The 66,439-nt window shown below is 47.6% G+C and overlaps 1 protein-coding gene across 1 annotated transcript; it reads right to left on the bottom strand.

Moving 5' to 3' along the window:
* Nucleotides 1–6,668: 6,668 nt before the first annotated feature.
* LOC149334064 (solute carrier family 4 member 11-like) lies at nt 6,669–64,762 on the bottom strand. Its single transcript, XM_089556183.1, has 14 exons — nt 64,500–64,762; nt 49,925–49,965; nt 45,551–45,685; nt 34,028–34,097; nt 31,940–32,024; nt 25,491–25,815; nt 23,061–23,145; nt 21,392–21,514; nt 19,461–19,574; nt 12,064–12,196; nt 11,279–11,667; nt 10,118–10,609; nt 9,298–9,511; nt 6,669–6,964 (listed from the first exon to the last, which is right to left on the bottom strand). Exons 1-14 carry the CDS (start codon nt 64,645–64,647, stop codon nt 6,898–6,900), a joined length of 2,421 nt encoding a protein of 806 aa, XP_089412309.1. The 5' UTR covers nt 64,648–64,762; the 3' UTR covers nt 6,669–6,897.
* Between the last annotated feature and the right edge of the window lie 1,677 nt (nt 64,763–66,439).

The raw sequence follows: 66,439 nt of genomic DNA, 5'->3' as shown, positions 1-66,439 counted from the left end.
CGATGGCAAGTGCTCCTACCGGTGGACCTTGTGTGGCACAGGTTGCTCTTCGCAAGCGACCATTCATTAAACGAACGGCTGCCTGCCACCCGCCATGGTGGGCAGTTTGCTCATTATCCAGTGGGCAGGTTGTGAAGACGCTGCAAGGTAACGTGACCTTGGTGGCCCTCCCGCCTCCGAGGGTGTCTTCTGGGGAACCTCTGCCAGAGCCACGCCCGTGGTTTTTCGCTTACAACGCCGACACAGCATTTTCTGCTTAACGGGGCCTTTAACGCTATTGCTTTAAAATAAGCGCCCGCTGAACACTTTTGCTGTCACTCCGCTATTTGTTCATCATCGTTGTAGAATGCATGGGGCTGTGATGAGGGAGAGCAAACGAATAAACTTTATTCAAAACGGAGATCAGAAGCACTTGCACGGATTTACTTTCTAGGCTTACATGAGGTGGGTGAGGACGAGGCGCGTTATCAAGGTCCAAAAGGTCCAAATAATCATACCTCGGGTTCTGCAGCGGCTTATAGGCTTGCGTCTCTGGCTTCATGCCCACTCCCTGGATGTTGGTCTATGATGAAGAGCATCCACCCGCTGGAGGAAGCTGCGTTTGAGTCCTACGCCAACACGCAGTCGATGAATCATTGTTTGCCTCGTGACATCCAGGACAGCTTGCGAGTAGAAGACGGCTGAGTAGGAGTGTGTTTCCCTTAAGATACACGCTCTGCAGCTCGTGTAGCACTGGCAAGTTTTACGACTTGCGGCCGGAGAAAAAGAAAAAAGGGTTGCGGGGCCGTGTAGAGGGGGAGGTAGACGAATAAATTAAACGTGTGTGTGCTCATGTTTTAGCTTTTCGCACACAGTAGACTCACTGATTGTAAAGACTGACAGCGAATTGTCAGGGTGCGCGAACTTATTGCCCATTGGAAGCTTCCAGAGAACCAGGCTTCGTAGCAATCAATTCCTGGAACTGCGGAGGCAGTTCATACGCAGCCTCTTCGCAGGTTGATTTCGCACATACGGCTCGCACGTCCCGGTGATTCTGGCCCCGAGAAAAACGGCAGGTGCGTTCGGAAGGTTTTTGCGGAATTTATGACGTCGCAGTAGTCGTGATGGTGGCGGTGGCATGGTTGCCGTAACTTCCGCTAAGAAAGGACCGCGGCGTAAATGACACGGACACGGGTGCGCCTCACAAAGAACGCTAACTTTCAAATTTATTGCAAGGCACGCAAGTGCCGTACATACATAGCACAGCCCAACGTATGAACAAGGCGTTCAAAAGCGAAACCATGTAGACATCAAAGGCTAGATGCGATGAACGTGCAGTTCTGAAATGCTTAAAGCTTTCTATTCACTAAGCCTGTCTTTTCCTGTACACCTTTCTTGCCCTAAATATTTTTCGCTATTTTTATTTGTATTACACTCCCTTTCAGGACATGGTTTAAAGCGGAAAAGAAACAGAACTGGCTTTTCTCCCTGTAAAGAGAGGTTTACTTGAAAATTCAAAAATTTGAAACGTGGCAGGAACCTAAATTTTTCAAATAATTTGGCCTGATTTTTGTGTATTCCTCCAAAGAGCATAAATGTTTAAAAAATGCAAGCGAAGCGCTGCCACTAAAACTGTAATACTTTAAGTATTGAAAAAATTCAGATCATTCAAAATTTTCTCATTCGTTTTTCTTCTTCAAAAAACTTCGTGCACCTTTAGTACTGGCGTTGTACCATTAGCATTGCTGTGTTGTGTACATTTCTTTGCTGTGCCTCTCGCCAATTGCTCATATATATATATATATATATATACGGCGAGTCAGGCGCCCACTGGTCCAAGGTAAAGGGGTAATACCCTGTGTGGCTACCACCGCCCGTTCGAATAGCGTTTTCCCGCCTTGACATGCCCAGCTAGCTCTCAAACTGCACTCATTGGTTGTTGCAATAATGCTCGTTGTACTTCGATGTGCATGCGATGCGACCTACTCCACATTTCACTCTTGCGGTCTAATGCAGAATAAGGCGGTGCTCAAGGAGTGCGCTTAGAAAATCGTACAGATTGCAGATTTGGTGTTTCCAAATGCAGCATAACGACTGAAGTCGCCAGCATGCGGCGTAAGTTCTCCAGAATCCACATTAAGGAAAAGCCCTAGCTTGATGAATGGTTTGATTTAGGGGGGCTTAAGATCCGAAAGTTACGCAGGCTATGAGGGACGCCGCAGTGAAGGGCTGCGGAGATTTCAACCACCTGGGGATCTTTAATGTGCACTGACATTGCACAGTACACGGGCCCCTAGAATTTCGCCGCCATCGAAACTCGGCTTCTGCGGACGGGATCGAACCCGCGTCTTTCGGATCAGCAGCCGAGCGCCGTTAGCACTGAGCCACCACGGCGGCTTAAAGCTTGATGAATACTGAAGCCATAGTATTTCGTTTGGACATTGTTTACTATAAGCAGGTACCGAACCAGCAGACAGAAAACATTGCAATACATTTTCGCAGCGGAATACACAATGAAGAATGACCAAGCCTGTAGTTTGGCTCATATGTTTGTTTTGCACAATAAATTGAATTTTTAGATTACAGAAAAGCTTTAAAGCATGGAAATTTGGAGTCTTTATTTCCAGTCATTTTATGAAGCGATAGTAACCTGCCTTCGAAAATTGTTTGTTCAGCGAACATCTAGTCTACAAGGCATGTCCAAAAAGTGCTGCGCCTTATTTTTTTCCCACAAATGCTGTTTATTAAAAATTATGAAATTCAAAAAGAGTATAGCCGCACATCTACAGACCAGTGCTACGTTGCAGTCTCATCTCCATGAAAGTGTATGGTTTTGCACCACCTGTGAAAAAGGGCATGGATGCCATCTTTGAGATAGGTTTTTGTTTTACTTCCGGTGAAGCCAAGCTTTTACCGCGCTAATGACGCTCTCAATGTTCTCAGATCCGTACCAGCGAAGCTATTATTTTAGCGTCCAGAAAATATGAAAATCAGCGAGCACCATTTTATGACAAGTAAGGAAGGCGGGGCAGTACATATCAGCCAAGTCTGGAAATCGCGTCTTCTGTTTTATAAAATACAAAAATTGGGCATCAGACACCCGACATTCTCTCGGACTGGTATAGAGGCGCCATCTCTGCGACAGAGGTGAAAGCACACATATACGTGGGATGCATCATTCTGCTAGGCTGTGAAATTTGAGTCAATTATAATTTTTAATCAAAAAGAAAAATATAAGGGGGGCCATTGCATTTTGGATAGTAGTAGCAGGCACCAGAAATAATCTTGCGGTAAAGCGACGCTGAAGAAAGTTTTTCGTGCTGTTGACAACCAAGCAGCCGTTGTGTACTGAGGCTAGAATTTTGCGGTACTGACTGAAGTTCTAAAGGAGTCTTTTTAAGGCGGAAGCCTTTAATGCCTCCTCGTTGTAAGCAGGAGTTGTCCACAGAAATCTCACGCTTTTCAATTGGTCGAAGCGGTCGTGACGTCCTAGTGCGCGGATTTCAAGTGGGGCCAATTGTTGCTTGGCTAGTAACCATGCAACCAATTAAAGGGATCGTATAGTGATGCTCCAAGTATCTGGGAATGAGTTTAGTTCATTGCTTAATTAGCCTAATTAACCTTTCTAGTCAGGCCAGTTAAATATATAAAACCGAGTAGGAAATTGGTCGAGTTCGGGAATCGAACCCCGGTCTGCGGGGTGCGAGACGAGCATGCTAACCACTCCGCCATGCCAGCTTTTTTTTCTTTATTTTCGAGATTGACATGAAAACAATAAAAACACTTCAGCTACACTTGAGCTGATACGGGTGAAGTTAAATTTTCTTAAGTTTCACTAGATCATCTAGTAGTGTTACCCACTGGGGTGGGTCACGCTGCGCCTGGTAACATTCCCGCAGATAAACAGCGCTTTCAACAAAGTTCACACGTGTACTATACGACTGCTTATATCCGCATGCCTTACTTGCATTCGCGTTTTCCACAAGCTGTGGAGCCCGAGAAGCATTAATACGTCATAGGATACCTCTTTGCGATCAACTGGTAGAAATCTGATACCATAAGGGTGCAGTGGTAGTTCTTTCTTGATGGTTCTCTGCAGGACATCCCAGAAAAGTATGGCATCCCAGCAGTCTAGGAAAACATGTTCAATTGTCTCCGGCTGCTTACATAACAGGAAATTTGTTTTCCATGGGACAAAGATTCCTTTTTCGTGGAGCCAGGTTTTAACGGGTAGTGTATTACAGTGCAATTTGTAAAAGAATAATGTTTTCACTGTCGGCCGGACCAGCATCTTTTTCACCCGTTTTAAAATATCCTGCCCTGGGCCTCCACGGTAAGGTGCACAATACAAAGGTGGTGGCAGCATAATATCAACCAGATCCTTATACAGCTTCTTTTTGGGAACGTTATACAGGTATTCTAGTGAAAAACACACTTCCAACAACCTGAAGGAAAGGACAACCTCACGCAAATATCCGTTTACAGCACCACACATGTTTTCACACGATGACACTATGATTTCGGGGAGCAGCCTTTGCAACCGCATTTGTATAACAGTTCTCAAAAATATGTCATTTTGATCACGAAGGAAAATAAAGCGCGACACCACTTGGCGCAAAAACAAATGAACCAGTCCGACGCCACCGCTTTTGACTGAAATAAACAAGTTTGTTCGCCTTGTTTTCTCCCAGGTCGACGCCGAAAGAAAAACTGCAAAAAGTCGATGGATTTTTTGAATATTGCTGCGCGACGCACAGAGCACATTCATCACGTACCATATCTTAGAAATCAAGAAAACATTGCACACAAAGGCACGTGACAAGATTGACAGCTGCCTTTCTTGCCACGCGTCCGCTTTCTCTCTTGCCCTTAACGTCTCTTCGTTCCAGTGTGTGCTGGGATCGCGATAACTTTTTAGGGCACCCCAAGGTACCGCGTCGGCAAGTCAGTCCATTGCACTCGAGAAAAAAAAATCTGGTGAAACATCCCATTCCCCATGCCAATATCCGCAGCTTTTTTCCCAGTTTACCTGACATCCAGTTTGGTCGCAGAACTTTTCGACCAAATTCGTAGCTTCACGAATGCTGTCTCTGTTTGCGCAAAATACCGCTATGTCGTCCGCGTATGCAAGGATTTTCACTTCGGCTGCCTGAAGCTTCAATCCAGAAATGCAGTCACTGTTAAGAATGGCCAAGCACAACGGCTCGAGATATACTGCAAAAAGCAGGGGAGAGAGCCGGCATCCTTGTCTCACCGACGAGCGTACCATGAGGCTGTTGGTAAGTTCGCCGTTAACTATAATTCGCGTCGTACAATTTGCGTAAGCCATTTTTACCCCTTCTACTATTACGCCACCCAGGTTGACATGCTCTAGAATGGAGAAAAGAATGTCATGAGAAACACGGTCGAAAGCTTTTGCTAAATCTAGCTGCATCATAGCTACTTGACTGCCAAGCGCGTCAACGTATTCTAATACGCTTCGTGCAACACGCATATTTGCGGCAATGCTGCGACCTTTGATGCCACAAGTTTGATACGGCCCAACTAACTTGGCGATTACACTTTGCAATCTGCTGGCTAAACTCTTCATGAACACCTTGTAATCCACATTTGTGAGGCTGATTGGTCTATAGGACCCCACCAACATACGTTTATCCGTGTCATCAGTCTTGGGAATTAAAACAATGTGGGAGGTAGTAAAAGACAATGCAACTTGATTATTTTCATAAGCTTCTGTTAATACTTTGAACATCAGTTGAGCGACGTAGTGTTTGAATGTTTTGAAGAATATAGCACTCAGCCCATCTGGCCCAAGGGCTTTCCCAGATGGTAGGTCGTCTATTGCTTGTTCTATCTCCTGCAAGGTAATTGGCAGCTCTAGGCGCTGCTTGATTCCATCGTCAAGTGTTGGCATCAATTGTAAAAGTTTACATGAAAACCTTCTACAGTCTGGCGCTTGTTACTAAAAAGTTCTGTGAAGTGGTCCACAAAGACTTTCTGAATATCTCCTGGATCGCTGGTAATTGCGTCTCCGTATCTTATCTTTCTGATTTCTTTCTGGCAAGCGTACCGTTTTTCGTCCGCGAGCGCTCGCTTTCTAGGCGTTTCGCCTGCCCAGCTCGATGGTTTCGAATGAACAAAGGGGCGTCTAATGAATACGGTGTCTTCGTTCACTCCCATCTTTCTCCCTTCCCATTACGGCGAGGTTCAGGTGTCCACCGAGATATGCGAGACACATTTCCTTTCCTCAAAAACCAATTTACCGACGAGCGAGGCGTAGAACCGAACGGGCGATGGCGTTCTATCCACTCCCTGTCAGCGTTGCAAGACGCTGTCGCGTTTAACTCTTAGAGGCGAAGCTTAACCGCACATCTTAACCACACATCAGTTACATAAGCAGCAACATCGCGCTTTAGACTGTCGCCTCACCGCACTTTAGGTCAACAATGTGCCCCCTGAATTTTTGGGTTGTTGTACCCGTGCTCGCAGCGGCTGCCATACAGGCATTCAAAAAGGCAGAATGTACATAGGAAAACAAGAATTGAGAATCATGTCGACCAGGCGGGAGTTTTCGGTAGCGTTACTGAAATACCGCGTGATGCATGTTTTCTAAACTACCGGTCGTATACGTTATTTACGCACACAGACAGGTTACAAAGCAGAAGTGAAGTGAAGCTGGATGTCAGGATAATGCATTTTTTTTTTAATTTGGCTCAATCTTACCGCCATGCTTGGAATTAGAGACTGCATGCCGCAGAATTTACATTTAAGGATCCTTGTTCGAGTGCGATCCTGAAGATGCTTTTAGAACACATCACGCTGCTTGTACTCCATAGTGGACATCACCCAGAAGTCCTCGATGCCTCGTCATGGAACCACAGTGAGCTTGCGACGCACTTGGGCTTCTCGGGATATCTTCTACTGATGTTTGCCGTCCAAAGTAGCGAGGTATTTTGCATCAACGAATAACGTAACCACTTTGTGCCTGCAAAACAAATACAAACAAACATATAAGATTATTCAGATTAGCAAGAAGTACGCGAGAAAAGCGTGCAAAAGAAGAACCTTTTCTATGCTACGATACTTAAATCATAGGGCAGGTGTGTGGAAGAAATGAAAAGGAAAAATCGAAAGTAGCTACCAGCAAAGTATCTACAAATGTAAAATCAGCTGTCGGAATATACAAACTGATACACCATATTTTTCCAGCGCTACGAAGAAAAACGACAGAAAGATAACATGGGCGCTGGCTTCATAGATTGAAGGATAAAAACATGACAGAGAGCCCAGCGAACATGAAATATAGTTCAGTTGTAGGCAGCATTACGCGAGCTGTGTTTCGTTCGCCATATTGTCAGCGGTGAAGGCAAGAGACCGAAACGAAGACGACACGAACGCTGTCTTTTCGTGCTTCTGTCTCACTTGTCTTGGTCGCCGTTGAACAAAATGATTAAATAACAGCAACTCACCCAGAGCTGCTTACTGTTGAGCAAAGTAAAGAGCAGGTGGCTACTTACCATTAATTACTGAAAAAACAAAGAGCAATGAGAAAGCATGCTTGGCTCCACAAATCGTAAGCTTTTCCTTACAACCGCCTGCTGTCTCATTATCGAAGTTCAGAGGCAGCAACAACTGAATTTTAATGGGCCTGGTTTCATTCGGCGCAATAGAAACTGGAAAAGAATTTGATTCCACAACCGTTTTCTTCCAAGCAAGTAGAGAGTTATCGTAAATGTTTCGGTCAGTTGATGCGCTCGTTATTACCCGACACTCGACACCATGATAGGTGAAGTCGTTACCAATTGCACTCTGCAAAAGGGATGAACTAAGAACTAGTACAGTCCCAGCCGCCAGGCAGCAAGTAGGCAGTTCTAGTAAAGTGCAGCCTCTGTTAGAGTTTGCACATCTAAAGTTGTGGCGGCATGTGACTTTTGCCGCGTTGACGGTTTTAGTGTGCACTGGTGGCGTTTCAGCCAAGATATTCGAAACAAACTGGTGCAACCAATGAACAAAGCTTTAAGGATGTTTATAGGAACTTTTCATCAAAGGGCGCGGTGGGGAGAGCGTAACGAGTTACAAACTGCGACAAGCACGTGAAAAAAAAATGTCTTATGATTCGGTGCGATCAGGCCTTTGGTGCGCTTGAACTTCGGGTTTCGCTTCTGTTTACGTTCCAGGCTCGGCTTTTAAGGTCAAATAGACTTCTGACAAATATCCGCGAAATCGCTGAGTGGGGGCCTTAGCGCTAGCTCAATAAAACTGGTGTGGACTTTTAGGCTCCGCCGAGGAGTATGGCACGAAGCTTTATGAATTATTCCTTTGTATGCAGAATATGTCACTCTATACATGAATCTTGAATCGCGGGGAGTCATACAATGGAGAGATGCGGCATTCTCTGAGAACGAAGCATTTAGAAGAAAGTAAAGGTAAATTATCACTGACAGTACCCATTTTCACTCAAAACTGCGGTGACGTTGACATTTTTTTTTTGCGCGTGTATCTCTCACTATCACTCATTTCAAACGCTTATCACGGGGTGATTTTCCGCCTAGACATCAGAAGCTTGTATTCAAGAAGTGGAGAGAGAAAGTTCCATATATAAAATCATTTTTTTTTTGTCAGAACTAAACGAGCCCTTTGTGCCGAACAAAGTTAAACATAGCAACGCAGAGCCGTAGAATTCATTTGTGGCAAAATAGCAGGGTTGGAATTCTCCTCGAGTTCCTCTATATCTGCTCATAGCTGAAAGACCATTGTTCGCCCGTTTACTAGGTCGTTGATAAAATATTTGTTTTTTTGATTGAACGGTAGAGAGCAGAGGCACGCAGATAAATCCCGAAGAAAGCCATAGTCGAGATCCTGGTGGCCCGGAAAGTTTCTGCGGGCGTTTATTTCAGTTGTAGCACGCGTTATTCAACATAGAGATAACTTGATAGGTGGGATACGCGCATGTGTTTTCCAGTGTACTTTCATGCGCGTTAGCTAACGTGAGTGTTTCCCGAAGTGGGGCGAGGAAGAGCAATATGTGACCGGAAATATATAACTGAACACGCCGAGCGCGATGTGTTCTTGTATACTGTGCCCGAATCAAGGCTAAGGCTCACGCGTTCGGTTTGTACCGTCAGGCAGGAATACAAATGTCTTGAACTACACTGCTGCGCATGTTCCTCAACTCCGACTGGGGTTCGAAACTTGGCTCTGAAGGAAAGCCTAAAAGTCAGTTCGATTACGGAAGGATCCATTTTTTTGCGTCGATCCTACCACTTCTGAAAGTGGGTTTGACCGCCGTTGTTCGCTAGAAACATATTCTGCACTTACCTTAGCGGCAGCAAAAGTAGGATTATGACAGGGAAGACCATCTGCACGTAGGGCCACGGTGCAAACCCAAAGAAGCATAGCACGGCTAGCTGCAGCAGCTGGCAGGAGGTAAAGAGGTGTATCTTGCGTTGCGGACAGCGCCGGATGTAGTGGTTTGGAGGGTACGCCGCCTGCTCCATGAACAGGAGGGTGAAGCGCTCGAACAACTGGTTCCCTGTGGAAAGCACAAATTAACGGAGAAAGTATTTAATTCACTAAGAAGATACTGGGAGCATGCATAAATGAACGCATATCGCAGGAGGGAGAGGTACGAGGCAGTGCTCAAACCTGCACAAAACAAAGCAGAACGGAGAAAAGGGGGCCTACGCCGCACGCCACGGCGTGTTTTTGTGGCCTAGGTCAAGTCTATTAGGACACGTGTGGCCGATTTAAGCCTTCTCGGAAAGAGGGAGACGAATGGCTGCAATGAAGATGCGGCCGTCGGCTGCATGACGTCGACCTCCTTTGCTTGGTTTACCCGTTTCATACGAAGGTGACGCGTTTTTTAATGTAACCGTGAAGTGTGCTATTCTTAATATAGCTACTCAACGACGCACGTCGGTATGTAAAAAAGTCTGGCGCAATGCTACCGGATTCAGTGCTCGGTTGCAAATGCATTGTAGAAGCGCGGTTGCGAAGCCCTCTGGAGTGTTGCTAGCCGTATTATTGCAGGCCCTCCGTTCATATGTTAGTGATTGTTACTGAAAACATCTTTACCACGCATTCGTCTCGTGAAATGTTAACACTAAGTACTTGGTGAGCGTCCCAAAACCACACGAACCTATGAGTGACGTGACGGCCATGTAGAGAAACAATCCATCCAGGACAGCTGTCGGTATGTACGAGAGTGGATACGGCAGCATAAGAAGCGACAGCCCGATAAGGAGGTGTGAAAAGATGCCGGTGAGGCGCGTTTCACGGGACCGCACCACGACCTCGTGGACATGTCCCTGGTCCACATGTTCCTCCAGGTCGGCCAGGCATCGCGCGTGCAGCGGCGAGTGCGGTAGAACACCATGCATCCACGGCAGCCCGAAGACTGACAGCCCGCAGTTGAGAACAGCCACGACTAGGAGATCCAAGTGATAGGCTGTGCCCTTCTTGAGTTTGTTGCTCGGGCTGTTGACCATGGCGGCTGAGATGTTCTGGTCCATGAAGAACAGCAAAGACAGGGCGAAGCCAAGACCCATGGCACCTAATACTCCGTATACGGGAAGCTCCTCGATGCGGGCTCGCTCCAAGTAGTAACCCTCCGATATCTCAAACTGCTCGGCTGTAATTAAAAAGGCAAATGGCAGCATTTGTAACAACGAAAAGGACAGGCCTAATGCATCCTTGAAAGATGTCAAAGGTGGCACGTTGCGGCCGGTGCTGTTATCGTGGTGATTATTGTATTGTAGTGTATCAGTGAAATTTATTTTATAGATAAATCACCAATCATTTCTCCTCTTAAAGCACAATGCTTCAAAGTGTTAAGATGGTCTGCGCATGGGGATTGTCCCTCAAAATTATGGTTTAAAGATATGTGCTTTGTGTTTGAGACGAATGCAGTTAGTGCATCATGAAACTGAAGTTGAATGGGCGAGTATAGAAAGAAACATATCTCGAAGTTGTATTGCTGTGAAAGTTGGGTTCACATACTGAACATGCAGCGCCGACCGACGAGAGACGAAGGAAGGACGACACAGCGCACTGTGTGTCTTGTCCTTCGTCTGTCGTCTGTCAGCGCTGCATGTTCTGGATAACTCCAAGTGTCCGGAAGAGAAAACGACATCTCAAAAGGCATTATCACTAACTTATAGAAGCAGCTATCCGCGGCAAAAAAAGCTATATTTTGAATTATTCATCCCGAGCAGCCAAATGGACAGAAGTTATCACCCCTCGCAGGAGCATACGTAGACTTTGTGGCAAGGTGCAGCCTCAGAAGAAAACACAAACTCACTCTTTATGGCTGAGAACACAAAGGAACCAACGAAGCTGAAAACAACCACGGCAACGGGCAGTGCGTAGTCGGCCAGCAGATTTCGTACGTAGGGGTGCAGGTAAGGCGTCTTGTTGAAAGTGTATAACGACACTCCCAGCATGACAGTGCCCAGTGTTAGAAGCAGGAAGAGCATGCTTGCTTCTCGCTGGCACCCGGAAAACTGGAAAGCGACGGCGGCAAATTCAGTAGTGTTGTTAGCCGCAGACGGGAGGGGGTCGGCCATCACCAGAAGGGGGCCCGAGCATTCTGGTGCCAGGTAGTGGCGCAGGAAATCCTTGTACACGTCACGCCCGGCGTCCAAGCAGAACGCTATCGTGATGAAAAGGGAGAAAATCTCCTCTGTTGACCTGCGTGTGATATTGAGTTGACGTTCAGTAGACGAGTTTGTGCCATCTAGATTCCGTGGCACGAAAGTGTTCACAAAAAACGTCAGGCTCCACTATTCTGACTTCGCTTGTACTTTGTGCGAGACTATGACCTGCGAATTTTACTGTTTAGCTTTGTCAACTTGCTCTATATTTGGTATATGTGTCAAAGAGCGCTAGACATTTGTTTGTGTTATCTTGCCTTTACTTCGTTCTTTATTACAGCGGAATTGAAAGTTGCTAATTTCTTCACCGGTAAGATGCCAAGATAAGGTATTAATCTTTTTAACCCGACACGTCGTTCCTCCCTCACACAACAACACGTACAACTCGGAGGAAATCTGGGCAAATTTGGATCACTGGGATGAGTTCCGTTACCTCGTGCACCACTTCATGACTTTGCTTGCGTCGAAGATGACGTAAATGAACAGGAAGAAGCTGTTCCAGAGGCCGACCCATGCATACATTGCGGTAAAATCGAAGCCGAAGTCTTGACTGATGTCGTAGATGACTGCGAAGACAAGTAGGCAGTAAGCGCAAGAAAAGGAATCCACAAATTGGCATGAATACGTTAACTCCCTCATATACGTTACGGCTAGCCTAGTAGCACACCTCTTACCGTTAGGACACCTGACCAATACAATCACCTTCTGACGGGCTTGACAATTTTGTGAAGTGTCGGTGGCAAATCCTATCACTATAGCCTCACGGTGTGACCGGTCACAGCTATAAAGTTCAAAAGCAGGAGCTGCCGTACTTCTGAAGAGAGCCTTTGTGATATAAAAAATTGGGAAAGAGGGCAGATGGAGATCAGCATAAGGATGCCCTGCTGTTTACCATGTCCATATTAACTCGATAGCGTTAAACGCCCCGTTCACAACATTATCCAATGTCGACGTTGTGAGCGAAAAATCACGAGCATGGCTCTGGCAGCTGGTCACAAGAGAGCAGCCTAGGAGGCATGTTGGCCACCTAGGTCGTGTGACCTTGCGGCGGCATCAAAATCTGCCCCCTCCCCCGCGGTTAGTCAGAAAACTGCAAATCGTGGCAGGTGGCTGTTCAATTAATGTCGCTATTGACAAACTTCGAGCGCACAAGGCCCAACGCTGGCCGCTCCAGTAATCGCAGGGCAGGGGCGCATGGCTAAACCGCTACACCACTGCACTTGCTGCACTTGGAGGGGTATGAGCACTGCCAGGGATATGTGAATGTAAAGTAGAGAGTGACCTTCTGCATATATGGGAAGTAACCCATTACGCTATCCGGTCATGCACTTATGGTGGAGCTTGTGTCCCCTCGAATTTTTATTGTTTAATGTGCGTCCTCTCACATCTGTACTGACCACGTGTTTATTTTTTAGTACAATGTACTTTACTATCCAATGCCAACACTAGTGAGCTTTGAAAAGCCTCGCACGCGCTTTAAGTGCTGCTTTCTGTACCCATTTTTCATCTTGTTTTGGCTGTTTCTGTTCATTTCTGCGGCCATGATGACCAAGTCACCAGCATGCATATACGCTTTCTATTCGACGGCTGTGGCTCAGTGGTTACGGCGTTCGGCTGCTGACCCGAAAGATGCTGGTGCGATCCCGGCCGCGGAGGCTGAATTTCGATGAAGGCGAAATTCTAGAGGCCCGTGTGCTCTGCGGTGTCAGTGCATGTTAACGAACCCCTGGTGGTCGAAATTTCTGGAGCCCTTCACTACGGCGTCCCTCATTGCCTGAGTCGCTTTGGGACGTTAAACCCCAATAAACCAAACCAAACCTCTTTATTTCGGCACGATTTACCGTGAACAGGTTCGCTAGTTCTGAGCCTTCTATACTGTTTTCAGGATATATTGTTACGTGGCAGGAGACGTTCACACCCCGCAGAACACTGGTGCAGTCACACTGAACACAACACAAGCACAGGGCGCACCGGACGCCAAGACACAAGCCACCGCGCAGGATTCAGAGCCCGAGCACGCGCCAAGCGCCCTCTCACTTCGTCTGCCTCATCGTCTCTGCGTCGACCCGTAGCATGACCCCCGGGCGTGAAAGCACCGTCGCGGTGCGGCTCAGCGAGTGTCAGAAGAGGGTAGATGGTAGGGCTTAAGGCGCGACACGTGCACAATATCGGAGGGTGGAGTACGGGAATTGCACTCGGTGAAGGCAGGCTCAATCTCGTATGTGACGGCTGTGACTTGGCGCAGCACGCGATACGGGCCCACATATCGAGAAAGAAGCTTTTCCGAGAGCCCTACACGGCGAGAAGGCACCCAGAGCAATACAAGGGACCCAGGCAAGAAGGCACTGTCCAGGTGGCGGCGGTTATAGTGCTCTTGCTGAGAAGCTTGGGAGGCTTGCAAGCGGGAACGGGCGACTTGGCGAGCATGGTCAGCATGGGCAATGGCTTCACGGGCGTATTCAGAATGTGCGGGAGGAGACGGTCGATACAATGTATCAAGCGGCAGTTGAGGCTCACGGCCGTACAAGAGGTAAAACGGAGAGTATCCGGCAGTGTCGTGGCGGGAGGAGTTATATGCAAATGTAACGTATGGGAGTGCGACGTCCCAGTCTCGGTGATCAGAGGAGACGTACATAGCGAGCATGTCGGTGAGCGTCCGATTGAGGCGCTCAGTGAGGCCATTAGTTTGGGGGTGGTAAGCGGTCGTCAACTTGTGCTTAGTTGAGCACGCGCGAAGAATGTCGTTTACCACTGCGGAAAGGAAGGTGCGGCCACGGTCAGTGAGCAGTTGGTGGGGTGCTCCATGATGAAGAATGACGTCCTGAAGAAGAAAGTCGGCGACATCAGCGGCAGTACTCGTGGGGAGCGCACGCGTTATCGCGTACCGGGTGGCATAATCTGTGGCGACTGCAACCCATCTGTTCCCAGAAGTGGACTCAGGAAATGGGCCGAGAAGATCCAAGCCGATACGGTAGAACGGCTCCGGAGGGATGTCAATGGGCTGAAGAAAGCCAGCGGGAGCAGAGGCAGGGCGCTTGCGACGCTGACACTCATCGCAAGCACCAACGTAACGGCGCACGGAGCGGTAGAGGCCAGGCCAGAAGAACCGACGGCGGATGCGGTCGTACGTGCGAGTAACGCCTAGATGGCCAGCAGTCGGGAGGTCATGAAGTTCGTGGAGAACGACTGTGCGTAAGTGCTTCGGGACGACGAGGAGAAGGTCAGGACCAGTTGGTTGAAGATTCCGGCGGTATAAAATACCATCAACGAGAGCAAAGCGGTTCAGTGAAGGGTCGGTTGGGGCGGACGTTAGGCGATCGATGATGGAGAGAAGCTCCGCATCCCGACGCTGTTCTTCGCCGATAGTTGTAAACGGAGTTACAGAGAACAGGTCAATGGTGCTTGCGCTCGTCACAGTATTAGAGTGGGCAACAGGGTAACGAGAGAGACAGTCGGCATCTTTGTGCAACCGGCCAGACTTGTAGATCACAGCGTAGTCATATTCTTGGAGTCGTAGCGCCCAACGACCGAGGCGACCGATAGGATCCTTCAGAGAAGAAAGCCAGCACAGTGCGTGATGATCTGTCACAACTGTGAATGGCCTGCCATATAAGTAGGGACGAAATTTGCCAACAGCCCAGACGAGGGCCAAGCACTCTCTTTCGGTAATGGAGTAGTTCTTCTCGGAAGGGGATAGGAGACGGCTAGCATAGGCAATTACACGATATGTGCCGCATTGACGCTGGGAAAGGATTGCACCGATGCCATGGCCACTAGCATCAGTACGGACTTCCGTAGGAGCGGACACATCGAAATGTGCCAAGACCGGTGCAGTGGTAAGCTTTCTTATAAGGTGGGCAAAGGCTTGGTCTTGGGAGGACCCCCAGGAAAAACTAACATCCTTTTTAAGAAGATCGGTGAGCGGCTGAGCAATGTCGGCAAAATCTTGAATGAATCTACGAAAGTAAGAACAAAGGCCCAAAAAACTTCGGACGTCATTGCTCGAACGGGGTACTGGGAAATCTTTTACTGCTCGGATCTTGTCTGGATCGGGACGAACCCCCGTAGCATCGACGACATGGCCTAATATATTGAGCTGGCGACGCGCGAAACGGCATTTTGAAGAGTTGAGCTGCAGCCCGGCATGGCGAAAGAGGGAAAGAACTTGTGAAAGGTGGCCCATGTGGGACGAAAACGAGGGCGAAAACACAATTACATCGTCTAAATAGCACAGGCAAGTGGACCACTTAAATCCTTGCAGCAAGGAGTCCATCATGCGCTCGAAAGTGGCTGGGGCGTTACATAAGCCGAAAGGCATAACCTTAAACTGATATAAGCCATCAGGAGTAACAAACGCAGTCTTCTCCCGGTCCTGGTCATCCACAGCAATTTGCCAATAGCCAGATCGGAGGTCTATGGAGGAGAAGAATTTGGCTCCGTAGAGGCAGTCTAAGGCATCGTCAATTCGAGGAAGCGGATAGACATCTTTTTTAGTGATCTTATTCAAGTGACGGTAATCCACACAAAAGCGCCACGAGCCATCTTTCTTCTTGACCAAGACGACGGGTGAAGCCCAAGGACTGTGAGAGGGCTCAATGATGTTCTTCTCCAGCATTTTTGCCACTTCCGCCTGGATGACCTGTCGTTCTGCATGGGAGACCCGGTATGGTCGGCGGCGGATAGGAGGAGCATCGCCGGTGTCGATGCGGTGCGTAACGGTAAGAGCTTGGCCGAGGGCGCTGTTATGGAGGTCGAAGATGTCGGAATAGGACTCGAGAAGCGCACGCAGCTGACAAGATTGGGCAGGGAGCAAATCGGTGGGCATCATTGCCGTGATCGCGTCAGTCGAAGTAGGATCGTGAGCAGGGGCTGCAGGAGCTGATGCATGGGTAGTGTCCAATGGGGCAACTTGGCAGGAGCCAATAGGTGAGAACGTTGCCACGCATATGCCAGGTGGAAGGACTTGGGCTGAATAGCTGAAATTGATTAACGGAAGTGACACACTGTTTCCCCTGATTGTAGCGACAGTATGGGGCAGTGCAACGTTGCGGTGCAGCAAGACATCTGAAATAGGGGCGACTAAGTAGTCACCATCGGCGACTGATGAGGTAGGACGTAGGGTAACGAATAAGGCGGCTAGGGAGGGCAGAGAAACTTGGTCGGGCGAATACAGTCTGGGAGAAGGCAAGGGTTCAGGATCGATGGCTGGGAGATCGAGGTGGAGGATGCCGTGCGAGCAGTCTATCAGGGCGGAGTGTTCTGATAGGAAATCGAGGCCGAGGATGAGGTCATGAGAACAAGGGGTCAAAACATTGAACTGCACCGGAAGGTCATGGCCAGCAACACTAACGCGTGCAGTGCAGAGTCCGTCAACACTAACTGTTCCGCCGTCCGCGACACGCACTCGAGACCGAGCTGGCGTGAGAACTTTACGTAAACGACGACGAAGTTGTGCACTCATGACAGAGATATGCGCTCCAGTGTCGACAAGCGCACGCACGGGAACACCATCAACACAAACGTCTAGTTGGTTCAAGTGGGAGGTCTGTAGAGGATTTGTGGGCCTGGTCGTGGATGCAGCGTCACCTCCGGGAGCTGCATCAGCTAGTTTTCCAAGTCAGAGCGGTCGTATGAGGCTGCAGCCGATGATCGAAGGGACTGCGGGGATCGGAAGCGACGACCTCGTGGAGATGGAGAGCGGGAAGAACGACGGGGTCGGGAGCTGTTGAGATCGTTGGCCGAATCTGATTGGTCATGAGGTGGTCGGGGCGGAAAACGGCGGGGAATATCTGAACGGTTGTCGTAGGAGAGCTCGGTGCGAGGAGTCGGAAACCATCTATTGCGGCAGTGCCGGGAAATGTGACCGACACAGGAACAGTTGAAACATATGGGGCGATCATCAGGCGTGCGCCACTCTGCTGGATTTCGGTAGCGACGAAAGTTCGGAGCCCTGGGACGGTAAGCATTCCTGGTTGGTGGCCGGACGCTAGAGTTCCCGATGGAACAGATGGCAGGTGAGAGATTCAAATTTGCGAGTTCCTCTCGTACGACGGCTTGAATAAGGGACACATCGGGCAAGGGGTGACTGGGGATGGTAGGTTGGAGGGCCGCAGGTGCACAGGCCTCCATTTCGCGGCGAACGATCCGGGTGACTGTGTCGTTGATGTTGAGAGGCGAAGTGGGAGGTGGGCTAGTTGGCGGCTGCTGCAAAACACACGAAGATGTGGCGGCCGTATGGGGAAGTCTTTGAAATTGTGGAAAAATGCGCCGGCTCTTTACTTGCTCGAAGAGACGGCACTCCTTAATAAGGGCATCCACGGTATCACTGCCTTTGCAGAGAAGTAAATGAAAAGCGTCGTCCGCGATCCCTTTTAGGATGTGGCCCACCTTTTTCGATTCCGACATGGAGTTGTCAACCTGGTGACATAAGGCAAGGACGTCTTGAATATACGTGATGTAACTTTCAGAGGTGGACTGAGCACGCGAGTCGAGATGTTTTTGGGCTGCGAGCTTCGAAGAATCCGGAGGTCCGAAGAGAGCGCGAAGCTTTTCTTTAAAGGTGTCCCAACTCGTTAATTCGTCTTCATGGGTTTCGTACCATTGCCTCGCTGTGCCAGACAAATAGAAAATGACGTTGGCCAGCATGACGGTGGGGTCCCACCTGTTATGGGCGCTGACGCGTTCATACATCAAGATCCATCTGTCGACGTTTTCAGTTGAGGCACCGGAGAAGATGTCGGGGTCACGGGGATGAGCCATGACCATGAATGTAGTGGCAGTGGGACTTGGCGAGTCACCGGGCTCCGTCATTGTAGCGGTCCCGGTGTAGCGACCGCTGCGAAGCTCCGTGATGGAATAGGCCAGAACGAGAGGAAGGGGAAAGTCCTCACCTCCACCAAGATGTTACGTGACAGGAGACGTTCACACCCCGCAGAACACTGGTGCAGTCACACTGAACACAACACAAGCACAGGGCGCACCGGACGCCAAGACACAAGCCACCGCGCAGGATTCAGAGCCCGAGCACGCGCCAAGCGCCCTCTCACTTCGTCTGCCTCATCGTCTCTGCGTCGACCCGTAGCAATATTTATGTGTTTATATGTTTGGATGAGTGGCCCATCAGTAGGACGTTAATTCGACCGTCAATCGTCCAAGAATAAAGCTCAAGGTGAGTGAAAGCCTCTGTCCCAATGTGATGCCTCGTTATAGGAACAGAATATGTTGGCAAATTGGAGCACTAGAATGTTGGGCACTAAGCCAGGTGTTGGCGGTGAAATAAATAGCGTAGACATATAAACTAGTAATGATAAGAAGAAACAAAGCGATAATTCGAGTAATCACTGTGGTAATTGCCCCATTTACGGAGCGGAGCAATGCTCAGTGATATGCACAGGCGGTGGGTTTTTTATCCCTGCAAACACTAGACAACTTTCTCTGCAACACAAATGTTACACGCATTTTTGCCCCATTCATGGCCGTAGCTAGCCTGTTGAGGGCTCAACATGTTCATCAGCTATTTGCACGTTGGCCGTGTGCGCTAATGGCATACAGTACCTTGAGACACGCAGCTACAAGACCAAACACGAATAAAGTGATCAGATAACGCTCGTGGTCTGATAATTGTTCTTTGTCTCCTTGCGCAGTGTCTAAGTGCAAAAGTTTCACTACAACATGAATGTGCTCGACTCCCGATTTTAGGAAGAGCTCGACAGATTTTTATGATGTTGTTTTGCATGTTGTTCCACCTTATGGGTCCCTCATAAATTCTTCACACGCAGAGTACGCAACAAATTCAGTGTAAATAACCAGGGAATAGATTTTCGCGCTCACCTTTTATGTACAGGCTGAGCGGAGCCGTGGTCATAAGAATGACGAGTGGCTGGCCACTGAGGAGAGCGAAGCCGAGACCGCCAATAGTTTGGCTGATCATGCATTTCTTGACATCTGAAATATTGAAAATAGGCACAGTGACCAGTGTATACGTGATTTTCTGTTTGTTTGATTGTACTTTAACATATGTTTTTAAACAAGCATGATTGGCAGTTAAAAATTGCGTTACTAAATGAGGAGAGAACAATTTCTGTAACGGAGCCTGTAAATACATTAAGATAACTGGGTCCTTCAATTTGCCTGACAGACGAGGCAGGCCAGACAGATTTTAAACAAAATTATTGTGCGCAACTGAACAAGAATTGAGTAAGACCGCGCATATGACGTCTGATCGATCAGGGCTGCCTGAAAAACCGTATCTGCGCCACGTAACTGACGCGTCACGAGGGACTACACCACACTGTTGGCAGATAGCGGCTGTCTTTAAAAGCCGCGCCGATCTCACTATCGATCAAAGCCATCTGTAAAATAATAAGATTTTAATGGCATGAAGTATACGGTAGTAGAGTAGAAAGTGATCGGGAAAAGCAAGATTCGTTGAAACCGACTGCTGATCGATTTCGCATCGCAGCCATGTTACATTGTTTTAAACTCTTTACGCACATATACTCCAGCGTCTACGTAGTGAGATAACTTCAGCTGCTGAAACGGAAGCTACGAAAAACGTCAAGAATATTCTGATCGCATGGCATCATCGATATTAAGAAGAGCCTTCCGTACGTCAGTTCTTGCCAGTCAAGAAAGGCGTTCTAATCGCAGGCTAAGACGTACTCGCATAAAGATCACTGTATATGCACCTGCCTTCTCAAGCCAACGGGTCTTACCACTTGATTGCCTAAAAAGGTTTTTGTAGCATAAGTCCCGAGGAAGTGTTTTGTTTGAGATAATGTTTGCTGATTTGGGGTCGATAATACACACTGAACAAACGATCATGTTCTACTTCACTTTTTGAGAATGATGACACATACTCTGACCACGACCCATCAGAGGTTCAACGTCAGCGACGTCACTTGAACCATTTAGCCAGTTTTCTTGGGACACTCTTTTCGTGTAGACGGCCGGCTGCGCTAATTTTTCGAAGTTAAAGCTACCTTTAATGTTCTTAAATACGGGCGTAATCAAAAGGAGGAACTAAGTCCCGCAAGCTGTGGATTTTCATGGTCATCAAAAGCTGCAGCTTCATTCACTGCAGGACAAGTGCCTCTATGCAGGACTGGCGCACGACTTCGAATGCCAAGAAGCTGAAGAGCGAAGTAAAATGGCTCTTTACAAAATTTACAGCGAGAGATGTAATATGTAGGCTATACGGGTTTACTTATTTTGGTATTTCAATTCACTTTCATATTTCCAGGCGAATACACTATTTTCGAGTCGGTACTTGGGCGAAAAGCTTACTACACAGGGCCCAGATATGTTGTCTACAGCAGCAACCTTTACGCCCGGTTTACAAAGCAGAAAAAAAAGCGTAATACATAAGCACAGCTTGGACACAATAAAGACTGTTACAGAATGTTGAATGCCGTAATGGCTTCGAGATTTTAAATGCGGAATTAGTATCTGCTGCCTCGTGTCCCTGTGCCTGCCAGCAGGAATGCGCCCTGTGAAGTCATGCGGTCTGAGTCCTTTGTCTATTAAACTATAAATGATCCCTTTAAGCTTTTTGGAATAAATGAGAAGGTGGAGAGGTACTAAAGGCTTTAGTTTCATTTTAAGGCCTCGATAGAGTCCGGAAAGTCTTGGCAGCTTCATTCTGTAAGCCGTGAGTTCTATGCAGTGATCTGCCAGGCGAGAAAAAAACTGACGAGTAAAATAGTTGAAGAATTCATAAAATCGATAAGGGGCAATTCTGGAGCCTTATAAAACCAGCTCACCAATTCTGCCGCGTGTGTTTGTGTCGTTGAGGGCCCCGAACGCTATTGTTGGCAGCAGGCAGCCGAAGTACAAAAAGAAGGTGGTGGAAATTGTCTTGTACAGTGTCCTCGGTCCCACAACACCTTTAAGAACAGCAGCAAGATAACAAGTCAGGAATTGGCAATGTATGGGGCAGTGGTTGGGGTTCAACGTCTTCAAGCGATTCAAAAAAGAATGGGATTCTCTTTTATTTCACAATAGAGAATTCTGTTCTATCTCATATTACGCTTAGGAGATAAAGCAATTGCAGGTTTTTCATGCGTCTTTAGGTCAATAAAGACGTGAAATATTTTGACAAAATTCAGTTATGAACAGTTTTTTTCGCTGCAATAAATAGGTATTTCTCACCACGTAATTGGCATTAGCTGCATATGCACAATAAACCCCAGGAGAACTACAGCGACACACAGGTATTTAAAGGACGTCGTAGTGGAGGCCTCCGCACAAATTTCAACCACCCGAGATTTTTGAACACGCACCGACATCACATGGTACACGGGTCCTATCGCATTTTGTCTCCTTCGGAATAGAGCTGCCGAGTCTGGGTTCGGGTTCATATTATAGCTGAGGGCCTAAGCCACTGGGACATCAGGACAGACACAAGACAAGCATTCGTTTTCGCGCAGTAAAATGCCCTACTTAACTTCTAATTGTTGGAAAACATATAAGCAAGGGTATCTTCTTGCGGGCTTTCCTTGACAATGCGCTCAATTACTTCAGGAAATACATATTTTTAATTGCACATAGCGCCTTAACCTTTTTGATATGGTTAACCTTAGTGTTGAATTATAGGAACATGGAGTCGTTATGGTACGAACCAATATGTGGAAATTTATGTTTCCGCATGTCTTTCGCGTGGCTGCCTTATGATTTGCACAGCGTTTCCTCATGGTTTACATAGGATGATTTGATGTCATATGAAGAATTGTGTAAATTTCGACGTTTCTGTTTGTGTAATCCTCGTCGACCGCATAGGCTGCTTATTTAAAAGTTAAATATGGTTTCCATATCAGCTATACGGAAAACAGACAAAGTTATGGGAACAGCACATTTCAGAGAAATGATGTAAGTTCGTGATTTGTGTAGTTACTTATAGGCATATTTCTCGAACGAGGAGGCTTAGCAGGAAAGGAAGTATGCTTTTGAGAGAGCGCTCTAACGGCAATTCCAAGTGATAATGTCCATGAGCCGGCTAAGTGCATGGGTTTTCGCACTGATGTGTACTCTTTGTGAAGAGTTTTGTGCTCTGAATTGCCGGTAGATAAGCAAGGCTAATTCCACCTGTAGCATACAACTGAGCTCAGCTCAACTTTTGTGCCCTGGATGTTGGCTTGTGAACCACATCGTGTCGCTTGTAATCCACCCGTAGAGATCAGTCTCCTGTAGATAAGATTTTTCGTCCTGGCCCCTCCAAAAGGTTGGACTTGCCGAATGCTACATTAGCCCGACTACACGGTTAAGAAACACGCGCCTCCGGCTGTAAGCTTTTGAGAAAGGATGTACGCGGAGTTCTCATGGTGCTACTTCAAATTTGCTCATTAAAGAAGACTAAGTTGCAAGGGATCACTTCGGCTTTCCGTTTCATGAGCGTGGGTCGCAACACGCAGAATATGAACTATAAACTCTTACCATCGATGTAGTCACTGATGTAGTAGGGCAGGCGACGCCGGATATCATCGCGTAAGCCTTGTCCGATAGTGCACTTGGGACTTCTCTGAAACACGCATAGGCATATGGAAAGTGTTTTGTCGAGAACTAAGAGCTCAGCTTTTCAAAGTAACTTGCCTAGAGCTTGTACAGTGCAAGTCACGGAGGAAATTTGATTGGGAGGAGGGTCTCGGCCTAGGCTACATCCATGAAAAGGTTTCATCAAAATTGTTATATACTTCCCTTGGAGGCTTTCGCCCTTTCAAATAAGCACTATGAACTTTCTGATGGCTACTAAGGTGCGCCTAGTACAACAAATACAATAATACTTATATCGGTAAATAATGTCGCACCACGCCGCGTTTCCATTTCGATGATTTGGTGAAGCTTGGATTGAAACTAATTACAGTATCCCTCACCAACAGGGCGCCTTTCTCTTTAGCAAGGTTCTAAATTCTGACTTTATTTCATACTTCTGAGGTTTTTCTTCTTCCTGGTTAATGAATTGAGTAAACAATTCCAAATTTATTTGACAGCATCTAGCACATTGAGGAACCGCTAAATGGTCTTGGAATCTTTTCAGTACCGCTAATTGCTTTCCTTAACTGTCAATGTGCGATCACACGTTTCATTGGCCGTAGTTGGGCTTTCGATGACCACGCATTAGAATAAAGGTGTAATGCGTATGCAAACTATGTCCGTCTTTTTTTTTCAGTTGAGCTTGTATACAAGAACATAATTAGGTTTAGGTCACGTCCACATATGTAAACATCGTCCCTAATGAGGTTGTTTGAAAGTTAGTGATGAGAAACACCTGATCATAGAACCGAACATGTTATATGTACAGAGTACCATTCTACTTTCGCTAGCGTCGAAAACAAACTACACCGAGGGTCGTGAAAACGCCCACAATGAATAATATACAGCGATGTAAGAAACAGAAGAGAGCGCCATTCCCAGAACACTACAAAACGCGCAACGTCGAACAGGGTTATCTGGTTTGTACAGTCTTAAGGCGGCACGAATTGTGCAGCTCATAGACATCATGAAAACATTCACCGTTGTAAATTCAAGTGCAATGAGATTTCGCGTACTCATTCTGGCAGTCAATTTTTTATACGTGGCACTATCAGTCTGCTCTATAGTACAAAATAGATTTCGCCTTTGAGTCACTACTATGCACGCTGCTAACTGACGAGGCTGACGCGCGATGCCAGAGCGGCCGTGGCAGCTATTGTAAATCTCATTGTCCATCGCTGCAGCTACCATAAGTTGTGCTAACACCGAAGCCGCCTTCGCAGCTGCTGTGGAATCAAAATTTATCCAGCAGAACCAGCGGTAACAAATTTTTTGATGGAAAAATTGGCGGTGCTTAAAAAAGGGCAAGTGTTGAACATGGGGTGAACTACGACCTCTGTAGTGGAATAAAGTGAAAGCAGGCATGTTCACATTTACTGGTGGGCAAAAATGTGGCTTTCATTTTCAAGCGCTCTCGTTACAAGTGTCCTTCATTATGCAATTTAAAGGGCGAAATCAGTACATAAAATATTGTGCAAATGACCATCAAGTATTTGGTGTCATAGGTAAAGAAAAAGTGAGTTGGTGGACTTAAAAAGTTTTTCGGCCTCAAATGTGGACGTCGCGCCTCGATTCCCAGAATCTCCGTTCGTCGTTTCTTTGCCGGACGTGACGTTTTTTTGCGTAAGCACTATACTAAATGCCGTTATTAACTGTAGCTGTTCGAAATGGTCCTTCAGAAAGGAGGAACTTGGATAATTTGTGCTCTGAACAGTTGCTTCTGAAAACCGCAAAAGGCTCTGGTGGTAATTTTCTCAAGATGTAATGGGTTGGAATTCTAAACGGCAGCACGATGAAGTCGAATTGCCTGCATGGTTTTAACAAAGATGAAAAAATAGGTGACGACTGGAAGAGGAGCAAGCTCTGGCCAGACGGTATCTAAAAGTTTGCACCTTGTTGTCAAAGCGCCGGGGCAGGAAACGTGAAAACACTTCCTGTATAATCGCAAAAAAAACAACATTTCATCTCTTTCACAAGTAACGCAGGAAAGAATTATCCTTTGCAGAACATTCTGTGACAAGCATATATTTATCAATCTCTAACACTGAGTTAGAAAAGAAAAAACAAATGTTGCCGTAGTTTGGTACATCCAGGATCTTTGAGGTGCAAGTTCCACATATGTGTACGCAGCTGATAGGCGCGAAAATGAAAAATTTTGTTGAATTCTTTACATTTCAATTCGAATAACTCTTTGACTGAAGTTTTGTCAAGAAAGAGCTTTTCCTTTAGGCATATTTATTTCGTGCTCTATGGGGCTATCGGGGCGCCTTCCGACCACCTTCCGTAAAAAATGTATGAAGGCTTCGTTAAATGAATATCTTCAAAGCAACTTACGCTTTCATGTGGGTCCTTCTGCGAGCAAGCATTCGTCGCCTGCACGCTTCTACACACGCCGGCCAGGTTGTGAGCGTGCTCGCCAATCTCGTTGGCGAACTGGGCGAGTGTGCGGGCCTCCCAGAGCCTCCGACGGAACTCTGAGTCGACGAAAAGTGTGGCGAAAGTCCGACCAGTCTCTAGAGCGTTCTTGGTACCCTTCTCCTTGCTTGGAGTCAGCACCAACACCAGGAATCGCACATCTCCAAATGCCTGACCCATGTTGGTCGGGTGCTTAAGCCTCGCGATGGCCACACGCTTCCTCCGGAGCGTCGGCATGGAGCCCCTGCGTGGCGTCGCCAGCACCTTGCCTCATTATTTCTTCTTTGCAACGCAATGTGTCAGAAAGCACTGTTATCATGTGGTATTGATGCTGGCTTCAAAATTCAAATGGCAACAGGCTTACATAGCGACAGTTTTGCCGTAAAGTAACTAGTTAAAACTAGAGTAGGCTACGTGTCTCATGTGATTAGCTATTTCTCTTGGTTTTTAAGCTAACCTCAACTATGGCTATGCTGTTGACATTTTTGAGTCGTCAATTAATGTAACGAAGCTTTGTCTGGAACTGAGCTTTGTGTAAACGAAGCTCGGTGGAAACAAAATTTGTGGAAAGAAACCTCGATTCACCTGATCGCGGCAGAAATCTTTTCGAACATGCCCGGTACCTTCCATAAGGCTCAGAAGGCAGCGAATGCCTTTTGCAATAGCGAAACGAAAGTTACAGCGAGGTATCTGTCGATAGCCCGAACTGGGAGGAGCTGTTATCTTTTACCAGGCTAAAATCAGGCGGGTTTTCGTGATTTTGTAACGAATCTGTCGCTTACACCTCCAAAGTCAAATGTACATGACGAGCAATCACGAGAACATCGCGTTTGCTTAGCAGTGTCACTGCAAGACGAGCACGCAATGTTGCACGCAGTGCTCGCCGCGTTCAATAATTATTGATAGCTTTTGAGTGAATTTCAAGAAGACTCTCACATGCGGCTGACAAAGAACCACAAAATGAAACTGAAGTGCAGTTCTTTTGCAGCGTACTCTGTGGTGTTACTTTTTTTTTATTTCTCCTTCGGGCAACATACAGGTATTGCCTACGAGGCAAGACAAAAGGAGGTGCTAAACCTCCTGACTGGGTCTTGTCCTCGCCTGGGTACAGCATCAGGAGCGGTATTACATTATACAACAACAAAAGGCTGTCTTTGCCATCGCTTACAAAACAGACGCATCATAAACAGTTCTTGTAAATATATACAGATAATAAAATAATAATACACACTAAATCATATACAAAAATGGTACAGAAATGCAATACATTAGAGTTGTTCGAACCGATACAGCGTTCCCTGCTGAAAAAAAAGCTCTACGACGCAACAACCCCACAGACCATCCACCACAGAACACCACACAATCTGCACGACACACCACTCCATCCGCACGACATATCATACGAATTGTATGGTATATCATACAGACCGCACGATATGCCACACAGACCGCACTACATCCTACGATGAACAATCTATGAGGCCACCGCACCATAGAACTCCCCCTCAGCAGGGTTACATCAAACGGAACCAGAAGTAAGCATTTTGTTAGGACACAACGTTAGACAAAAAGAAAGACGAACAGATGCGTGTAAAACCCCTGTGCGTGGAACTATTTTTAGCTGCATCTATTACAAACGGATGAGAATTACACATCAACATGAGTTGGTGCTCAATTGATTGTGTTCCGTAGTTAGTACGAGGCCTATCTACCACAACAGAAGTCTGACGCAAGCTGTAACCAGTAGATCTGTTTAGGTATGTGTTAAAAAAATTAATGTAATTTGTTTTTATTTCGTTATAAATAAACACACATATTTTGAGTTCATACATGGTTTTCACAGGGATCATTCGAGACTGTGTATTTGCCGAGCAACTATTTGTGTTGTTTCCTGCAGGTAAAAGTAACCGAGCTGCACGCGACTGCAGTGCTGATATTTTTTCTAAGTCAGTTTTGTTACAAGTACCCCAGATCTCGAAGCCGGGAAAGCATACCAATAGCTCTCGCTATCTTGACACGGGTGTGGTCTATGTGGTCGCTCCAGCCTAGGTTGCGATGGAATTTAACTCCTAGAAAGGAATGGGAGCTGACACGTTCATGGTAGCAAGAGCCGTAGCGAAGCTTAAAATCGTAATCTATTGGTTTCTTTTTTGCACAAAAAAGCATAAATTTAGTTTTTTTCTCGTTGAGTTCAAGACTATTTAAGTTTAGCCATACACTAAGATTTAATAGCCACGTGTCAGCAGTGTTTTCAAGTTCATTAAGATTTGTTCCAGAGAAGAATACATTCGTATCGTCTGCATATAATACTATGTCATCAGTTTGAGGAATGTTAACTATATCGTTTATATAGATCAAGAAGAGCAAAGGGCTTAATATAGATCCTTGCGGTACACCATATTTTACAGTTCTTAGGTTTGATTTATAGCCATGTAGGCATACGAACTGAAAACGCGACTCAAGGTAACTGCGCATGAGTTGAAGTGCTATGCCCTTAATTCCACATATTTCCAGTTTTCTTAGCAAAATATGATGTTTGATGGAATCGAAGGCTTTACGAAAATCCAGAAATATTCCAACGGTGTACAGCTTATCCTCAATATTTTTAATTATTTTATTTTTTATTTGTACGAGGGCCATTTCAGTTGATCTTCCTTTCTGGAACCCGTACTGCTTTGTTGATATGATGTTTTTTGCAACAAAAAAGTTGTCGAGGCGTTTGTGTATGACACGTTCAATCACTTTCGAAAAAAGAGGCAAAACTGAAATCGGCCTATAGTTGTTCATGTCACTGTATTTTCCTCCCTTGTGATAGATGACGACACGAGCTATCTTCATTTTCTCAGGAAAGATTCCCGAAGCGAGTATGCGGTTGCAGATGTAAGCGAGCGGTTTTGAGATTAAGTGGGCAGTTTCTTTTATAGGTGCGGCTTTAATGTCGTCGTGGCCAGCTGCCGATCGGTTATCGAACGAGTTTATGATAAGGTTTATCTCATCCTCAGATGTGGGCGTTAAAAATGCACTTTCAAGCAGCGTCTGCCCTATATATCTCTCCAGACTGCTGTGAGGCAATGAAAGAGATGAAAAGTTTCCAGCACCTGCGTTAGCTAGATGATCATTGATAAGGTTAACTAAGTTTTGCTCCGAATAAGTGGCTCCATTTATAACTAATTCAAATGGTATACCAGAAACGTGCGTGGCGTTTAGTTCATTGAATTGTTTCCATGTTTTTCGGGGGTTATCTGCGCACTTTTCGAACTTATGTTGATAGAATCTACACTTGGCTTTCTTTAAGTCAGAGCTAAGTTTGTTTCTGAACCGCTTGAATTCTTGCAGCTTTGCAATATCACGCGTCCGCAGAAACTGTTCGAACAGCTTATCCTTGTGTTTTATGCGCTTAAAAAGGTCATTCGTAATCCATTCTTTTCTTGCTTTCTTGTGCCGAACAATTGTTGTGAGGGGGAATGCAGCATCGTAAAAAATTTTGTAATTCGGACATAAAAATATCGTAGGATACAGATGGATCGGGTTCCTTATATACGTTCGCCCAGTTCAAGTTTTCAACAAGTGAATGAAAGGTCTTTTTTCCGCCGTCATTGATGATACGGATAGTATTATTTGTGTATTGTGTACGTGTGGCGATCGGTAATGCTACAAAAATTGGTAGATGATCGCTCAGTCCTGAACAAAGTACACGGGAGCAACTAGCAGACTTAGAAAAATCTGTGAAACATAAATCGATCAGCGTACTTGTATTCGATGTGACTCTCGTAGGCTGTTCAATGACGTTCTCACAACCATTTTGAAGCATAATTTCAAGAAGTTGAACTTTAGCAGGGTTATTAGAGTTAAGATCGATATTAAAGTCCCCTATGATCACTACATGCCTCTTCCGGGAATTGACAAAATTCATGAGTGATTCAATGTAGTTTAAAAAAATTGACAGCGTGCCCTGGGGCGGTCGGTAGATGCATACGATGGCAATGTTTTTGCACATGATGGCAACAGTTTCAAGGTCGTCACACATGCAGGTAAAGTCGTCTATGGTATCATAATGAAAACAGTCGCGGATAAATAGGGACACACCTCCACCCCGTTTTTGCTCACGATAAACAGAAACGTGACTGTACCCGGAAAAATTCGTAACATCAGTGGCACTTGAGAACCATGTTTCTGAAAAAGCCAAGAAATCAAAGGAACACTGTAGTTGTGAGAGGTATGTACTAACGTCATCTTGTTTGTTCCTCAGACTCTGTGTGTGTATTTAAATGAAAAAAAGAAAGCCCCTTTTCACGAAAACACTTGTTACTTTTCACCAGATCATTGAACGGAGTTGTCGTGTGGTACGCCATCTTGATTTTTTGAAATCAAAATAGCCGTCGTCACTGACCTAAAGAATTTTGCTCAGGTCATTTTCGGTTGCAATCCTGATAGCACTTGCTTTTGCTTGTTTTCTTACAAACACTTTACCCTCAGAAGTCCACACGAATTTGTAGTCATTTTCCTTTGCCCTTATCTTTGACAGCCATAGCAATCGCCTGTTCATTGCTGTCAAGTTTTCATAGAAGCTGATGTTGGTCAACTTTTCTTGGGCGCACTTGCGTGCTTCAAACCATTTGCGCCTGAGGGCTCGGTTGGAAAACCTTACAATCACCACAGGCCTTCTGTCCTTTTTGGGGGCAAACGATGCACATGTTCAACGTTGCTATCGGATAAATCAGGGAGCTCCAATTTTCGGGCAATCTGGTTAATTTCAGCCATGAGGTCTTCATGTTCACTCAGCTCAAGCCCATGGATTTCAATGTTCTGGTGGCGGCTATACTGTTCGAGTTCATTTAATTCTTGTTTTAGTGTTTGGACAGTACTTTCACCGCTTGCACTCTCAACAGCCTCCACTCGACGGCGCAAGTCGCCTATTTCTTTGTGCTGTCGTTGTAGGTTCACTTTTATGTCATCATAAGTGTCCGACACAAGCTGTACTGACTTCTCGATGTTCAACACAGTTTCCTGCATGCTCATTAGCTTGTCTAATTTGGTCTCCAGTACCAGCATGCCAGACAATTTTCTGTTTATTCCGCTAGTTCTGCTTGGAAATTTTCCAAGACATTCGCTGAATCGGTCGGTCCATATGCGCCCCGGATCACAGGGAACGGGCCATTTGACGCCAGTGTTGAAATAGAACGATTTCATTAGGCGCTGTAAGGGTACAGTTGAAACGAATCTTCTCTTTAGTGAGCACACACAGAAATGGACAATGAACGGGCAGCGATTAATACCATTCCTTCAAAACTGCCTCTGTAACTTTTATTGTGCCATTTCTATCCAGCTGAAGCCAGGATGGCTGCTCACTTCGCCATGTCATCGAGTGCACTTCAGTCGTTTAAAACACGTTTCACAAGTACTAAACGCAGTTGCACTAGGGCGCAGTTAGGTGTTTTTTTTTTTCTATTTCACCAGGGTTCTTAAATGCCTTGTATAGGGACCCCGAAGGATGTACGTTACTAAAATACGCAGAGCCGGCTGAGTCGGAGCTCCCGCAGCTATTTTATTCCAAATGCTTGCGCATACAGACTATATTAAAACATGAGCACATAAGCAGAGATTACCTAATTCTGCAAAAAATAAACACAGTTGCAAGATAAGATGGCACACAATACGTCGTTAACTTCAGTCACCTGCGATGTCCCACTTTTGTTCGAGCCGCGACTCAAGTTACGAGAACGCCTTGTATATAATGCGAGTGGACTGTACGAAATATATAAAACTCCACTGAAAAACATGGTCTCAGTGTGGGTTTTGTGGCATCACTGAGCGCGATGAACTAAATTCTCACTCTGGGCATAGTGCCCAGAGTGAGTCTTGCTGAGTAGACTTTAGCCGCATCACAATCAAGGCCATACCCAACGGAGAAACGTGGGTAATGAAGTGTGTTTTTTTCCCTCATTTTCATGTGTTTCGGACATGAAACAGACTTCCGTTATTTCCACCTTAGTGAAACATGAAGAAATAGCCCGGGAGGAATGACAACATGGGTGGTATACTAAATGCGTCTTTTCTTGGCCTAGTTGGTTTTTCATTTTGTAGGTGTTAGCAGTGCACACAAAACAAGGATTTCGTTTCGTTCGTTTCGTTGTGTTTCCTTCTTTGTCGTTTGTTTCGTTGTGTTTCGTTCGTTTCGTTTCGTTCTGTTTCGTTCCCTATTCTGTCCGTCCTTGTTTCGCATGCGCTGCTAACACCTACATACTAGATGCCGTTCCGTCACATTTTTTCAGTACCTGATAGGCGGAGAGGGGTCCGATGCATACCTCGAATACCGTGGGTTAAAAAAAGGAACAAAGATAACGAACTGTTTTCTCGCTCACACTTACATCACGCACATCCAGCTTTGGTCGTACTCGAATTCACCGCTGTCAGAGCTCCACACGCTCTGGAGGGTCCACATCGGAATGGTAGCTAGAGAAAAAGTCACATGAGTGTAAAGTTGCGCACGTAGAAAAACGTAGCAGGTGGTAGCGACATAAAAGATTAATGTGTCACACCAGTCCTGATGAAAATTTCTGCGTTTTGCACTGCGCGTAGTGCATTTTGTATTAGCAACTGATATTGCACGTAGCACGTTCCTACACCAACCACGAGCACTCTACCTCAGAAAATTGCCGTTTTCTGTAGTCCGCCTTACTCTGCAGCTCCGGTTACGTTTGGATTTCTTTGTGTTCTACACAGTCAGTATTACGTCCAAGGCTGACTTCTCACCATGGTTTCCGCCAGGATATCCACATCTCGAGTTGGTTCACTCACATGCAAGGATCTCTTTCTGCCTCCTCGGGTTACAGCCGCTATTTATCTTCCAATAACTCACACCACAAACTAGATCTGATTTTAAGCTGTATCGTTAGCACCAAGTTTTCGCCCGTAGCTGAGCACTGGAGAACGTTATTGCTGTATTTTCCTGTTGAGGGATATCTTGAGAGGGGCTGTTTATACCGCGTGTTCCGTATTTATCTGCCCCTGTTACGAAAAATTCCGCTGCGCAATCTACTGAACTATATGGGCTCAAAACGCCGACTACAAGGTACCTTATGATGGTCTTCGTCTTTCGATAAGTAATTGAACACCTAAAATTGCCTGCATTTTCGGGAATCGGCGAAAAACTGCATTCAGCTGCGGCAGAACTTTTCGTCCAAGCGAGCAAAGAAGCCACTTTGACAGGTTGCGCCATCTGGCGAGCGGTGAGGCAACCGATGTCACGGCTTGCAACGTTACGGCTTGGGGCTGGAATGCGCACCTCGCGCGGTTTCTTGGGATGTGCGTGTCGTCTGCTCCTTGAAATTAACACCGCTCGCCAGATGGCGCAGTCTGTCAGACTGGCTTCTTTGCTCGCCTGGACGAAAAGTTCTGCCGCAGCCGAATGCAGTTTTTCGCCGATTCCTGAAAATGTAGGCAAGTTTAGATGTTAAATTACATATCGAAAGACGAAGACTATCATAAGCTACCTTGTAGTCGGTGTTTCAGCGCATACAGTCCAGTATTTTGCACAAGAGAATTTTTTCTAACACGGACAGATAAATACGGAACAGGCGGTAGATTCGCAATGCTTTGAGAATGTGGTAATAGGCATTCCCTCGTAATAATTTTGTGAGGTTAGAATGCACGACACTTTTCTACGAAAGAAATGCTCTCTCTGTTTTTACTTGCAATACGTCAGTGCCAGCTTAAAGACATTCGCATAATGAGAAATGTTTCTATGCTTACCTTGAAAGTATTTTTCTTGCTTGCAACCTCACTTTGCCAATTTACATGCTCACCTGAGTGGTGAAGACTTAGGACGGGTATCGCATCAGCATATCGGAGACGACAAATATGTATTCGTGTGACCATTTTCCCTAGGTCCCAATACTACTCTCCGGATATGTCTTCTGAGTAGGTTTTGTCGAGTTCGACTCAGAGCTCAAGAGAGGGGAAATGCCCCATGTGAAGGGAGAAGTAGAACGATCGTCCGTTTCATATGTACTCTATGAACCATAGACTCTACTACGGCTCTAGTATAGCCACAGCAGCAGCAAAGACAATCACTGAGGGCGAAATGACCCTCCATCTGAGGCTTGTTGCGTTCGCCTAATTTCTGCAGACGACGAGGCTATCCGATGACAGAGTGCGTCATCGGGTCAGGTTCGGCATTACAAATCAGGGCAGGCTTGCAGGTACCCCTCTTGATAGTTCCATTATAGAAGGAATCCTGGGATGTATGATAAATGGCCACCGTTTAACACTGCGCTGAGAGTTGTGAATGAGAAAGCGGTTTTGTTCGTCGCTGTCCGGAGGCTGCAAAAAATTAACTTACATTCGTAGTACCTAAATACAGTTCTCTTGGTGCATGGTAAAGCCATTGCACCAAAGGCAGCGCGGTTGCTTACGCGGAAATTAACAAATAAGCTTAATAACTGGCTCGTACGCACCTTGGTCCGATATCATCATTGATTTCTTGGTTTCGGTGACGCTTGTGGTAGGCTCACTGATACCTAGAAGCTGAAAAATCCATTAAAGATTAAGTCTTACGCTTGACAATAAGCCATAGCTTCCAAATCATTCGCGGTCACAAAGATAGAAAAAGCGCTACTATTTCAATGCGCACACAAGGTATTCACATGTTTTTGTCAGGCTTCAAAAAGCCACGCGCGTAGCTCTCGCGCACCCCGTGTTGCTTTGTTACAAAGCGGTAAACAAAACTTCCATTCAGTTTACGGAGTCCACGGAAAGCTGCACACAGGAAGGGTCCACACAGTAAAGGAAACAAATAAAAAAGTTGGTATATTTTAAGAAAAACGGCTTTACCAAATAACCCCTTATATTTTATGGAGAGCCTTATGCTGATGTTGTCCACACGAGGTTCTTGAAGGGGCCCCAAAAGGCGGCCGCATGCTGTGCGCTATCAGTGCACTATAATCAGCCCCAGGTTGTTGAAAAATTCGCGACCCCCCCCCCCCCCCCCCTTGACGCGGTATTGCGTTTGTTTCTTCGTTCCCTCCCTCTGATGACCTTTCCTCCACTCGTTACTGCATTTTCCATTCGCGATAACCAGTTTTTATTCAGAGTCTAAGGAGATTTGAAGGTTTGAAGGTGACCACAGCATGGTTAACCTCTTATGATTAACCGCTGTAACACAGTTTACTTTCGCAAAAAGGCTGTACTGAATACGTGAGTTGAGCTAGCCGGAGTGCTCCCCTCTCTTGCAACGCCATGCTGTTGCGAACTAAGCGGCCGTTACGCAAGGAAAAGTTTCTTGGCCTATCTTAGACGGAGCGATTGTGATAACATTCAAATCGCGTTAGACTTTACTATGATTAAAAAAGAAAGAAAAGTTGCTGCTCTTGATTCACTGGCTGAAACACTGACTCGTTGGTGGGCTTCCGACAGTACTATAACAACTGCCTCTTAAGAGTGGCATAGATATTCCCTGGATAGTAGTGTACCTACTTTCGCCGCGGCAGCCAGCAACGCTGATGGCTTACATTTTAAGCGACGTAAACAGACAAGCTTCATGTGCCACCAAGTGCTACTTAAGTCTTCACCGGCAAGTGCCACCACGTCGCCAGCACGATAAAAAGTAAAGAATGTTTCCGCTATCACTGTGCAGATCTCTACTCGGCGAATGATTGGTACACACGTTGAATGCATGAATGCGTGCAAGAAAGGATCTTTGGAGCCTCTCCTTTAAAACTGAGACGTGTATTGTGTCACCATGCGCATTTTTTATACCGCTCCAAGGAATCTTTCAAACGTGAAGATACTGTCTAGCAATTTTTGCTTTTAGAAATACATAATATATTCACTTCTACGCTACCACTCCAGCAGCTGCTTTTTACCTAGCGCCTACTGGAGATGGATTCACATAATAGTAATGATAAAACTAAAAATGCCCTGTTGATATCTGCGACATTGTATAAAAGAACGAAACGAGATGATGGACAGTGCTCCCGTTACCTTCAATTACCTTTGTTATTGGAAACCGTGGGTCTCGGGGACACTGACTCTGTGTTCGTTGATATCTGGATGGATACTGCCACAGTCTATTTAAATACCCTCAAAATCTTCTAAAGTCTGACCACTATAGCACATGCGTCATTATCATGGTTAATCTCCTTCTTGTAGCTTCACGCTGTAAGACGCCTTAATCTATCTAAAATCGCTGCCTCTTGAAGTATCCGAGATCGATTTCTTCTTATTTTTCTTTTCTATTTCGGGAAGGTGTCCACAGCGTGCTCTTTTTCGTTTAACTGATGAAGTTCTGGACTTTATTTATTGATTTATTTTTTATTTACTTGAATCGCCCCGCAGGGCATTACAGCAAAGGGGAGGGGCACAGACATCAGTAGAAGTATAAAACAATTATTGTAGCGCATGGAAAAGTTCATCACTACATGTGATATATACATTACCCGTTGGCAAACTGTTCCAGTCTCGAACAGTTCTAACAAAAAAAGAATAACGCAAGACGTCACCCGTGCAAGAAAATTCCCTGACCTTCAAGCAGCGGTGCAGTCGCTTTGAGATATAATGAGTTGCCTGGATATGTTGTTCGGGGTTTATGCCAGTTTTGAAATAATAAATCTCATGGAATAATTTCAGTCTGATGTACCTTCTACGGTCCTTCAACTCTTGCCATATAAGTTTTCGTTTGCTTTCCGTCATACTGATTTGCCGATTATAATTAAGAAGAACAAATCTAACAGCTCTATTCTGAATTTTCTCTAACTTGCCTACACAATCAGATGTGTGTGGGTCCCAGCAAACTCATCCATATTCAAGTATCGAGCGTACATGACTGAAATTCAGCTGTGTTTTTAAGTTACTTGGTAAATGGCTAAAATTCCGCCGTAGGAAACCCAAACGGGATGCTGCCTTATTCGCAATATAATTAATGTGCTTATTCCATCGTAAGTTCGATGCAAAAAAGACGCCTAGATATTTAAATGACTTGGTTTTGTTTAGAGTAAAATCATGAATTCTATACCTATATGGATGACTACAACGTTTTCTTGCGAAGATGACATGAGCAGTTTTGTTTATATTTAACGACAGGTCCCAGCCCACACAAGAGTCTGCTATGGTATCTGAATCAGTTTGCAGGATTTGCGAATCAGAAGTGGAATTTTCTACTCTATAAGCAACACAATCATCGGCAAACATCATAAATGACTGTATGCCAATTGAAATATCATTATTGTACAACAGAAACAAAAGTGGTCCCAATACTGAGCTTTGGGGAACTCCCGACGTAACTGCTGCATACTGTGAATCAATACCGTTCAGAACAGCAGCCTGTTTTCGTAACAACATACCTTCTGCAATCCACGCAATTATTTTAAAATCCAAGTTATACGCCTTCAATTTGGAGAGAAGACTGTGCGCAACCGCATCAAATGCTTTACGGAAATCCAAGAAAACGCAGTCCACAACTTGTTGCTTTTTAGTTGCCGATGCTAAACCATGAACAAACTCTACCAACTGCGTACTGCAGGAAAATCCACGCCTGAAACCATGTTGACTAGTGCATAGGAGACTGTGTTTGGTTAGATGGTCCACACGGCGACTATATATTACATGCTCCACAATTTTACAGGTTATGCTGGTTAAGGAAACGGGTCTGTAGACAAAGTGCTCTGTTCAGTGTCCTGTGTTTTTCTTTTCCTTGCCTTTCGGTGCTTACTGGTTGTTTTTCTATTTCTTTTCTATCTATCTGCACTGTCTAATTTGTGGCGTTTCCCTGAGCACCGACACAGACAGAGAGAAAATTTGTTGTTCACCGATATAGCAGGCACCACTACCTCCCCAACTCAGGTACGCAGACCCGGGAGGGAGTGGGGGCTCCGCGTCTGGAGGCCTGTGTGGTGAACCGCTTTGTTCTTCGAGGCTTCGGTCGCCAGATGGATGGCTTCTAGTTGTCTTCGAGTTTAGAACTTCGAAGGAAAGAGTCCCAAGCTTCCTTATTACGAATGTTTGCGGCAGCCCCAGATGACTAGTGACATTGCCAGATTATGTGGTTTAATGTCCTTCTATGGGCGCATTGTTTACATCCGTCGTGTTGTCTGCCGTCTATGCTAAGCAGGTATAGCCAATGTGGGTTCGGTTAGTTGTCCGCCTGGAGCTCCTGGCTTGTTCGTTGTCCAGTTGTCTGTGTAGTGTGGCGTAGGATTGTCTACTGTGTTTGTAGCAAACGAAAATATCTCTTAAGGTTTTCAGATGCTCCTCGGGGACCGGGTCGTCGAGCCGCTCGGCGTTCCCTGGTAATAGATGTTTCGAGCGAGCGCGTGCGCGGCTTCATTCCCCGGTACAGAATCGAGGTCAAGGGTCCAAATAATTTTATCTTGCGGAAAATCTCCCTGGATTCGAGTATTTTCTTCGTTTCTGCCGCCACTTTTACCTTGGCAGATTCCAGATGGCCATCTTGCTGTCACTAATTATGGTGCTGGTTTGCGTCCCGACAAACGCGAGGACAATAGCTACTTCCTCAGCGATGTTAGCGCTTCTCTTTTTAACCGATGCTGTAATCAAAGGGATGCCTGCCCCGTCTACCACCGCGGCGACCACGGCTCCACATTTTCAGGTCGCTGCGTCCGTGGGTGCCACGTGTATGTACCCATGGGTAATCTTCTAACCGCTCTGTGATTTATTTCTAGTCTAGACCTAAGTTCTATCCATATGTTGAAAATTAAACTCTTTAAAATTAAGCGATGAGGCATAATTCCTTTCGAAACACCTCTCAGTACTCCGTACTTCTTGTACAGCCATATTGGTGAATGCTTCATGATCGCATCTGTTCGCTTTTTATCCCTGGTAGAGTATTGAAATTCGTTTTCTCTACCCCAGTGCAGGCCCCTGTCCCCGATCTTCGCCTCCTGGGCCTCCGAGCTGCCATAACACGAGCTGAGCGGAAGGCGGAGAGCATGTCGCTGCCGGTGGACTGGACGGCCTACCGGCGGATTGATGCTGTCTGCCGTCGCCAGGCGAACCGCCGTGCTCGAGAGGGTTGGGCTGGCGTCTGCCAATCCATCCGCTCGGCACGGCAGTCTGCGACGGCCTGGCGGCTCCTACGGTCCCTGCTCCAGGTCGCGGCCAATCGACACCCAGTCCTTGGTGCCGCCATTGCCCACGGGGTGTCTTACCAGGCACTGGCGGAGCAGCTGGCCGACCACCTCACCAAGGCAGCCCACCCGGGTCCAGGCCCCCCACTGGGACCTCCTTCCCAGCGTCCAATCCCATGTCCTCCTGTCGTTGCAGGTTCCGTTGGCGCGACCTCCCTCTGCAGTCACCCGATCACCCCACACGAGCTCCACAGGGCACTCCATCGGTCCAAAAAGAAGAGCGCTCCTGGGGCGGATGGGCTCACATTGCAGATGCTGCGGAACCTGGATGCCCCGGAAAAGGACCGCCTGCTGACCGTGTTTAACGTCATCTGGTCGAGCGGCATCCTCCCGGAGAGTTGGACCACGGCCATCGTGGTCCCTATCCTCAAACCCCGCAAGCCCTCCAGGGAGCTGTCCTCCTACAGACCTATCTCGTTGACCTCAGCTGCCTGCAAGACCATGGAATCGGTGGCACTCCAGCGCCTCACCTGGATCGCTGAGGCCTCCAACTTCCTCCCCGAGAACCAGACAGGTTTTCGCAGGCACCGCTGTACCGCAGACTCCATCGCGGACATGGTGTCATCCCTCGAGGAAGTGAAGTTCCAAGGAGACGTTGCCATCCTTGTCCTCCAGGACTTCCAGTCGGCCTTCGACGGTCTGCCCCACAGCACCATCGAGATGGGCTTGGACGAGGTGGGGGTGACAGGTAACCTCCGACGGTTTATAACCTCCTTCCTGTCCAACCGTTCTATGCAGGTTCGGGTTGGCCGCACCCTGAGCAGTCCTCGCCCCATCACCACCGGGGTCCCTCAAGGTTCTGTCCTCAGCCCTTTCCTCTTCAACCTGGCCATGGCAGGCCTCCCTCGCTCCATCCAGCGGGACCGCCGCCACAAAGTTCTTTGCTCTGTATACGCGGACGATCTCGCCCTCTGGGCCCGAGCTCCAAGGAGGCAGATCACCTCTGCCAGACAGGCCCTCCAGCGTGTCCTCAACGGGGTGCAGCAGTTCCTGGCGACCAAGGGGCTGTGTCTCTCAGCCACGAAATCGGAGGCTTTGTATATCCATCCGAGGGGAGCACGAGCCACGGCTCGGATTGCTACCCTCAATATTGACGGCACTAACCTCCCTTGGAAATCGCAGGTGAAGTACCTTGGTCTCACCATCGACCACCGGCTGTCCTGGATTCCTGCTGACAAGGCCCTCCTGTCTCACATGGACCGAGTAGGCCGAGCAGTCCTTTCCATCCTCGCCCGAGGCAACGGCTGCACCCCCACCTGGGCCATCCGACTCTTTCAGGCAGCGGCGACATCAGCCATCCTGTACGCCCTCCCCCTAGTCACGCTCCGGAGCAACCGCCTTAATCGCATGGAACTTTCTCGCAGGAAATGGATCTGCAGTTTCCTGGGGGTTCCACCGCGATCGCAGGTCCCGGCCACGCTGGCAGAGGCGGGCGTCTTCCCGTTGGACCTCTTGCTCCTGCAGATGGGCCTGACCCACACGGACCAGCTCGCCCACGTTCGTGATGGCGGGGCCCTCCGTGCTCGCCTGCAGGCCAACGCCAACTCCAGGATGGGGAAGCTCCACGCTCTCTACGTGGAGACACTTGGCCCTCCCCAGGGCCTCCCAGTTCTCCCCCCTCCCAACCCCACCTCCTCTGCAGGTCACCCTTGGCCTTGACTGAGTGACCAAGCGTCACTCCCCTGCTGCAGCACTCCGCCAGACCACTGCTGCCTCCCTGGAAGAGTGCAAAGGGACCACCCTCGTCTTCACCGATGGCTCGGTCTTGCCAGCCACAGGGCAAGCAGCGGCTCCTCTGGCGGTGCCCCAACTGCCGCAGACCCGGTCCTGCAGACTCTCCTTCCGGGGCAGCTCCACGGCAGCTGAGCTGGCGGGTCTCCACCTGGCAGCGGACTTCATCGGGTCCACCACACCACCTGACCGTGTCGCTGTCCTGTGTGACTCCCTGCCTGCCCTCCAGCTGCTGAGCAGGCCCCACATCTCGCAGACATCGACGAGTGTCCTGCGTGCCCACCTGCACGCCCTTTAGGATGCTGGCTACCAGGTGTCCCTTCATTGGGTCCCTGGCCACACCGGCATCCAGGGCAACGAGGACGCCGACTCCCTCGCCAAAGCGGCCCACAACGATGGGTCGCCAGTGACCACCAAAGTGGCCCCGCATGACTTTGCCCGGCAGCTATTGAGGCGGCCGGTAAGGACAAAGCACCCTGACAGGCGTATCTCTGAGTGCAGGCCTGTCCACCGGCTCCCAGACAAGATCCCACGCAGGGAACGTGCCCTCCTGCTGCGACTTAGGATCGGATGCTCATGGACGCCGACACGCAAGTTCGTAGTGGGAATGGCCTTTTCCCCTGCCTGTCCATCGTGCGGGGATACAGGCACCCTGGGTCACCGTTTGGGTGCATGTCCCACTTTTGCTCTGCCTCGTAGCCGTCTCTTTGCAGGCTACCGTGCCCTCGGCCTGCCAGCAGACACGGAGGACCAGCTGCTGTTCCCGGCCCGGAACCTCCTATCCGCCTGCCGGCTCCTGCTGGCCTACCTCAAGGAGACCGGCCTTGACATCCTCCTCTAGCCCGAGGAGCCTGGACCTACAGCCCGAGGCCTGCGGCCTCCTGGACCTGCAGCCCCCGGACCTGGACCCTTCTAGACCTCCGGCTCCTCCCAGCCACATGATCAGGAGTCTGCCTTCCCCCCTGCCCGATGCCTGCACACCAGCCCAGTGCATCGTGGCTTCCCCCCGCCCCAGCCCGGTGCTTGCACCCTATCCCAGTGCACCGAGGCTTCCCCTCCGCGAGCTGTTTTTGGGGCGGCGGCGCTACTTCAAGATCCCTCCCCCTGCGAGGACACGGACCGCTCCCGTCGCGGCGACGACCATCCCCCCCCCCTTCGTTCTCCCCTCCCTACATCCCGCTACCCCTTCCCCTGGTCCCCAAGAGTGATGTCACCAACTGGCCAGCATAAGTCCCAAGAATATCCCAAAGTAATCAAGTCAAGTCAAGTCTATCAGACCGTTTACCCATACCCTGAAAAATCTGTAGTCTGCCACCCAATGCACCTTTTTTTAGTGTGATTAAGGGATTAGTGGCACTGTTGACTGTCAATAAAACTGACGCATTTGCTCACAGCCTAAAGCCTAGGGATCTCCTGCGTCTCCAGAAATGTACAGTCGTTAAAGGGGTACTGAAGTAGAGTAATAAGACAGGCTAGACGGATAGGTTAGCGTCACGTGGTAGGAAATGTGCAATTGTTACCGAAACGCAAGCTTATATAAAGCAAAAAATTACGTCACGCCACCTCTGCGGATTCATACAAATGTGGCTATGACGTGTCTGCCGTGCTTTATCTCGGAAACTATTTCGCTGTCAATGGCCAACTACTGGGAGGCAGAGCGGCGACCATAGGGAAGAATGCGAAGAGTCCAATATTTAAAAGAGCTCAAACCTCACGACGGAGAGAAACGGTAGTCGCAAAAACGAGCGCTCAATCTTCCGCCTCGTATGCTGGTCGCATTGGCTGCCTGTGGCCGTTCTACGCATCAGGTCTGGAATCGCAAGCTTTCAGCGGCATTCACCAAAGCCACCTAGACTACTCAAGGCCTCTCCGCTTGCTCCGTGACGTCACGCTAGTTGTCCGACCTCCGCTCGGGACTGCGGGGGTTCGCCGGCAGTTTTAAGCGCACATTTTTACTATCCGAGGTACAATGGCTTTAGAAGTGAGTCAATAAATATGGATTAGCGACTAAACAACAGCTTTTTAACCGCGAGCATAATTTTGCTAAATATCTTCCTTATTAATTTATAATTTATGCTATCTTTCGTGGCCCTTACAATATACTTCGTATTGGAGCTAAGTGCTTCGTTTTTATAGCTGCATGATAATACTTGTGACAGAGCATTGCATAGCTATAGTTCCTGCTCTTCAGTTCATCGTATTTAGTTCATATTAACTTCAAAATATTTTTTTCCTAGACAGAAAAGCAGAATGAAGCAGAATGCATGACATGCAGTACCTGCTACATCTCATGCATTCGGTTGCTTTTTAAATAAATGTACGTTTTTTTTTGTTATGTTCGAAAGCGGATGGCGTGTTAGACATTAAAATAAACAAAATGAATGAAGTCATGCAAAACAGTAACATGAATACTTTATGGACATTTTATTGGTCAGAGTGCTCTGCATTAAAATATTTCAATTCTTTAATTTTTTTTAGTTTCCTGGCAACTGCCTTCTTCTGACTGCTGTTCTGAATGGCGTCATCCTTCAATTTACAAAAATTTACATTTTCCCGACGTGCCCTCATGAAGGTGTAGAAGGAAGATATGATGGGCAATTGGGGAACACGGAAGGCACTGCACCCTTTTGAAGTTGAACACGATCGCGGTTGAGCTCTATGGTTCTTCCTGTTTGTTTATCATCATGTGAGAGCTTGGTGATGAAGTCTTGCTTATGGAAATGGAGCTCGCATACCTGCATGAGAAAGCTTAATTATTTACATCCGGTTCTCCCGAAACTATTCTTCAACAACTTTTAAAGTTACAGAAGGTTTTTACTTTCTACCTTGGAATGTACGGTTGGCGTAAAATCCTTGCGAGGAACTGCTCTCATCCAAGCTTTTCTGTGAGCTTCATCTTAGGAAAAACCAAACACTAACTTTTGGGCCACCAACATAATTTCCGCGGCACCCCGGCACACAGCAACGGCCCATGTTGCAGCGATTACAAATGTGCTTTTCTTTAGCACCACATCATGATTTCAACGTGCACAAGCCAGGAGAATACGGTATGACGCACTGCAGCTCGAAAACCTAGAAGCCGGAAAAGAGAAATGTCAGCACGTTCGCTGCCTAACCTAACCACAGGCCTGCGTTTCTATGAGCCTGTGCTGTGTTTCACCGAACTCTCACTGTCGTTCGCGGTCGGACCGGTCGGGCGGGTCGGGCAACTAGTGTGACGTAGGCCCTTGTGGAGAGGAGGAGCGAACAGGCCTTGTCTAGTCTAGGTGGTTTTGCATTCACTCTCTCTTCTGGTTGCTTTGTGCGGGTGCTCTGCTGGGAATGGTGTCCTTTATATACGATGTGTGGCAGCGCAGGGACTCGCGAGGCTGCAGCGTGCAATGCGTTCATAAAACGTTTTGACCAGTGATCCACCTTCTGCGGTAAGATTTTATCTTTCCTCACTGTTCATGCACTGGCGCAGCCAAACAAAAGGCTTACGGTCCTTTTTTGTTTCATAGTTTTTTTATGCTCCACACAGCGAAAGATCATCATAAAGCACAGTGCCTCGTTGTTGCTTTTGTTAATTCAGGTATCGGGATTACCTCTCATTGTGAGATGTGCATACCATGCTGACGTTTCGTCATCGTTGCCGCGACTAAACCATGATCTGGTGGTTTATAGGGATGTATTAGACCATGGCCGATGAGCATGACCTGCCGCAAATTTCTTCGCAGACTTGAAGTTTGCCTTTTTTTTTGCGACTCTCATAGCCTGAGTCGCTTTGGGACGTTAAACCCCATAAACCAACCAACCATGCTTGCCTTTTCTTCAAATTTAAAGAAGAAAGAAGCTAGCTTTTCAGACGAATACAGAGATAGACGTGGCAGGACGGGCACAGACTCCAACTATGCGTCCGTCCTGTCATGCCTACCTGTATATTCGTGTGAAAAGTTAGCCCTGTTTAAATTTTAATAAAAGAAAATGCATCCCCAACTAGCCCCGCAACGTATTTTACTTACTGAAGTTTGCCCTTTATGCTAGTACACTTTGGTTTGGAGAATGCTCGTCGTTACATATGGTGCAATCGCGTTTTCAAGGCACAGAGAACTGGTGTACATAAGCTTAAACCTTACCACGCGCACCCCCTCCCCTTCCCTTTCCTTTGAAACCTAACTCTGAAAAGAATATAGTTTAACGACATTACAGGGCTTTGTGTGCCAAAATGCAGAGAATACGGTTAAAGAGCAGTCGCAGCCAGCGTGCCAATGTAAAACTAGCCATTTTGTTTTTATTTATCTATATTTGTTTTCTCTATAACTGGTTTGTCTTATAGGTACCGGGTTAGATGAGAATTCTTGCTCTTTTAGTTTATGTTGTCGGCCTGTATTCTTTCGTTTCCGTTCTGATACCTCGAAGCTTAACTCAGATGACAACTATATATCCATATCGTATCGTTATTATCGTCTTTAGTGGTTCATGCTGTGGCATTGTGGGAAGAATCCATTCTGTCGATGCTCACATCGCCAGCTCACTGGTTTTCCGCAGTGCAGATATTTGTCATGAAGGTTCGACCTGCAGCATTCTAGATGACATGCTAGCCAGCCAAAATTCTTTGAATTAGAGCTTCGAGACGTCCTAATTGCAAGAGACTGTCTCACTCCTCTCCGCATAAAATTGGTATGTTTCGAATTAAAATGTTGCATCAAACCAACAAAATTACTATATAAACGTTCTGGTTCCATATCTGGTTAAATTACATTCCACCCGTCTTACTACAATGAATGTGGGAATATACCTCCAACTCTCATCACTTCTGGGCCTGCCCCTCGGTGCTAACCATGCCCATAATAACTCCTCCCCCCCGCCCCCCCCGCCCCCATGCCCTTCTGGGACACGGCTCTTGTAACCATACGCCCCTCAGAACAGCTCAATCTAATCGAAAGGGCTTGGTTGTAAGCGATGGCCATAGGTGTCCTGGACTGAGGACTCCTCTCGAGCGGGTGCAAAAGGTAAATTATTTTAATAAAGATAATTCTTTGACTGCGACGAATAAGGAACGCTGCTTTTCATTTCCTCTTCAGGTTGAGTAAACTAAAGCCCTCGCGAGAAGGGCCACGCCATTACCTTTTCAAGAACGGCGTCCATGATGTCCCCCAACGTTGTCTCGGGCACATCGAGTAGCAAAGTGGCGTCGCAGAGGAACTGGGCCACATCCATGGAGGCTCGTACTTCCGTTCCAAAGTCCTTCATTGGTATCCGCTGCAATACCGGTGCAAACAAAGGTAGCTTTATTCAAAGAAACCAAGGCTGATGCAGCATTTTGCTAGTGTTCGACTTGCTATAAACAATGTCAGGCATTTTAATAGTATTCTAAGTGCAAAGCGCAGGGGTGTCTCAGTGGCAATGAACTTTGTCTGCTGAGCACAACGTACGAAATAGATATGCGCCTGTGTGCAGTGCCAGTGTACTTGACTGAAATTGAAAGCCTTATTAGATATTGCCCGTGCATGGTGTTTGGGGCAATATTCGTTGTCAACTGGTGGCAGGCACAGTCGTAAAACGGTACCAAACACCTCTAGAATATCACACGCAGGCTGTAGGCCGTAGCCCGCAACCTGCCTTTTGAGCACCTTTATGGCTGAAAAGAGACACCACGCGCTCTGGACGCTCTCTGGAAGCAGATGCTCGACAACGTCAGTGAGTGTGCTCCCTACTTTTTTAATTGACAGAAAAATATGCTTATGCAGGCGCTATCTCTGTGAACGCATGCAGTATCCCCTGTGCGCGCTCTTTACGCTTCACGTTTGATTCTAGCGGAATAAATGCAACCAGTATCCCATCCCTTCCACACACTTACTCAAAACTAAACCACACATCACCGTTTACCACCCCACTAGCGGTCACTGAAGTTAGCGTCGTTAGGACAAGCTTCGACGTACGCATACTTATTTTCTCGGTATATTGGACGGTCCGAAAAACTACCGCCAACACTTTTCGGCCTAAGATTCATATCGCCTCAAATCGATGGTCGCTTTGAAGAGAAGTAGCACCATGATGCGTTAATAATTATTTAATTCGGCGTCCATGCAGCAAGTGGAAACAAACTGGCGGCAAAGAAAATTGTGCTCATTCAATCTCAAAATATTGTTCCGTCTTTCTGTGAGGAGTCCGTACACTTAAAAATTTGAAACGATTGTTTCTTCTGTAGTGTTCCAACTGTTACGGGTTCCGCTACCGTCGTGCGCCGACACTACGCTGCGCCTGACGCTGCGTCTTCGATTGGAATGGCATGGCATGCATCGCTTTGCTCGCCACTTTCTGTGGTCTTGCCCATCCTGTCAACGGCGTAAAACTCCGGCTCACACCTCGCCTGCTTCATTGCAGCCTTTGCCCTGTCCTACCCGCCGGTTTACCGCGATGGCATGGACATCTACGCCTACCTCCCTCTCAATCCCGCGGGTCACCGCTGGATTATCGTGGCCGTCAATCATCTCACACGTTGTACTCAAACGTCTCCGTTACCATCTGCGTCCTCCCATGACGTCACTTCCTTTCTTCTAAAGAGCCTCTTTCTTAGCCATGGCGCTCCTCAAGAACTGCTCAGCAACCGTAGACGCGTATTCCTGTCTGACGCTCTTGAGGTCCTCCTCAAGGAATGCCGCATTATCCATTGAAACGCTTCGTCTTACCACCCTCAGACCAACGGCTGGGCAGAGCGTTTCAACCGAACCCTGAGTGACATGCTGGCCATGTACGTCAGCACCAACCACTCTAACTGGGTCCATGCACTTCCCTTCGTCACCTACGCATACAATATTGCGACGAAAGCCACCACTGGATTCTCTTCCTTCTTTCTTCTGTACGGCCGCGAGCCCCCCTGCACGATGGATACGCTTCTTCGCTATCGGCCCGAAATTTCCGAGTCCACGCCACTCTCCGACGCCGCCAGGTACGCCAGGTGCTCGCTCGTTCACAACGCAGACCAGGTTGCAGCAAAAACATGACCGCGATACCTCCGAGGCCTCTACCTCCTTGCCTTTCGACTCCCTTGCGTGGCTCTGGGTGCCTCCCACAACTCCCTGCCTTTCGCGGAAACTACTGGCTCGATACCATGGTTCCTACCGGGTTCTCAAGCAAACCCCTCTGGTAAATTACATTGTTCAGCCCATTGTACCCTTTGAGGACTTGCGTCGCCGTAGCCGAGAAACCATCCACGTCAACTGACTGAAGCAGTACTACGACTCCTCTGTTCTTTGTTCCCCTTAAGACGCCAGGCTGGCTCCTTTTCAACCAGGGGAAATTGTAGTGTGCAATCTGTGAGAGATTCCGCTACCGTCACGCTCCGACACAATGCTGCGCCTCACAACGACGAAGTTGCTCTGTCTATTAGTGCTTGCTACGCCTTTATACGCTGCCTGATCCTACAGAATGGCTCGGTTTCTCCTAGGACTCCTAATAAAGGCACCCCTATACTTCATTGAGAAAACAAACTGCGCTTGGGACATTTGAAGCATATGCGAAATTCCGCGATATACTCTAGCAGCTGCTTTACTAAAAAAAATGCATCCCTCACGGTCGTTCCGTTCAGGACTTTTGTTTCAGGACTCAAGACTCGAAAGAGGTAACGACTCTCCATTCTGATAGCATAATAATCATAGATTACTTACTACTCTGTGTGACAGACGCTGTATACGCTACCAATTCAGTACTCAACGAACTACATTACCTACAGGGGCACTTACTACACAATGCGATAAATAAGATAAGTTAGCAGGTGCCTATTATTCTTAACGGCAAAATATGCCTAGAGGATGAATTTCTCATCTCTCGCGGGAAATTTAAGAACAATATGAAATTATACTTTATTCGCATGCCTACTTAGCTTTCTGGAGCGTGCTTTCTATTCGCTTTAGGCTTTTATTTTATTATGTTTCATATCTTGAAATGTATTTGAAATTCTGATCTTCAGAGTAAAGTAAAGGTTGTTGCCGGTTTGTAACCTTTTATTTTCATTTTTGCAAACACCTTTGTGAGTTTTATGAGCTTGCATTGCCGCGTGATATTCTTTTCATTTGCTCGTTGTTGTCGTGTATATACACTACATATTTTGCTTCCGTTTACATCAGAAAACCTAGTTCTACAGTTTTTTCATGCGGTCTTTGTTTTGTAAAAATAAAAAGAAGTGAATATCTGCTAAAGTTGGATTTATTTTTTGCACGGGGTCCTTGCTCAAAAAGTAAGCGGAATTTAGCTGCTTACTGTACATATTTTCAAAAACCACTCATATAGAGGAGGAATTTGCTTACGTTTGTTTCTGACGAAAGAGAGGAGAGCTGTAGCGGACAAAAATGTCTTCAAACGACCAGAACTTGGTCACAAATTCTTGAACTATAGGCTTCTAAGCTTAGGCTTAGGCCTCTAAGAATTGGAGTAAACATGATTACAGTTTTCTCACACTAGGGCACTCTGCTTGCATGAGGCACACTTCCACGTATTTCCGATCACTGGGCTGCATTTTTAACGAAAAATGCTTGTGTTGTGCTACATTCCTTCTTTCCAGAAAATGCATCTATAAGTTACCTGAAATATGTTCTGGCACTGGATCTTTGTTGCCCTTTTATGCTCACCGGTTACAGCTGAGGCAATGTTTTTCGAGCTTCCAGACTAGTTAGGCGTCACTTGCTGGTTGCGTATGTAGTTGACCCACAGCCTTGGTCAAACGTCTTCAGGACATACGGTAAGTAACTGGACGGTGTAGTCGAGCACTTAATGAAGGCACCCTAAAAATTTAAAATGTCTAAACATTGCGGTTTTTAGGCTGCCGGGTTTTCATTGGAAGCATAAAACCTGAATCACGCGTCCTGAAGGCTTCTTGTCAATGGTCCACGTAATATCTGAATAGATATGCCTGGGGGGTAGTGTGTCGATTTGCGTGTAACGGTTAAAAAAAGCTTTTAATGAGGCATCATAAACAAACTACGATTAAGTTTTAAAAATAACGTTAATGCTTGGCTTTCTATGTTTGGCCTTTGAGGATGTGCCTTAGCCGGATGTAAAGAAAGGGCACAACTTCTTCCGGGATGCACTTGCAGAAAGTAAACTGTCAATAATATGAAAAATGAAAACTGCGGCATTTTTACCACCAATTAACTGCGGGCGTACGGCTTCCGTTCCTGTATGCCACATTCGAGTACCTAATGCGCCTCGTTGGGCCCCGAGTAGGATGACATTGCTATGCTGGATTTCGGGGATATTCGTTCTCAAAGTGGGGCTGCTTGCTCTTCATTCGTATATGTGTCCTCCATGGCTTGGTTTGCCTCATGCGCCGTTTTCCAAGGTAACCTGGTGTTAGCATTAAGGTAAATAAATATGCTCGGACACTGTCTCTTCCAAGTCTGACTAGTGGAGTAGTTTTAGGAAAAAAAGGAGAGAAGTCCTGGTACCACCTTTTCACCTTACATTGTGCGAATGAATGCGTCCGATGCAGCCATCACTCACCTCCAGCTTAGTAGCCAGCAGGGACACCTCGCCCCCGTCAACTGGAAAAGACAGGTAATAACCAACCGCTTTACTCAGCGGGACTTATCCTTCCTGGTATGGTCCAGTTAAAAGTCGTGAAGGAAACAAAGCAGCAGCTCGGCAAACTCTAGCCAAAAAGATCAGGAGTAAAGCGTAAATTACAGTTTTAGTCTTCGATGTCATCGCTCATGGCTTCTTGAGCATTATTTACTATTATTTTATTGTTATGCCGGGAATGCAAAAACAGGGCATACAAGGGTTCTGAAAAACATCTAAAACAGTTGCACAGCGACCATATTCATTCACAAGGGAAGAGGTAAAGTCACGACACGGAATGGTGTCTGGCAGGGACACACGATCTCACTGGTACTATTCACCACGTGCTTACACTAGATATTTAGATAATCTGATCGGTAGGAACTGAGGACAAAAGTCAATAGAGAATTCCTAAATAATCCATGGTCCGCTGATATTACCTTCATAGGTAGCCCAGTGATAGCTTTGCAAAGCAAGATCAAAGATCTAGGCAGACAGACAGGTATGTTTGGCCCAAGAATTACAAGAAAGAAACGTAAATTGATGTTGCGCATTCACGAAAGAAAACAGCAGTTTACTATAGCCAGCGAGTATTTGAAAATTGGGAGGGAATACATCTTCTTAGGGAACGAAGTGACCGCCGATCCGGAGCACGTGAGTGCAGTAACCAATTTATTTTAACTAGTAGAATAAGAAAGAGCGCAGCGCTGTTGCCAGATTACCCGCCGCGGTGGCTCAGTGGTTACGGCGCTCAGCTGCTGACCCAAAAGACGCGGGTTGGATCCCAGCCGCGGAGGCTGAATTTCCATGGAGGCGAAATTCTAGAGGCCCATGTACTGTGCGATGGCGGTGCACTTTAAAGAACCCCAGGTAGTCGAAATTTCCGGAGCACTGCACTACGGCGTTCTTCATAGCCTGAGTCGCTTTGGGACATTAAACTCCAATAAATCAAAAAGGTTTTGCCAGACCATGGTGTGATGAATCCCAGTTTGCCCGTATCTCTGAAGAGGAGAGTATACAACAGTTGCATCTTACCGGCACTCAGCTTTGAGGCAGAATACTTAAAGTTAATGAAATGTGTTGAGATAAGCAGAGAACAATGAAGCGAGATATGGCAAACAAGTTTAAGTGTGATGTCAAAAGACAGGAAAACAGCAGAGTGGGTCTGGGAACAAAGGCATGTTAATGACATCCTAGTCGAAATCAAGAAAACAGAACGGGGAAAAGCAAGGCATGCAAAACGAAGGCGAGATAAGGTATGATCGTTAAGGCGAGCTCAGTGGATTTGAAGAAAAGGAAAGCGTAGCGCGGGGCGGCAAAACAGCAGCTGAACGGATGAGAGTAAGTTTGGGAGTACGTTTGCCGCACGTGGCGGACGACACTTTTAACTCGAGGTATATAGGCCATTGTACTGCAGGGCACGTAGTTCAGCTCAAAATGTTGTGCCACGAATCATTTGGTATGGTCCTGCCGGCTTTCCGAAATCTTGAATGAGCGTTTCGGAGAGGCTTAGAAAGAAAATTACAAGGCGATAAGATTTGTCACGCGATGAACTATGTAAGCAGGATGCTCTTTTAGCGTGGTGCTTTTCTGTTTTAGGCTGGGAACGCGTCTGAGTGGCATGATCTAGCCAACGAATCAGAGCTCGACGAGTGATCGTCAGGCGATGATGACGCGCGCACCGCCTGATGTAAGCGGCTGACGCTCATAGATGGCGAGAGGCGCCGCTTCCTCCCCCCCTTTGATTTTTATAACTCTCGCCCCTCGCACTGAGCATGTTTTGACATGCACCACGCCGCTTTTACCATTTTGCTTTAACCGCCTCTGCCGCTTTCCGTGCACAATCTCGCCTCTAACTGTTCTCCTCACTCGATGCGCCTCTTAGAAATGCTCCCCCTCTTCTGCCGCTACCTACTGATTGCTGGTCACGTTTCGACTTGTGAAGCCTCGGTGTCTCTGCCAAATAATCTCCTAGAGGCGTCACAAGGTGAATCCTCTGTCGTTTAGAAGAGAAGACAGTGTAATTGCTTGCGCAATAAAACGTCACGACGAAGTAAGGCACAGAGTTAGACTGCAGATAGGCATAACAACGGTCCAGTCACCTTCCTCTCCTTCGTAAATTTGCGTTGTTCCGCAAGCAACAATTTCAGTCATGGCTTAAACCAAATCCGGTTACTGTTCTCGAGAGGACACCTGGCTACAATTGCGAAATTTGTATCTCACTGTCGTGAACAAGGTGGCTACAAGTTGGTCGCACACATACCATCAGCGGAGCACACAGAACAGTAGAGCATTTGAGGAATCCACGCTTTACCTATACGCACGCGTTGGATTGATGGATATGCAAACGGAAAGTACATTGTTTTCAATATTTGAATGCTTGGGCCACGGCTCTTTGAGACAAAGTTGAAGCGAAAACGAGAACGTAACGGGGTGTAGGAGTTGTAAAGTTTTCTAAGAGTGCTCCACTTGGGAGAATAAAGCAGGGTGAGAGCCTGCACCAGAGAAATTTACGTAGTTCTGAGCCCTTTTTGCTGCGAATGCTAGTCAGTGCGTGGCTCCTTCCTACGGCACAGAAGTTGCTCCCTTGACGTGTATAACAGTAGCAACAATATCTAGTCTTTATAAACTCTTTTTACCGTAAAACACGGGCATTATACGCTAGTAATAGAACACATGTAAAGACGCACTTAGATGGGGATATGATCATTTAGAGTAGACAACGCAAAGGTAGGCTGGTTTCTTGAGCTACGCGCGCCCGGAAGCATTGCACATTAGCTGGCGCACAGGCAAACCACACCAACCTGCGACAAGCCGTTCTTATGGCAGTGCAGTGCACTCGAGACCGCGTTTCGCGTTTTACGAGCTAAGATAGCACCTTTGGAGACCGCGTGAGTATCACAGCTTCCGCATGCCATTTTTCTACATTTTATGTGGTCCCGAAGCTCGAGCTGGCAATGGAGTGTGTCGGAGTACTTTTCCATGTAGTTTTCGTGTACTGATGCATTGCCAGCGTGATTGCACCTGTGCCAGCATAGAGCCAACACTGGAACATTTATGCGCGTCTTCATTACAAAAGCTCGAAACATTCACCTAGCTCTTCACTGAAAACCGACGCTTCTCACTTATTTGGTTTTGACAGACCGTGTACGCATCGCAAGAGGCGGAGAACAAAATACTAACTCCTGTGGTTAAATTTCTATTTTTAAGGTCCTTCAGAGGACGCATCTAATATTTTCGTCTCATTGGAAGGCCAGTCTTCGAAAAATTCCAACTTCTCGAGACAATTGCAGAAAATTTTAACTTCGATATCATAATAATGGGGCATGTGGGAGCACATTACAAAGGGTTTCAGTACGACGCGCAAATATTGATGCAAATAACATAGCATGGAGGATAGGAATAACCAGGCAGAAATATAGAATTCATTGATGAAGTGATTACTAATCAGCACAAGCAAGGAAGAAGAGATGAGCAGTTCTGGAATTCCCTCGTCAAAACTCGTGAACTCACTCGCTGCAACAGGGCGCTTCTATAAGCACAGGGGAACGCCACTATTTTCAAGCACAAATAGGAGCGTTCTGTTCTTCCATCGCGTACAAGAAGCGTGAAAGCTCAAAGAAGCAAAGATCATTCGAAAAAGGCATGTCTAATGGCGGAGCCAGTTATGTTTTAAGGTTCTTGGTGAGAAAGTCTCCTTTTTTTGGTACAGTTAAGATAAATTTTAAAAGCCACAGATAGAACGAACACTTGCGTATTAGGACACAGTGTGGTGCTACCGTCCAAAAATGGATTAGGGCAATGACAACTCGTACGAGGTACAACGAAGAACTGTGGCCAAGCCACTGTGTTATAGACAACGAGGACGTGCCATAAACTCGCCCCAGTAATTGATTAGCACGCGCTTACAGCTTAGCGCGGAGACCTAACAGCGTTTTGCAGTCACAACGGGACCACAAGGAAAGGACATGTTGACCCAGAAAAGCAAGAAAAAGGCAGCATTGAAACTGCAGGTAACCACCATTCGAGAGCTCCCCAATGAGTTATACGGTCAATCATCGTCCTGACTTGCGCCAACTGAGTGACGTATCGGAAATAAAAGCCGAGGCGCCTTGGGGGCCAGACAACTGGAGTCTCGAAAGTGAAGCGAATGTGCATGGTCGTGGTTCCAGTAACGGCAGAGACTTGAAAAGCCTGAATACCTTGCTGGCCAACGCTGGTCAACTGATAGGCGTTACCTGCCCGGTAGGCTTCACCTTTTGTGTTGCTACCATGTGCAGGCCGAGCCAGATTGCAGAGAGTCAGCTGATATATTGTTTTCGCGCATGCGCTACGCTAGTTTCGTCGCTGCCCCATGTTCTAAAGCATACCCCGATATCAAACGCATTTAGACTTGTGGCAACGCGTCATGGAAGAAGAGTGCAACATAGCATAGTGAGCGAGTTGGTATTGCATCTTTAAGGAAGTAGTATCTTTTTCTTTAGTATCTTTTTCTTGGTCCATCGTTTTAGTCGCGCTGTTTAGTTCCTTAAAGAAGAGTGCGCCGGATGTTGCAGCGGGTGGATACGTTCGTGTGTAGACAACATCGCAGACCTGTGCTCTGACGAAGCAGTTGTAAGCAAAAGACAAGTACTCCTATCCTACTAGGAATCTTATCAATGTGGCTATCCTTACATCTGTTGCAATGGGATCTTCAATCACAATTAGTTATATCACATCCCTAAAAAAATATCTCTGGCGTCAAGCATCTAGGCCTGCTTCCAAGAAAAAGACGCGCTTGGTGCAGATTTTCGGACTACACGCCACCTTTGGCAGACTTTGTAATCCTGTCTATAATCCAGGGATTCCACTTACTGCGTACATTGGATGCAAGGAATGCAAACTGCGCGACAGCCAGGTTTGTTATAAATAGCTGCACTTTAATTCTAGAAGATTTTAAGAGAGGGGAGGGCGATCTTGTTGCATGTGAGGATCATTTTTTCTGAGCCCTGTGTGTGCTTTGATGATTAGTTTTGATTTCAACGTTACCTGTGCCCCTTTTGAGCGTGCATGAAACTGGAAGCTCAGTGTATCAACCCAAGAAATCAAGAAAATGATTTTGTAAGGCAACATGTTTCTCCAATATATTGTTGCGGGAAAGAATATATTTACAGATATTTACAAATAGACAAGAACAGCTGCGAGCGGCACCGAGAACACAGGCCGAACTTCGTTGTCCTCTTCTACTCTTCCCACTCGTGCCATCGCTCTTTGTCGTCGTCGTCTACCCGCATCAGGACCCCCGGCTGCTGAAACGCCGTCTCGGCGTTAGGGCGGCGACGTATGGGCGTCGTGATAAGGTTTAAGGCGACAGACGTGGACGATGTCGGTGGTGGCGCCAGAGGACGATGGCGAGGTTTCAAGGGGAGCAATTTCATAGTTCACGTCGGTAACACGGAGCACGACACGGTAAGGGCCACGGTAGTGCGAAAGGAGCTTCTCGGAGAGACCGACGCTGCGAGAGGGCGTCCAGAGAAGGACGAGTGATCCCGGGGTAAATTCGACGGCCTGGTGACGGCGGTCGTAGGCTGACTTCTGGGAAACTTGAGAGGCTTGGAGCCTACTACGTGCTATTTGGCGCGCCAGCGTGGCCTGGGAGATGGCGTCCCGAGCGTAAGCAGTGGTGGGGGCTGAAGAAGGCGGCAAGAGTGTGTCCAAAGACAGGGTGGGATGCCTACCAAACAAAAGGTAGAAAGGAGAATAGCCTGTTCTGTCATGAAGGGAAGAGTTATATGCAAATGTCACATAAGGCAAGGCTGCGTCCCAATCTCGGTGGTCTGGCCATACGTACATGGCTAACATGTCGGTGAGCGTGCGGTTGAACCTTTCCGTAAGCCCATTAGTTTGTGGGTGGTAAGCTGTCGCGAGCTGGTGCTGCGTGTCACACGAACGAAGAATGTCGTGAACTACTCTGGATAGAAAATAACGACCGCGGTCGGTGCGCAGTTGACGAGGGGCGCCGTGGTGAAGGATGACGTCTTGCAGAAGAAAATCGGCAACATCGGTAGCGCAGCTGGACGGCAAAGCACGCGTGATGGCGTACCGAGTCGTATAATCAGTTGCGACAGCGATCCACTTGTTGCCGGAGAGGGACGTCGGAAAAGGGCCAAGAAGGTCGAGGCCAACACGGTGAAAAGGTTCCGGAGGTATGTCGATGGGTTGCAGAAGTCCGGCAGGCAAAGTGGAGGGCCTTTTCCGACGTTGACACAGGTCGCAAGCGGCCACGTAACGCTTGACGGAACGATAGAGACCAGGCCAAAAGAAGCGATGCCGCACCCGAGCGTACGTGCGGGACACGCCAAGGTGACCGGCTGTCGGCAGGTCGTGCAGTTCTTCAAGGACAGAAGAGCGTAGATGTTGGGGTATCACGAGCAGGAGCGGAGGGCCATCGGAGCGTAGGTTTCGGCGATACAAAATGCCGTTCTGGAGCACATAAAGGTTCAGAGACGGAGATCGGTTTGCAGAACGGATGCCATCAAAGATAGGACGTAAAGATGAGTCGTGGCGCTGTTCGTTGGCAATATCGGCAAGATCGGAGATAGCTAAGAGGCAGGGCAGGGTCTCAGCGTCCTCTAGGTCAGGTGGTTCCACAGGGTATCGGGATAAACAGTCAGCGTCCTGGTGATGGCGCCCTGACTTGTACACGACGGAGTATGAGTATTCTTGGAGGCGCAGTGCCCAGCGACCAAGGCGACCGGTGGGATCTTTTAGTGAAGACAGCCAACAGAGAGCGTGGTGATCAGTGACAACAGCGAATGAACGGCCGAACAGGTAGGGTCTGAATTTAGCCACTGCCCAGACAAGGGCAAGACACTCGCGCTCAGTAATGGTGTAATTTTGCTCTGCGGCTGAAAGTAGGCGGCTGGCATAAGCGATGACTCGATCTTGACCCTGTTGACGTTGGGCAAGTACGGCGCCGATGCCATATCCGGAGGCGTCCGTGCGAACCTCTGTGGGAGACGACGGGTCAAAATGTGCTAAGATGGGCGGAGCGGTCAGCAAATGGACGAGAGATGAAAATGAGTTCTCTTGAGCAGGGCCCCAGGTAAAGGGGGTGTCGTTCTTCAGAAGATCGGTGAGGGGACGAGCGATGCCGGCGAAATCTTTGATAAAACGGCGAAAATACGAGCACAAGCCGACAAAGCTGCGCACATCTTTCGACGACCTTGGAAGAGGAAACTCCTTCACAGCTTGAATTTTGATGGGATCTGGGCGTACACCAGAAGCGTCAACGAGGTGTCCGAGAATAGTGAGTTGGCGACGACCGAACTTGCATTTCGATGAGTTCAGCTGAAGGCCGGCGTTACGAAACACTGTCAGAATATTGGAGAGGCGCTCGAGGTGCGTGGCAAAAGTAGACGAGAAAACCACAACATCGTCTAGGTAACAGAGGCAAGTGGACCATTTAAAGCCACGAAGAAGGGAGTCCATCATTCGTTCGAAGGTAGCCGGGGCGTTACAGAGGCCGAACGGCATGACTTTAAACTGGTATAAGCCATCAGGCGTCACGAAGGCGGTCTTCTCGCGGTCCTTTTCATCAACGGCAATTTGCCAGTACCCCGATCGAAGATCAATTGAAGAGAAATATTTGGCGCCGTGGAGGCAGTCTAATGCATCATCGATCCTTGGGAGTGGATATACGTCTTTTTTTGTGATGCGGTTGAGGTGCCGATAATCAACGCAGAAGCGCCAGCAGCCGTCCTTCTTTTTCACCAGGACGACTGGTGAAGCCCAAGGACTTGACGAGGGCTCGATGATGTCTTTTGCGAGCATCTTGTCCACCTCTTGATTTATGACGGTGCGTTCGGCGCTGGACACTCGGTACGGACGTCTACGGAGAGGAGCGGAATCACCGGTGTTTATGTGATGCGTCACCACAGAGGTCCGAGCCAAAACACGGCTATCAAAGTCGAAGATGTCGCGGAAAGATGATAAGAGACACCTAAGATCTCGAGCTTGCATTGGCGGTAGGTCAGAAGCGATCATGTCGGCGTAGTCGTCCGTTGGGTTCTCAGTTGATGGGTCCGCAGGCAGCCGGCATTGCTGAGTGGAAGGTAAGCAGGTGTCCACCACTGATATCACACATTCGGCCGCAGGGCACAGCGTGGCGAGTGAGATGCCTTGCGGGAGCGGTTGGATGGATGAACCAAAGTTCAGGAGCGGAAGGTACGCTCGGTTGGCCGACATTGTAAATACAATGTGTGGAAGCGCAATGCTGCGCGTCAGGGCGACGTCAAGTTCCGGAGTGACTACGTAGTGACCATCAGGTACAGGGGGAACAGATGAGAAAGAAATGTAAGTTGCGGCTTGAGGCGGTAGACGGACAAAGTCGACAGCACAAAGACGGTGTATAACTGGGGACGGCGACTCAGCAGAAAGAGGAAGGTCAAGCTGAACAACATTAGTGGCGCAGTCAATGAGGGCTGAATGCTCAGACAGGAAGTCGAGGCCAAGAATGACTTCATGAGGGCACTGGTCCAGAACAGAGAACAGAACGGATGTATGGCGGCCGGATATGGTCACACGGGCTGTGCATAGTCCAACAACATGAGGCGTTCCGCCGTCGGCGACGCGGAGAACGGCTTTGGGTGCAGGGGTCAGTACTTTTCGGAGGCGGCGTCGTAGGGCTGAACTCATGACGGATACGTGCGCGCCTGTATCGATCAGGGCTCGCACAGGCACTCCATCGACATGAATGGCGAGCAAATTATGGTGTGCGCGAAGGGCTAATCGAGGATTTTGGGACTGGGGCTGTGTTGCAGCATCACCTCCAGACACTGCAGCGTCTAGTTTTCCGCTTGCGAGCGTCCGTAGGGGCCAGGAGAGGAGCGACGGCGTTGGGGAGAACGAGACTGTCGACGCAGGGGGACGGGGAGCGGCTGGAGCGGGAAATCTGGCCGTCGACTGAAGCACTGTGCTGGGCTGGAGGGGGCGTGTAGTGGCTGGGCTGTTCGTCGTCGCGGTGGGAGCTGAGAGGACGGTATGTGCTGCGACGGGACCAATAATTTCGACAGTGGCGGGAGATGTGGCCAGTGCGGTGGCAATGGAAACAAATGGGCCTGTCGTCGGTTGTCCGCCAATTGTTAGGGTTTCGCCGACGTGGAGTGAAGTACGAAGGTCGTCCAGGAGCAATCGCAGTGATTTCGGGGGGTGGTGAAGACCGTACAGGGCTGACGGGCTGAAAACCAAGGTTTGCAAGCTCTTGGCGGACGACAGCCTGTACCAGAGAGATGGTAGGCAAGCGGTTGTCGCCATCATGTAGATGCAGGGGGGCAGGGGACATAGCTTCGAGCTCGCGTCGGATGATGCGGGTCACATTTTCTGGGGGCGCTGGAGTTTCCCGGTGTCGCAGGTCTTCACATGAAGAAGTCGCAGCCGTGTTGGGCAGGCGTGTGTACGGCTGGCTAATACGCCTGCTTTTGGCTTCCTCGAAGCGTCGACATTCCTTAATAATTCCGTCGACTGTAGTGCAGTTCTTGTATACGAGCAAGTTGAAGGCATCGTCGGCGATTCCCTTCAACACGTGGCCGACTTTGTCAGACTCGGGCATGTTGGCGTCAACTTTGTGACAGAGGGCCAGCACATCTTGAATGTACGACACATAGGACTCCGTAGATGTTTGAGCTCGGGAGGCGAGGTCCTTCTTAGCGGCAAGCGTTCGGCCGAGCGGCCGTCCAAACAATTCGCGGAGTTTCTCTTTGCACACGTCCCAGCTGGTCAGATGGTCTTCGTGCTTTTCATACCAGACCCGGGCAGTGTCTTTTAGATAGAATATTACATTTGCGAGCATGAGGGTCGGATCCCAGCGGTTGTAGGTACTCACTCGCTCGTACATGCTGATCCAGTCGTCGACGTCAGTGTTGTCGGTACCAGAAAAGGTCCCAGGGTCACGAGGGGGAGAAAGAACGAGTGATGTCATGGCCGGGGCTGCGGTGTGCTGGGCGGCGTCTTGGGTCATGATGAGTGAAGGCAACTGCCGGCCGCTGCGGAGCTCCGTCGTCGGTAGACGTAGGGGAAAGCCGCACCTCCACCAAATATGTTGCGGGAAAGAATATATTTACAGATATTTACAAATAGACAAGAACAGCTGCGAGCGGCACCGAGAACACAGTCCGAACTTCGTTGTCCTCTTCTACTCTTCCCACTCGTGCCATCGCTCTTTGTCGTCGTCGTCTACCCGCATCAATATGTTTTCGTTTAATTACATATTACTACTCGAGAGTTAGGGCACGTCTCCGTGCTTCCGTGAGCGTTGTATTGATTCACATTTTGTGAATCTTAGATTTTTAACGACTTCCTCAGCTCTCAACCTACTTCAATGTAGCTTGCTTGTATGCAAATGCTAATGGTATGGAGGTATAGTTTGTGAACTGGGCTTCTATTTATATATGTCGATGCTGAACTGATTGTGTAAGGAGACGGTACATGAGAACTGGAGGTGCTAGTTTCACTTTTTTCTGCAAGCTAGGTAGATTGAGCATGCCATCTACATTTGACACAACCGTTAGTTTGGCTTGGTTTATGGAAGTTTAGCGTCCCAAATTGACTGAGGCTATAAAGGGACGCCGTAGTGAAGGGCTCTGGAAATTTGTACCACGTGGGGTTCTTTAATATGCATGCACATCGCACAGCACACGGGCCTCTAGAATTTCGCCTGCATCAAAATTCGACTGCCATGATCGAGATCGAGCCCGCGTCTTTCGGGTAAGCAGCCGAATTTCATAACCACTCAGTCAGCGCGGCGGCTCGACGCCCATTAGTGTGTGAATTTGCCTCTGAATATCATAAGTTGTTATACCCAATTTACCTTCTGCTCATTTGTCTCATGTTCATGCGTCTATTTGTCTCATGCGCTGCTCACAGGACAATTATATCGTACCGTACTCACCTCTGCTCCCGAATCGTGGACCCTAACAAAGATGGTTCTAGATCAGTTAAGGACAACGCATCGAGCTATGGAAAGAATAATGATAGGTGCAAAGCTCAGAGAAAGGAAGGCAGTGCGAAGGCAAGATAAGCGATCTTCCTTAGTGGCAACTGAATGGATTCTACGCGAATGCATTCATAGCAGGGGGCGGCAGAAAGGTAGGTGGGCGAATGGAATTAAGAAATATTCAGAGACACGATAGCCGCAGCTGGCACAGTAAAGGGTTAATTGAAGAGATATGGGAAAGGCCTTTGCCCGGCAGTGGGCGCAATCAAGCTGATAATGATGATGTTGCAGAAGAAACAGATGTTGGTGTACTAGCATTGGTCTTACTCATGTACTACACGCTTGCAGTCTTGTCAGTGATGGTGCCAGTTCTAAGGGACATGTTGCCATCAAAGGCACTTTTTTAAAAGGGCTGTATGGAGTGCAACTAATTATTACAATCGACTCATATTTCTGAACTGCAGTCGAAAATTTATCACTTAAAGCATGTTGACTGCGGGATTTCTTTTTCGAGGGCTTTGTTAAGGTTGCGTTTATTTAATGTTCCGATGCAAGGAAGAAACAGTGAATGACCGCAATTCTAAAAAAAGACGTTCAGAAACCCGCGCCTGTTGCTTGCTAATATTGAGGTGGACAGCAGCTTTCGAAAATGAACTTTAAGAGTCATTCCGAATCTACTCGTTTGTGGTTCTTAAGGCGTTCTTCCATGTTGCGTGATCTTCAAACAAGACTGGAGAAAGAGCAGAGGTGTGCAGCAACTTCTACAGGTGAAACTGGGCGATGGCTTTCTTTTATGAAAACGACGCCAGCAGCTGCCTGCGCCTCATCAAATGTGTGACCCAGTGGTCCGCATATACCACACATTGAAATAGCTACTCTGACGTCTCCCTACCCAGAGTAGCTAAAACAGCTCCATGAATATGTCATAACTCTATAACGCTGCACATGTTGCACCCGAGGCGTATTGCGTCCACATATGTTTCTAGCAGTCAGAAGAGAGAGAGAGAAATGGACGGAGGGGCAGGGAGGTTAACCAGGCGATGCCCAGTTGGCGACCCTACACTTGGGGAGGGGAAAAAAGGGGAAAAAAGCAATAAAAATGTAAGGCACATTAGCTGAACAGTTCCTCCAGTGCTGCCAACAACGACTTCAATTTTTGTAGAGAAAGCTACACTAAGCCAGCAGAAGCGCATTTCGCGGTGCCTGCCAAAGGCCAATACAATGCATGCGCCGTTACCACGGCAACGTGTATGCCGCCGCAGCCAGTGTACTGCACTGCACATGCGCAGGCGCGCAGAGTCGCGCCGCGCGGCTAGGATATAAGTCGAAAGTGAAGCGTTCGCTTCTCAGACGCGCACCACGGAAGAAGGAGAGCGGCGCTGCAGGCTGCGTGAAATTGAGTCGTTCGATCCAGAGGTCGTCGCATGGTACAAGGCCGGCCGACAGCTTGAAAACGAGGCGAGAAAGGCTGAGCGGGCGGCCGAGACGTCCGAAGAATGAGAGGAACGACTCGCGAAGAGACGCCGCGAAGCTGCTCAACGACAGCGACGGCATGTCGCTACGGAAATGTCAGTAGACGAAACTCCTTTCGATAGGTATATCCTGGCCTAGCTGAGCTAAGCCGCTGCCAATTTTGTTTCTCTTTCTTGCGGCATCCGACAGCGACAATTGTACTTTAGCCTCTGTCGATGAGGCAAGTTGCCATAGTAGGGTTAATTCAATTACTTGACATGCTTTAATACATGACATTCTAGGTCTAACCATCAACAGCAGAATGACTACGTCCACTGCAGGACAGAGGCCTCTCCCATATCTCTTCAAATAGCTCTCATCTGCCAGCTCCAGCTACCCTATACCCGCTAACATCTCAAGCCCATCCGTCCATATAACCTGCCGACGCCTGTTACGCTTGTCTTTTCTTGCAATCCAGTCCGTTACCCTTATCGACCATCGGTTATCTGGCCTTCACATTACATGCCCTGCCCGAGCCCATTTATTCCCTCGATTTCGATTAGGATATAATCAACCCGCGTTTGTTCCAAGACCCAGTCTACCCTCTTCCTGTGTCTTAACGGTACACCTAACATTTTCTTCCGCATAGCTCGCCGCGTTGTCTTTAAGTTGAAACCTTTTCTATAGACTCCATGTTCTCGCCCCATGGGTGGGTACCGGTGAGATATAGCTGTTACATACTTTTACCGCCAGGAATATTGGTAAACTGCCATTCATGACCTGAGAAAGCCTGCCAAATGCGCTGCACCTCTTTCTTATTTTTCTGGTTTATTCACTCGTGATGCGACCCTGTGGTCACTACCTGACCTAAGTAGACGTATTCCCTTAACAGTTTCAGCCTCTCTATACTTAAAGTAAACTGCTGTTTCCTTCCGGGGCTTCTGAACATTACATTGATTTTATGTATATTATATTTAGACCCAGTGTTTCCCTCTGCCTCTCTAAGGCATTGATCACGCTTTGCAGTTCTTCTACTAAGTGATTTAGCAAGAGAATGTCATTAGTGCATCGCACATTACCAGGTATTCTCCATTAACTATTATCTCCAACTAATCCCATTCTAGTCCTGGGACTAGCTCCTGTAAACAGGCGTTAAATAGCTTTGGCGTCTCCCTGTCTGATACCCTTCCTGACTGGAATTCGATTGCTGACTTTATGATTGATGAAGGACTAATGTTGCTTTGCAGTTGTTATATATATTTTCTAGTATTTTCACGCAAGACTCTTCTACACCATCGTTCCTCAATGCCTGCAGGACTCCTCAAGTTTCGACTGAATCAAATGCTTTCTTGTAATCTTTGAAGCCTTTATAAAGGGGTTGGTTAAATTCTTGCATCTATCAATCAGTTGATTGATAGTGTGAATATTCTCCATCGTCGAGTAGCCTTTACGAAATCTTGCGTGATTATTTCGGTGATTGACGATTAATGTTCTCCTGACTCTATTGGCGAGTATCTAAGTAGGCGACCCACAGTAAGCTGTTCGGTCTGTACTTTTTAAGTCCGCTACGTCTCCTTTCTTACGGATTAAGATGAGTTTAGGGTTCTTCCACGATCCCTGTACGTTCGAGGTATACGGGGGGGGATAGTTTGCTGCGCATCCCTGGGGCGCGCGTTCCAGCGTTCCGCTCCGTCGTCGGCCTAACTGGTAACTTTGCAGGTGGTATGCTGGCATGTGGTAGCAGAGCAAAAGGCCACCCACCACGGTGAGAGGGTAGGAATAGACAACGGGAAGGTATGTGCTGAGGGAAGATCCCGGAGGGTGTCTAGCAGCTTAACACGCTGCCTGCCAGCGGGGGCAGTTGGCGTGGTAAGAGCTGAGCTTAAATTTCGCATTAGCAACTGTGACAATCGCCTGTCAATGCTGATATTAATCTTTCAGTCTGTCAGTACTGGCACCAATCGGCTCACGCATAACCTTGAAAATTAGCAGTGAACGGTCGCGGAGACTCACCGTGAGACCTCGTGACCTCGCTTGCTTCAAGCAAGCGAGGCCACCGGAAATTACTTTCATCCTTCTCGAGCTACAACTCACCGTTCACAAGGTGCCACCTGTCCCCGTGGTAGCTCCAACGGAACTCGTCGTCTCCGGCATCCCGTGGCTTCGATGACGGCAGCTCCGTCCTGCAGCCATCCCGCGGTGCAGAATCTCTGAACGACCAGCGGACTTCTCGGACGCTCATGGCGCGTTGTACGCTGTCTTCTTGCTGGCCACACGCAACGAAGGGGGATGGTGTCCTCACCCTGCAACTGTGCTGTGTGATCGATTGGCCGCGTCTAAAACGACCGCTGCTATGGAGCCACTGCTCTTCACCACCTGTGCACACGACCTCACTTTGACGAGCGACAAGTAAGCCTTGTCTCCGCCATCAGCGGTGACGCAATTGTGCTCGTTACGACCAAGCAGAAATGTACCCTGGTCTGCGCGAAATAAAACCGGTGTGTACTTTAGCTGGCAGAGTAGATATCGTGAGCACTGGGCTGCATTCTTCACTATCGCTACTCGCTGATATGACAAGGCCAGTCACGGGTTTTCCTCTGGAAGAATGAAAAGGGCTTTCAAATCAGTAACGCCACCGGGTTGCGCTGCGGAAAGTATTCCTCGAGAAATGCAATTCTAGATTCAGGCACCATCGCTGTCAACACACTTATGTAATTGCTCCTTTATTTGTTCATTGAGCATTCTCGTCGTCCAAGACACTACTGGTTAAGCACTTAGCCAATCACGAACTGTTACTAAAAAAAGCAAGAGGGTAATGGATTGCACAAATGACTACAGCAGAAATTCAAGAAGCAAGACGCACACACACTTATAATCGCACTTGGCAAAGGAAGTATAACAGAAGCATGCGCTACAGTCTTACTGGACACAGTTCCTCGGAAAGACTACAGCAAAGGCCTGCCACTAAACCGTTCAGCGCTCGGTTTAACTTCTCTATCAACCTTAAATAAAATACCCTTGTGCTTGTTCATTCCACGGTGTAGAGCAAATATTTTGTTCCTCTGTTCTTCTGGTGTTATATTTCACATAACGCCAGGACACACGAGCGTAGGACTTTCAGGTCTTGGAAAGGACGGAAGGAGAGCGAAGTACGACAGGGAACAAGCGGAATGATATGATCACCTATTCAAAAAAAAAAGAGAAAGTGGGCATGAGCAAGAAATATAATACGAAGGCCTGATAACGTAGCGGCATGTATTTAAAGATTCCGCGTGAAGTACGGTACATCATAGTGCTCGGTAGGCGGATGAGGTCGGGAAGTTTGCGGTGACAAGAGGGCCGCAGGTGCCATAAAATGTGCATGATAAGAGGATTGTTGAAGATGCCTCTTTCCTGAAAAAAAGTTTTTAGACTAATATGCATGTAAGGGAATGTCCTGTTTCACTGTTACCTGTGTTAAGCAACACTCTAAGACAGAGCAACTTTTGCCTGGACTGCATTGGGTAATGAGTGGTTTAGTTAAAAAGTCATAACACAGAAAACGCCCTATCATTACGGATGTAAACAAATCCATGCGCTTTTTCAATATGTTCTGAGCGGGAGTTAAACTCAGAGTCTCCGTAAGGTTAAGGGAACCAAGATATTTTCCTTGCGCACAGACAGCGGGGTGCGTCTCTCGTAGATGGCTTTTTTAGGCTGAAGCCATTTGCAGCATATCCACGGCACATTATATCCTCTCTACTACCCGCTTTACCATAACGTGTGTTTTCAAGGCGTCTTCATGATTTTATAATAACTTTTATAACAGCACCGAACATGTCCAGAAACGCTGACTGTGCAGCCAGAGATTTCTCCGTGCTGTGATGCGAGTCAAGACAGTGATCTTTTCAGCCCCAAAGTACACCACGAATGATTGATCTTGCCTCATTGTAACTAAGTGTCGCTACTGAGGAGCTCCCCTTCACGAGTTCACGCAACGCCAGTACCGCCCTTAGCTTACAACCGCCTTGTTCTCAGTTGTGAACCTCCCTGTT

The sequence above is a fragment of the Amblyomma mixtum genome, chromosome 8 (assembly GCF_055824585.1).
Source record: "Amblyomma mixtum isolate Tamu chromosome 8, ASM5582458v1, whole genome shotgun sequence".
NCBI lineage: Eukaryota > Metazoa > Arthropoda > Arachnida > Ixodida > Ixodidae > Amblyomma > Amblyomma mixtum.
The sequence above is the reverse complement of the archived record's forward strand: the minus strand, read 5'-3'. Positions and strand labels throughout refer to the sequence as shown.

What these genes read in the sequence shown, in the direction of transcription:
- LOC149334064 (XM_089556183.1), bottom strand. Translation starts at nt 64,647, where the DNA reads ATGAGCGTCCGAGAAGTCCGCTGGTCGTTCAGAGATTCTGCACCGCGG. An exon ending in TGGACGCCGTTCTTGAAAAG is followed by an intron (nt 34,098 to 45,550) that starts GTAATGGCGTGG and finishes TGGATTTTTCAG; the next exon opens with CTTCTAGGTATCAGTGAGCC. An exon ending in GTCATGAAGTGGTGCACGAG is followed by an intron (nt 11,668 to 12,063) that starts GTAACGGAACTC and finishes TATCACACGCAG; the next exon opens with GTCAACAGAGGAGATTTTCT.